The 70,694-nt window shown below is 39.7% G+C and overlaps 8 non-coding genes across 8 annotated transcripts; all 8 read left to right on the forward strand.

Annotated features, from left to right (window-relative positions):
* The first annotated feature begins 44,897 nt into the window (after positions 1-44,897).
* On the forward strand, positions 44,898-44,971 carry TRNAS-ACU (transfer RNA serine (anticodon ACU)). Its single transcript has one exon. It is a non-coding gene; the product is annotated as a tRNA-Ser (tRNA).
* Positions 44,972-46,061: 1,090 nt separating this feature from the next.
* TRNAS-ACU (transfer RNA serine (anticodon ACU)) lies at positions 46,062-46,135 on the forward strand. Its single transcript has one exon. It is a non-coding gene; the product is annotated as a tRNA-Ser (tRNA).
* A 1,094-nt stretch (positions 46,136-47,229) lies between these two features.
* TRNAS-ACU (transfer RNA serine (anticodon ACU)) lies at positions 47,230-47,303 on the forward strand. The gene has a single exon. It is a non-coding gene; the product is annotated as a tRNA-Ser (tRNA).
* A 1,093-nt stretch (positions 47,304-48,396) lies between these two features.
* Positions 48,397-48,470, forward strand: TRNAS-ACU (transfer RNA serine (anticodon ACU)). Its single transcript has one exon. It is a non-coding gene; the product is annotated as a tRNA-Ser (tRNA).
* Positions 48,471-49,562: 1,092 nt separating this feature from the next.
* Positions 49,563-49,636, forward strand: TRNAS-ACU (transfer RNA serine (anticodon ACU)). The gene has a single exon. It is a non-coding gene; the product is annotated as a tRNA-Ser (tRNA).
* A 1,097-nt stretch (positions 49,637-50,733) lies between these two features.
* TRNAS-ACU (transfer RNA serine (anticodon ACU)) lies at positions 50,734-50,807 on the forward strand. The gene has a single exon. It is a non-coding gene; the product is annotated as a tRNA-Ser (tRNA).
* A 15,110-nt stretch (positions 50,808-65,917) lies between these two features.
* TRNAS-ACU (transfer RNA serine (anticodon ACU)) lies at positions 65,918-65,991 on the forward strand. The gene has a single exon. It is a non-coding gene; the product is annotated as a tRNA-Ser (tRNA).
* Positions 65,992-69,424: 3,433 nt separating this feature from the next.
* Positions 69,425-69,498, forward strand: TRNAS-ACU (transfer RNA serine (anticodon ACU)). Its single transcript has one exon. It is a non-coding gene; the product is annotated as a tRNA-Ser (tRNA).
* Positions 69,499-70,694: the final 1,196 nt, after the last annotated feature.

Consider the following 70,694-nt stretch of genomic DNA (forward strand, 5'->3'; position numbering starts at 1 on the left):
TGCATTTTTCTCCCAAACGAAGGACACTAGAAAGAAAATTTTAAAGCCTCCTGTTAGGCCATCATCTACACGGCATAGCCCTGAATTTTCCAATGCGCAGCTCTTTGCAAAAGAGAGATATTGGCAAGGAAAAGCTGTCTTGTACCTTTGCATTTTTCTCGCAAACGAAGGACACTAGAAAGAAAATTTTAAAGCCTCCTGTTAGGCCATCATCTACACGGCATAGCCCTGAATTTTCCAATGCGCAGCTCTTTGTAAAAGAGAGATATTGGCAAGGAAAAGCTGTCTTGTACCTTTGCATTTTTCTCGCAAATGAAGGACACTAGAAAGAAAATTTTAAAGCCTCCTGTTAGGCCATCATCTACACGGCATAGCCCTGAATTTTCCAATGCGCAGCTCTTTGCAAAAGAGAGATATTGGCAAGGAAAAGCTGTCTTGTACCTTTGCATTTTTCTCCCAAACGAAGGACACTAGAAAGAAAATTTTAAAGCCTCCTGTTAGGCCATCATCTACACGGCATAGCCCTGAATTTTCCAATACGCAGCTCTTTGCAAAAGAGAGATATTGGCAAGGAAAAGCTGTCTTGTACCTTTGCAATTTTCTCGCAAACGAAGGACACTAGAAAGAAAATTTTAAAGCCTCCTTTTAGGCCATCATCTACACGGCATAGCCCTGAATTTTCCAATGCGCAGCTCTTTGCAAAAGAGAGATATTGGCAAGGAAAAGCTGTCTTGTACCTTTGCATTTTTCTCTCAAACGAAGGACACTAGAAAGAAAATTTTAAAGCCTCCTGTTAGGCCATCATCTACACGGCATAGCCCTGAATTTTTCAATGCGCAGCTCTTTGCAAAAGAGAGATATTGGCAAGGAAAAGCTGTCTTGTACCTTTGCATTTTTCTCTCAAACGAAGGACACTAGAAAGAAAATTTTAAAGCCTCCTGTTAGGCCATCATCTACACGGCATAGCCCTGAATTTTCCAATGCGCAGCTCTTTGCAAAAGAGAGATATTGGCAAGGAAAAGCTGTCTTGTACCTTTGCATTTTTCTCCCAAACGAAGGACACTAGAAAGAAAATTTTAAAGCCTCCTGTTAGGCCATCATCTACACGGCATAGCCCTGAATTTTCCAATGCGCAGCTCTTTGCAAAAGAGAGATATTGGCAAGGAAAAGCTGTCTTGTACCTTTGCATTTTTCTCCCAAACGAAGGACACTAGAAAGAAAATTTTAAAGCCTCCTGTTAGGCCATCATCTACACGGCATAGACCTGAATTTTCCAATGCGCAGCTCTTTGCAAAAGAGAGATATTGGCAAGGAAAAGCTGTCTTGTACCTTTGCATTTTTCTCCCAAACGAAGGACACTAGAAAGAAAATTTTAAAGCCTCCTGTTAGGCCATCATCTACACGGCATAGCCCTGAATTTTGCAATGCGCAGCTCTTTGCAAAAGAGAGATATTGGCAAGGAAAAGCTGTCTTGTACCTTTGCATTTTTCTCCCAAACGAAGGACACTAGAAAGAAAATTTTAAAGCCTCCTGTTAGGCCATCATCTACACGGCATAGCCCTGAATTTTCCAATGCGCAGCTCTTTGCAAAAGAGAGATATTGGCAAGGAAAAGCTGTCTTGTACCTTTGCATTTTTCTCCCAAACTAAGGACACTAGAAAGAAAATTTTAAAGCCTCCTGTTAGGCCATCATCTACACGGTATAGCCCTGAATTTTCCAATGCGCAGCTCTTTGCAAAAGAGAGATATTGGCAAGGAAAAGCTGTCTTGTACCTTTGCATTTTTCTCCCAAACGAAGGACACTAGAAAGAAAATTTTAAAGCCTCCTGTTAGGCCATCATCTACACGGCATAGCCCTGAATTTTCCAATGCGCAGCTCTTTGCAAAAGAGAGATATTGGCAAGGAAAAGCTGTCTTGTACCTTTGCATTTTTCTCCCAAACGAAGGACACTAGAAAGAAAATTTTAAAGCCTCCTGTTAGGCCATCATCTACACGGCATAGCCCTGAATTTTCCAATACGCAGCTCTTTGCAAAAGAGAGATATTGGCAAGGAAAAGCTGTCTTGTACCTTTGCATTTTTCTCCCAAACGAAGGACACTAGAAAGAAAATTTTAAAGCCTCCTGTTAGGCCATCATCTACACGGCATAGCCCTGAATTTTCCAATGCGCAGCTCTTTGCAAAAGAGAGATATTGGCAAGGAAAAGCTGTCTTGTACCTTTGCATTTTTCTCGCAAACGAAGGACACTAGAAAGAAAATTTTAAAGCCTCCTGTTAGGCCATCATCTACACGGCATAGCCCTGAATTTTCCAATGCGCAGCTCTTTGCAAAAGAGAGATATTGGCAAGGAAAAGCTGTCTTGTACCTTTGCATTTTTCTCCCAAACGAAGGACACTAGAAAGAAAATTTTAAAGCCTCCTGTTAGGCCATCATCTACACGGCATAGCCCTGAATTTTCCAATGCGCAGCTCTTTGCAAAAGAGAGATATTGGCAAGGAAAAGCTGTCTTGTACCTTTGCATTTTTCTCCCAAACGAAGGACACTAGAAAGAAAATTTTAAAGCCTCCTGTTAGGCCATCATCTACACGGCATAGCCCTGAATTTTCCAATGCGCAGCTCTTTGCAAAAGAGAGATATTGGCAAGGAAAAGCTGTCTTGTACCTTTGCATTTTTCTCCCAAACGAAGGACACTAGAAAGAAAATTTTAAAGCCTCCTGTTAGGCCATCATCTACACGGCATAGCCCTGAATTTTCCAATGCGCAGCTCTTTGCAAAAGAGAGATATTGGCAAGGAAAAGCTGTCTTGTACCTTTGCATTTTTCTCCCAAACGAAGGACACTAGAAAGAAAATTTTAAAGCCTCCTGTTAGGCCATCATCTACACGGCATAGCCCTGAATTTTCCAATGCGCAGCTCTTTGCAAAAGAGAGATATTGGCAAGGAAAAGCTGTCTTGTACCTTTGCATTTTTCTCCCAAACGAAGGACACTAGAAAGAAAATTTTAAAGCCTCCTGTTAGGCCATCATCTACACGGTATAGCCCTGAATTTTCCAATGCGCAGCTCTTTGCAAAAGAGAGATATTGGCAAGGAAAAGCTGTCTTGTACCTTTGCATTTTTCTCCCAAACGAAGGACACTAGAAAGAAAATTTTAAAGCCTCCTGTTAGGCCATCATCTACACGGCATAGACCTGAATTTTCCAATGCGCAGCTCTTTGCAAAAGAGAGATATTGGCAAGGAAAAGCTGTCTTGTACCTTTGCATTTTTCTCCCAAACGAAGGACACTAGAAAGAAAATTTTAAAGCCTCCTGTTAGGCCATCATCTACACGGCATAGCCCTGAATTTTGCAATGCGCAGCTCTTTGCAAAAGAGAGATATTGGCAAGGAAAAGCTGTCTTGTACCTTTGCATTTTTCTCCCAAACGAAGGACACTAGAAAGAAAATTTTAAAGCCTCCTGTTAGGCCATCATCTACACGGCATAGCCCTGAATTTTCCAATGCGCAGCTCTTTGCAAAAGAGAGATATTGGCAAGGAAAAGCTGTCTTGTACCTTTGCATTTTTCTCCCAAACTAAGGACACTAGAAAGAAAATTTTAAAGCCTCCTGTTAGGCCATCATCTACACGGTATAGCCCTGAATTTTCCAATGCGCAGCTCTTTGCAAAAGAGAGATATTGGCAAGGAAAAGCTGTCTTGTACCTTTGCATTTTTCTCCCAAACGAAGGACACTAGAAAGAAAATTTTAAAGCCTCCTGTTAGGCCATCATCTACACGGCATAGCCCTGAATTTTCCAATGCGCAGCTCTTTGCAAAAGAGAGATATTGGCAAGGAAAAGCTGTCTTGTACCTTTGCATTTTTCTCCCAAACGAAGGACACTAGAAAGAAAATTTTAAAGCCTCCTGTTAGGCCATCATCTACACGGCATAGCCCTGAATTTTCCAATACGCAGCTCTTTGCAAAAGAGAGATATTGGCAAGGAAAAGCTGTCTTGTACCTTTGCATTTTTCTCCCAAACGAAGGACACTAGAAAGAAAATTTTAAAGCCTCCTGTTAGGCCATCATCTACACGGCATAGCCCTGAATTTTCCAATGCGCAGCTCTTTGCAAAAGAGAGATATTGGCAAGGAAAAGCTGTCTTGTACCTTTGCATTTTTCTCGCAAACGAAGGACACTAGAAAGAAAATTTTAAAGCCTCCTGTTAGGCCATCATCTACACGGCATAGCCCTGAATTTTCCAATGCGCAGCTCTTTGCAAAAGAGAGATATTGGCAAGGAAAAGCTGTCTTGTACCTTTGCATTTTTCTCCCAAACGAAGGACACTAGAAAGAAAATTTTAAAGCCTCCTGTTAGGCCATCATCTACACGGCATAGCCCTGAATTTTCCAATGCGCAGCTCTTTGCAAAAGAGAGATATTGGCAAGGAAAAGCTGTCTTGTACCTTTGCATTTTTCTCCCAAACGAAGGACACTAGAAAGAAAATTTTAAAGCCTCCTGTTAGGCCATCATCTACACGGCATAGCCCTGAATTTTCCAATGCGCAGCTCTTTGCAAAAGAGAGATATTGGCAAGGAAAAGCTGTCTTGTACCTTTGCATTTTTCTCCCAAACGAAGGACACTAGAAAGAAAATTTTAAAGCCTCCTGTTAGGCCATCATCTACACGGCATAGCCCTGAATTTTCCAATGCGCAGCTCTTTGCAAAAGAGAGATATTGGCAAGGAAAAGCTGTCTTGTACCTTTGCATTTTTCTCCCAAACGAAGGACACTAGAAAGAAAATTTTAAAGCCTCCTGTTAGGCCATCATCTACACGGCATAGCCCTGAATTTTCCAATGCGCAGCTCTTTGCAAAAGAGAGATATTGGCAAGGAAAAGCTGTCTTGTACCTTTGCATTTTTCTCCCAAACGAAGGACACTAGAAAGAAAATTTTAAAGCCTCCTGTTAGGCCATCATCTACACGGTATAGCCCTGAATTTTCCAATGCGCAGCTCTTTGCAAAAGAGAGATATTGGCAAGGAAAAGCTGTCTTGTACCTTTGCATTTTTCTCCCAAACGAAGGACACTAGAAAGAAAATTTTAAAGCCTCCTGTTAAGCCATCATCTACACGGCATAGCCCTGAATTTTCCAATGCGCAGCTCTTTGCAAAAGAGAGATATTGGCAAGGAAAAGCTGTCTTGTACCTTTGCATTTTTCTCCCAAACGAAGGACACTAGAAAGAAAATTTTAAAGCCTCCTGTTAAGCCATCATCTACACGGCATAGCCCTGAATTTTCCAATGCGCAGCTCTTTGCAAAAGAGAGATATTGGCAAGGAAAAGCTGTCTTGTACCTTTGCATTTTTCTCCCAAACGAAGGACACTAGAAAGAAAATTTTAATGCCTCCTGTTAGGCCATCATCTGCACGGCATAGCCCTGAATTTTCCAATGCGCAGCTCTTTGCAAAAGAGAGATATTGGCAAGGAAAAGCTGTCTTGTACCTTTGCATTTTTCTCCCAAACCACGAAGGACACTAGAAAGAAAATTTTAAAGCCTCCTGTTAGGCCATCATCTACACGGCATAGCCCTGAATTTTCCAATGCGCAGCTCTTTGCAAAAGAGAGATATTGGCAAGGAAAAGCTGTCTTGTACCTTTGCATTTTTCTCCCAAACGAAGGACACTAGAAAGAAAATTTTAATGCCTCCTGTTAGGCCATCATCTACACGGCATAGCCCTGAATTTTCCAATGCGCAGCTCTTTGCAAAAGAGAGATATTGGCAAGGAAAAGCTGTCTTGTACCTTTGCATTTTTCTCCCAAACCACGAAGGACACTAGAAAGAAAATTTTAAAGCCTCCTGTTAGGCCATCATCTACACGGCATAGCCCTGAATTTTCCAATGCGCAGCTCTTTGCAAAAGAGAGATATTGGCAAGGAAAAGCTGTCTTGTACCTTTGCATTTTTCTCCCAAACGAAGGACACTAGAAAGAAAATTTTAAAGCCTCCTGTTAGGCCATCATCTACACGGCATAGCCCTGAATTTTCCAATGCGCAGCTCTTTGCAAAAGAGAGATATTGGCAAGGAAAAGCTGTCTTGTACCATTGGATTTTTCTTCCAAACGAAGGACACTAGAATGAAAATTTTAAAGCCTCCTGTTAGTGCTATATCTACACGGTATAGCCCTGAATTTTCCAATGCGTAGCTCTTTGCAAAAGAGAGATATTGGCAAGGAAAAGCTGTCTTGTACCTTTGCATTTTTCTCGCAAACGAAGGACACTAGAAAGAAAATTTTAAAGCCTCCTGTTAGGCCATCATCTACACGGCATAGCCCTGAATTTTCCAATGCGCAGCTCTTTGCAAAAGAGAGATATTGGCAAGGAAAAGCTGTCTTATACCTTTGCATTTTTCTCGCAAACGAAGGACACTAGAAAGAAAATTTTAAAGCCTCCTGTTAGGCCATCATCTACACGGCATAGCCCTGAATTTTCCAATGCGCAGCTCTTTGCAAAAGAGAGATATTGGCAAGGAAAAGCTGTCTTGTACCTTTGCATTTTTCTCCCAAACGAAGGACACTAGAAAGAAAATTTTAAAGCCTCCTGTTAGGCCATCATCTACACGGCATAGCCCTGAATTTTCCAATGCGCAGCTCTTTGCAAAAGAGAGATATTGGCAAGGAAAAGCTGTCTTGTACCTTTGCATTTTTCTCGCAAACGAAGGACACTAGAAAGAAAATTTTAAAGCCTCCTGTTAGGCCATCATCTACACGGCACAGCCCTGAATTTTCCAATGCGCAGCTCTTTGCAAAAGAGAGATATTGGCAAGGAAAAGCTGTCTTGTACCTTTGCATTTTTCTCCCAAACGAAGGACACTAGAAAGAAAATTTTAAAGCCTCCTGTTAGGCCATCATCTACACGGCATAGCCCTGAATTTTCCAATGCGCAGCTATTTGCAAAAGAGAGATATTGGCAAGGAAAAGCTGTCTTGTACCTTTGCATTTTTCTCGCAAACGAAGGACACTAGAAAGAAAATTTTAAAGCCTCCTGTTAGGCCATCATCTACACGGCATAGCCCTGAATTTTCCAATGCGCAGCTCTTTGCAAAAGAGAGATATTGGCAAGGAAAAGCTGTCTTGTACCTTTGCATTTTTCTCCCAAACGAAGGACACTAGAAAGAAAATATTAAAGCCTCCTGTTAGGCCATCATCTACACGGCATAGCCCTGAATTTTCCAATGCGCAGCTCTTTGCAAAAGAGAGATATTGGCAAGGAAAAGCTGTCTTGTACCTTTGCATTTTTCTCCCAAACGAAGGACACTAGAAAGAAAATTTTAAAGCCTCCTGTTAGGCCATCATCTACACGGCATAGCCCTGAATTTTCAAATGCGCAGCTCTTTGCAAAAGAGAGATATTGGCAAGGAAAAGCTGTCTTGTACCATTGAATTTTTCTCCCAAACGAAGGACACTAGAATGAAAATTTTAAAGCCTCCTGTTAGTGCTATATCTACACGGTATAGCCCTGAATTTTCCAATGCGTAGCTCTTTGCAAAAGAGAGATATTGGCAAGGAAAAGCTGTCTTGTACCTTTGCATTTTTCTCGCAAACGAAGGACACTAGAAAGAAAATTTTAAAGCCTCCTGTTAGGCCATCATCTACACGGCATAGCCCTGAATTTTCCAATTCGCAGCTCTTTGCAAAAGAGAGATATTGGCAAGGAAAAGCTGTCTTGTACCTTTGCAGTTTTCTCCCAAACGAAGGACACTAGAAAGAAAATTTTAAAGCCTCCTGTTAGGACATCATCTACACGCCATAGCCCTGAATTTTCCAATGCGCAGCTCTTTGCAAAAGAGAGATATTGGCAAGGAAAAGCTGTCTTGTACCTTTGCATTTTTCTCCCAAACGAAGGACACTAGAAAGAAAATTTTAAAGCCTCCTGTTAGGCCATCATCTACACGGCACAGCCCTGAATTTTCCAATGCGCAGCTCTTTGCAAAAGAGAGATATTGGCAAGGAAAAGCTGTCTTGTACCTTTGCATTTTTCTCCCAAACGAAGGACACTAGAAAGAAAATTTTAAAGCCTCCTGTTAGGCCATCATCTACACGGCATAGCCCTGAATTTTCCAATGCGCAGCTCTTTGCAAAAGAGAGATATTGGCAAGGAAAAGCTGTCTTGTACCTTTGCATTTTTCTCTCAAACGAAGGACACTAGAAAGAAAAATTTAAAGCCTCCTGTTAGGCCATCATCTACACGGCATAGCCCTGAATTTTCCAATGCGCAGCTCTTTGCAAAAGAGAGATATTGGCAAGGAAAAGCTGTCTTGTACCTTTGCATTTTTCTCGCAAACGAAGGACACTAGAAAGAAAATTTTAAAGCCTCCTGTTAGGCCATCATCTACACGGCATAGCCCTGAATTTTCCAATGCGCAGCTCTTTGTAAAAGAGAGATATTGGCAAGGAAAAGCTGTCTTGTACCTTTGCATTTTTCTCGCAAACGAAGGACACTAGAAAGAAAATTTTAAAGCCTCCTGTTAGGCCATCATCTACACGGCATAGCCCTGAATTTTCCAATACGCAGCTCTTTGCAAAAGAGAGATATTGGCAAGGAAAAGCTGTCTTGTACCTTTGCAATTTTCTCGCAAACGAAGGACACTAGAAAGAAAATTTTAAAGCCTCCTTTTAGGCCATCATCTACACGGCATAGCCCTGAATTTTCCAATGCGCAGCTCTTTGCAAAAGAGAGATATTGGCAAGGAAAAGCTGTCTTGTACCTTTGCATTTTTCTCTCAAACGAAGGACACTAGAAAGAAAATTTTAAAGCCTCCTGTTAGGCCATCATCTACACGGCATAGCCCTGAATTTTCCAATGCGCAGCTCTTTGCAAAAGAGAGATATTGGCAAGGAAAAGCTGTCTTGTACCTTTGCATTTTTCTCGCAAACGAAGGACACTAGAAAGAAAATTTTAAAGCCTCCTGTTAGGCCATCATCTACACGGCATAGCCCTGAATTTTCCAATGCGCAGCTCTTTGTAAAAGAGAGATATTGGCAAGGAAAAGCTGTCTTGTACCTTTGCATTTTTCTCGCAAACGAAGGACACTAGAAAGAAAATTTTAAAGCCTCCTGTTAGGCCATCATCTACACGGCATAGCCCTGAATTTTCCAATACGCAGCTCTTTGCAAAAGAGAGATATTGGCAAGGAAAAGCTGTCTTGTACCTTTGCAATTTTCTCGCAAACGAAGGACACTAGAAAGAAAATTTTAAAGCCTCCTTTTAGGCCATCATCTACACGGCATAGCCCTGAATTTTCCAATGCGCAGCTCTTTGCAAAAGAGAGATATTGGCAAGGAAAAGCTGTCTTGTACCTTTGCATTTTTCTCTCAAACGAAGGACACTAGAAAGAAAATTTTAAAGCCTCCTGTTAGGCCATCATCTACACGGCATAGCCCTGAATTTTCCAATGCGCAGCTCTTTGCAAAAGAGAGATATTGGCAAGGAAAAGCTGTCTTGTACCTTTGCATTTTTCTCTCAAACGAAGGACACTAGAAAGAAAATTTTAAAGCCTCCTGTTAGGCCATCATCTACACGGCATAGCCCTGAATTTTCCAATGCGCAGCTCTTTGCAAAAGAGAGATATTGGCAAGGAAAAGCTGTCTTGTACCTTTGCATTTTTCTCCCAAACGAAGGACACTAGAAAGAAAATTTTAAAGCCTCCTGTTAGGCCATCATCTACACGGCATAGCCCTGAATTTTCCAATGCGCAGCTCTTTGCAAAAGAGAGATATTGGCAAGGAAAAGCTGTCTTGTACCTTTGCATTTTTCTCCCAAACGAAGGACACTAGAAAGAAAATTTTAAAGCCTCCTGTTAGGCCATCATCTACACGGCATAGCCCTGAATTTTCCAATGCGCAGCTCTTTGCAAAAGAGAGATATTGGCAAGGAAAGGCTGTCTTGTACCTTTGCATTTTTCTCCCAAACGAAGGACACTAGAAAGAAAATTTTAAAGCCTCCTGTTAGGCCATCATCTACACGGCATAGCCCTGAATTTTGCAATGCGCAGCTCTTTGCAAAAGAGAGATATTGGCAAGGAAAAGCTGTCTTGTACCTTTGCATTTTTCTCCCAAACGAAGGACACTAGAAAGAAAATTTTAAAGCCTCCTGTTAGGCCATCATCTACACGGCATAGCCCTGAATTTTCCAATGCGCAGCTCTTTGCAAAAGAGAGATATTGGCAAGGAAAAGCTGTCTTGTACCTTTGCATTTTTCTCCCAAACGAAGGACACTAGAAAGAAAATTTTAAAGCCTCCTGTTAGGCCATCATCTACACGGTATAGCCCTGAATTTTCCAATGCGCAGCTCTTTGCAAAAGAGAGATATTGGCAAGGAAAAGCTGTCTTGTACCTTTGCATTTTTCTCCCAAACGAAGGACACTAGAAAGAAAATTTTAAAGCCTCCTGTTAGGCCATCATCTACACGGCATAGCCCTGAATTTTCCAATGCGCAGCTCTTTGCAAAAGAGAGATATTGGCAAGGAAAAGCTGTCTTGTACCTTTGCATTTTTCTCCCAAACGAAGGACACTAGAAAGAAAATTTTAAAGCCTCCTGTTAGGCCATCATCTACACGGCATAGCCCTGAATTTTCCAATGCGCAGCTCTTTGCAAAAGAGAGATATTGGCAAGGAAAAGCTGTCTTGTACCTTTGCATTTTTCTCCCAAACGAAGGACACTAGAAAGAAAATTTTATAGCCTCCTGTTAGGCCATCATCTACACGGCATAGCCCTGAATTTTCCAATGCGCAGCTCTTTGCAAAAGAGAGATATTGGCAAGGAAAAGCTGTCTTGTACCTTTGCATTTTTCTCCCAAACGAAGGACACTAGAAAGAAAATTTTAAAGCCTCCTGTTAGGCCATCATCTACACGGCATAGCCCTGAATTTTCCAATACGCAGCTCTTTGCAAAAGAGAGATATTGGCAAGGAAAAGCTGTCTTGTACCTTTGCATTTTTCTCCCAAACGAAGGACACTAGAAAGAAAATTTTAAAGCCTCCTGTTAGGCCATCATCTACACGGCATAGCCCTGAATTTTCCAATGCGCAGCTCTTTGCAAAAGAGAGATATTGGCAAGGAAAAGCTGTCTTGTACCTTTGCATTTTTCTCGCAAACGAAGGACACTAGAAAGAAAATTTTAAAGCCTCCTGTTAGGCCATCATCTACACGGCATAGCCCTGAATTTTCCAATGCGCAGCTCTTTGCAAAAGAGAGATATTGGCAAGGAAAAGCTGTCTTGTACCTTTGCATTTTTCTCCCAAACGAAGGACACTAGAAAGAAAATTTTAAAGCCTCCTGTTAGGCCATCATCTACACGGCATAGCCCTGAATTTTCCAATGCGCAGCTCTTTGCAAAAGAGAGATATTGGCAAGGAAAAGCTGTCTTGTACCTTTGCAATTTTCTCGCAAACGAAGGACACTAGAAAGAAAATTTTAAAGCCTCCTTTTAGGCCATCATCTACACGGCATAGCCCTGAATTTTCCAATGCGCAGCTCTTTGCAAAAGAGAGATATTGGCAAGGAAAAGCTGTCTTGTACCTTTGCATTTTTCTCCCAAACGAAGGACACTAGAAAGAAAATTTTAAAGCCTCCTGTTAGGCCATCATCTACACGGCATAGCCCTGAATTTTCCAATGCGCAGCTCTTTGCAAAAGAGAGATATTGGCAAGGAAAAGCTGTCTTGTACCTTTGCATTTTTCTCTCAAACGAAGGACACTAGAAAGAAAATTTTAAAGCCTCCTGTTAGGCCATCATCTACACGGCATAGCCCTGAATTTTCCAATGCGCAGCTCTTTGCAAAAGAGAGATATTGGCAAGGAAAAGCTGTCTTGTACCTTTGCATTTTTCTCCCAAACGAAGGACACTAGAAAGAAAATTTTAAAGCCTCCTGTTAGGCCATCATCTACACGGCATAGCCCTGAATTTTCCAATGCGCAGCTCTTTGCAAAAGAGAGATATTGGCAAGGAAAAGCTGTCTTGTACCTTTGCATTTTTCTCCCAAACGAAGGACACTAGAAAGAAAATTTTAAAGCCTCCTGTTAGGCCATCATCTACACGGCATAGCCCTGAATTTTCCAATGCGCAGCTCTTTGCAAAAGAGAGATATTGGCAAGGAAAAGCTGTCTTGTACCTTTGCATTTTTCTCCCAAACGAAGGACACTAGAAAGAAAATTTTAAAGCCTCCTGTTAGGCCATCATCTACACGGTATAGCCCTGAATTTTCCAATGCGCAGCTCTTTGCAAAAGAGAGATATTGGCAAGGAAAAGCTGTCTTGTACCTTTGCATTTTTCTCCCAAACGAAGGACACTAGAAAGAAAATTTTAAAGACTCCTGTTAAGCCATCATCTACACGGCATAGCCCTGAATTTTCCAATGCGCAGCTCTTTGCAAAAGAGAGATATTGGCAAGGAAAAGCTGTCTTGTACCTTTGCATTTTTCTCCCAAACGAAGGACACTAGAAAGAAAATTTTAATGCCTCCTGTTAGGCCATCATCTACACGGCATAGCCCTGAATTTTCCAATGCGCAGCTCTTTGCAAAAGAGAGATATTGGCAAGGAAAAGCTGTCTTGTACCTTTGCATTTTTCTCCCAAACGAAGGACACTAGAAAGAAAATTTTAAAGCCTCCTGTTAGGCCATCATCTACACGGCATAGCCCTGAATTTTCCAATGCGCAGCTCTTTGCAAAAGAGAGATATTGGCAAGGAAAAGCTGTCTTGTACCTTTGCATTTTTCTCCCAAACGAAGGACACTAGAAAGAAAATTTTAAAGCCTCCTGTTAGGCCATCATCTACACGGCATAGCCCTGAATTTTCCAATGCGCAGCTCTTTGCAAAAGAGAGATATTGGCAAGGAAAAGCTGTCTTGTACCATTGGATTTTTCTTCCAAACGAAGGACAATAGAATGAAAATTTTAAAGCCTCCTGTTAGTGCTATATCTACACGGTATAGCCCTGAATTTTCCAATGCGTAGCTCTTTGCAAAAGAGAGATATTGGCAAGGAAAAGCTGTCTTGTACCTTTGCATTTTTCTCGCAAACGAAGGACACTAGAAAGAAAATTTTAAAGCCTCCTGTTAGGCCATCATCTACACGGCATAGCCCTGAATTTTCCAATGCGCAGCTCTTTGCAAAAGAGAGATATTGGCAAGGAAAAGCTGTCTTGTACCTTTGCATTTTTCTCGCAAACGAAGGACACTAGAAAGAAAATTTTAAAGCCTCCTGTTAGGCCATCATCTACACGGCATAGCCCTGAATTTTCCAATGCGCAGCTCTTTGCAAAAGAGAGATATTGGCAAGGAAAAGCTGTCTTGTACCTTTGCATTTTTCTCCCAAACGAAGGACACTAGAAAGAAAATTTTAAAGCCTCCTGTTAGGCCATCATCTACACGGCATAGCCCTGAATTTTCCAATACGCAGCTCTTTGCAAAAGAGAGATATTGGCAAGGAAAAGCTGTCTTGTACCTTTGCATTTTTCTCCCAAACGAAGGACACTAGAAAGAAAATCTTAAAGCCTCCTGTTAGGCCATCATCTACACGGCATAGCCCTGAATTTTCCAATGCGCAGCTCTTTGCAAAAGAGAGATATTGGCAAGGAAAAGCTGTCTTGTACCTTTGCATTTTTCTCGCAAACGAAGGACACTAGAAAGAAAATTTTAAAGCCTCCTGTTAGGCCATCATCTACACGGCATAGCCCTGAATTTTCCAATGCGCAGCTCTTTGCAAAAGAGAGATATTGGCAAGGAAAAGCTGTCTTGTACCTTTGCATTTTTCTCCCAAACGAAGGACACTAGAAAGAAAATTTTAAAGCCTCCTGTTAGGCCATCATCTACACGGCATAGCCCTGAATTTTCCAATGCGCAGCTCTTTGCAAAAGAGAGATATTGGCAAGGAAAAGTTGTCTTGTACCTTTGCAATTTTCTCGCAAACGAAGGACACTAGAAAGAAAATTTTAAAGCCTCCTTTTAGGCCATCATCTACACGGCATAGCCCTGAATTTTCCAATGCGCAGCTCTTTGCAAAAGAGAGATATTGGCAAGGAAAAGCTGTCTTGTACCTTTGCATTTTTCTCCCAAACGAAGGACACTAGAAAGAAAATTTTAAAGCCTCCTGTTAGGCCATCATCTACACGGCATAGCCCTGAATTTTCCAATGCGCAGCTCTTTGCAAAAGAGAGATATTGGCAAGGAAAAGCTCTCTTGTACCTTTGCATTTTTCTCTCAAACGAAGGACACTAGAAAGAAAATTTTAAAGCCTCCTGTTAGGCCATCATCTACACGGCATAGCCCTGAATTTTCCAATGCGCAGCTCTTTGCAAAAGAGAGATATTGGCAAGGAAAAGCTGTCTTGTACCTTTGCATTTTTCTCCCAAACGAAGGACACTAGAAAGAAAATTTTAAAGCCTCCTGTTAGGCCATCATCTACACGGCATAGCCCTTAATTTTCCAATGCGCAGCTCTTTGCAAAAGAGAGATATTGGCAAGGAAAAGCTGTCTTGTACCTTTGCATTTTTCTCCCAAACGAAGGACACTAGAAAGAAAATTTTAAAGCCTCCTGTTAGGCCATCATCTACACGGCATAGCCCTGAATTTTCCAATGCGCAGCTCTTTGCAAAAGAGAGATATTGGCAAGGAAAAGCTGTCTTGTACCTTTGCATTTTTCTCCCAAACGAAGGACACTAGAAAGAAAATTTTAAAGCCTCCTGTTAGGCCATCATCTACACGGCATAGCCCTGAATTTTCCAATGCGCAGCTCTTTGCAAAAGAGAGATATTGGCAAGGAAAAGCTGTCTTGTACCTTTGCATTTTTCTCCCAAACGAAGGACACTAGAAAGAAAATTTTAAAGCCTCCTGTTAGGCCATCATCTACACGGTATAGCCCTGAATTTTCCAATGCGCAGCTCTTTGCAAAAGAGAGATATTGGCAAGGAAAAGCTGTCTTGTACCTTTGCATTTTTCTCCCAAACGAAGGACACTAGAAAGAAAATTTTAAAGCCTCCTGTTAAGCCATCATCTACACGGCATAGCCCTGAATTTTCCAATGCGCAGCTCTTTGCAAAAGAGAGATATTGGCAAGGAAAAGCTGTCTTGTACCTTTGCATTTTTCTCCCAAACGAAGGACACTAGAAAGAACATTTTAAAGCCTCCTGTTAGGCCATCATCTACACGGCATAGCCCTGAATTTTCCAATGCGCAGCTCTTTGCAAAAGAGAGATATTGGCAAGGAAAAGCTGTCTTGTACCTTTGCAATTTTCTCGCAAACGAAGGACACTAGAAAGAAAATTTTAAAGCCTCCTTTTAGGCCATCATCTACACGGCATAGCCCTGAATTTTCCAATGCGCAGCTCTTTGCAAAAGAGAGATATTGGCAAGGAAAAGCTGTCTTGTACCTTTGCATTTTTCTCCCAAACGAAGGACACTAGAAAGAAAATTTTAAAGCCTCCTGTTAGGCCATCATCTACACGGCATAGCCCTGAATTTTCCAATGCGCAGCTCTTTGCAAAAGAGAGATATTGGCAAGGAAAAGCTGTCTTGTACCTTTGCATTTTTCTCCCAAACGAAGGACACTAGAAAGAAAATTTTAAAGCCTCCTGTTAGGCCATCATCTACACGGCATAGCCCTGAATTTTCCAATGCGCAGCTCTTTGCAAAAGAGAGATATTGGCAAGGAAAAGCTGTCTTGTACCTTTGCATTTTTCTCCCAAACGAAGGACACTAGAAAGAAAATTTTAAAGCCTCCTGTTAGGCCATCATCTACACGGCATAGCCCTGAATTTTCCAATGCGCAGCTCTTTGCAAAAGAGAGATATTGGCAAGGAAAAGCTGTCTTGTACCTTTGCATTTTTCTCCCAAACGAAGGACACTAGAAAGAAAATTTTAAAGCCTCCTGTTAGGCCATCATCTACACGGCATAGCCCTGAATTTTCCAATGCGCAGCTCTTTGCAAAAGAGAGATATTGGCAAGGAAAAGCTGTCTTGTACCTTTGCATTTTTCTCCCAAACGAAGGACACTAGAAAGAAAATTTTAAAGCCTCCTGTTAGGCCATCATCTACACGGTATAGCCCTGAATTTTCCAATGCGCAGCTCTTTGCAAAAGAGAGATATTGGCAAGGAAAAGCTCTTGTACCTTTGCATTTTTCTCCCAAACGAAGGACACTAGAAAGAAAATTTTAAAGCCTCCTGTTAAGCCATCATCTACACGGCATAGCCCTGAATTTTCCAATGCGCAGCTCTTTGCAAAAGAGAGATATTGGCAAGGAAAAGCTGACTTGTACCTTTGCATTTTTCTCCCAAACGAAGGACACTAGAAAGAAAATTTTAAAGCCTCCTGTTAGGCCATCATCTACACGGCATAGCCCTGAATTTTCCAATGCGCAGCTCTTTGCAAAAGAGAGATATTGGCAAGGAAAAGCTGTCTTGTACCTTTGCATTTTTCTCGCAAACGAAGGACACTAGAAAGAAAATTTTAAAGCCTCCTGTTAGGCCATCATCTCCACGGCATAGCCCTGAATTTTCCAATGCGCAGCTCTTTGCAAAAGAGAGATATTGGCAAGGAAAAGCTGTCTTGTACCTTTGCATTTTTCTCCCAAACGAAGGACACTAGAAAGAAAATTTTAAAGCCTCCTGTTAGGCCATCATCTACACGGCATAGCCCTGAATTTTCCAATGCGCAGCTCTTTGCAAAAGAGAGATATTGGCAAGGAAAAGCTGTCTTGTACCTTTGCATTTTTCTCCCAAACGAAGGACACTAGAAAGAAAATTTTAAAGCCTCCTGTTAGGCCATCATCTACACGGCATAGCCCTGAATTTTCCAATGCGCAGCTCTTTGCAAAAGAGAGATATTGGCAAGGAAAAGCTGTCTTGTACCATTGGATTTTTCTTCCAAACGAAGGACACTAGAATGAAAATTTTAAAGCCTCCTGTTAGTGCTATATCTACACGGTATAGCCCTGAATTTTCCAATGCGTAGCTCTTTGCAAAAGAGAGATATTGGCAAGGAAAAGCTGTCTTGTACCTTTGCATTTTTCTCGCAAACGAAGGACACTAGAAAGAAAATTTTAAAGCCTCCTGTTAGGCCATCATCTACACGGCATAGCCCTGAATTTTCCAATGCGCAGCTCTTTGCAAAAGAGAGATATTGGCAAGGAAAAGCTGTCTTGTACCTTTGCATTTTTCTCGCAAACGAAGGACACTAGAAAGAAAATTTTAAAGCCTCCTGTTAGGCCATCATCTACACGGCATAGCCCTGAATTTTCCAATGCGCAGCTCTTTGCAAAAGAGAGATATTGGCAAGGAAAAGCTGTCTTGTACCTTTGCATTTTTCTCCCAAACGAAGGACACTAGAAAGAAAATTTTAAAGCCTCCTGTTAGGCCATCATCTACACGGCATAGCCCTGAATTTTCCAATGCGCAGCTCTTTGCAGAAGAGAGATATTGGCAAGGAAAAGCTGTCTTGTACCTTTGCATTTTTCTCTCAAACGAAGGACACTAGAAAGAAAATTTTAAAGCCTCCTGTTAGGCCATCATCTACACGGCATAGCCCTGAATTTTCCAATGCGCAGCTCTTTGCAAAAGAGAGATATTGGCAAGGAAAAGCTGTCTTGTACCTTTGCATTTTTCTCCCAAACGAAGGACACTAGAAAGAAAATTTTAAAGCCTCCTGTTAGGCCATCATCTACACGGCATAGCCCTGAATTTTCCAATGCGCAGCTCTTTGCAAAAGAGAGATATTGGCAAGGAAAAGCTGTCTTGTACCTTTGCATTTTTCTCCCAAACGAAGGACACTAGAATGAAAATTTTAAAGCCTCCTGTTAGGCCATCATCTACACGGCATAGCCCTGAATTTTCCAATGCGCAGCTCTTTGCAAAAGAGAGATATTGGCAAGGAAAAGCTGTCTTGTACCTTTGCATTTTTCTCCCAAACGAAGGACACTAGAAAGAAAATTTTAAAGCCTCCTGTTAGGCCATCATCTACACGGCATAGCCCTGAATTTTGCAATGCGCAGCTCTTTGCAAAAGAGAGATATTGGCAAGGAAAAGCTGTCTTGTACCTTTGCATTTTTCTCCCAAACGAAGGACACTAGAAAGAAAATTTTAAAGCCTCCTGTTAGGCCATCATCTACACGGCATAGCCCTGAATTTTCCAATGCGCAGCTCTTTGCAAAAGAGAGATATTGGCAAGGAAAAGCTGTCTTGTACCTTTGCAATTTTCTCCCAAACGAAGGACACTAGAAAGAAAATTTTAAAGCCTCCTGTTAGGCCATCATCTACACGGTATAGCCCTGAATTTTCCAATGCGCAGCTCTTTGCAAAAGAGAGATATTGGCAAGGAAAAGCTGTCTTGTACCTTTGCATTTTTCTCCCAAACGAAGGACACTAGAAAGAAAATTTTAAAGCCTCCTGTTAGGCCATCATCTACACGGCATAGCCCTGAATTTTCCAATGCGCAGCTCTTTGCAAAAGAGAGATATTGGCAAGGAAAAGCTGTCTTGTACCTTTGCATTTTTCTCCCAAACGAAGGACACTAGAAAGAAAATTTTAAAGCCTCCTGTTAGGCCATCATCTACACGGCATAGCCCTGAATTTTCCAATGCGCAGCTCTTTGCAAAAGAGAGATATTGGCAAGGAAAAGCTGTCTTGTACCTTTGCATTTTTCTCCCAAACGGAGGACACTAGAAAGAAAATTTTAAAGCCTCCTGTTAGGCCATCATCTACACGGCATAGCCCTGAATTTTCCAATGCGCAGCTCTTTGCAAAAGAGAGATATTGGCAAGGAAAAGCTGTCTTGTACCTTTGCATTTTTCTCCCAAACGAAGGACACTAGAAATAAAATTTTAAAGCCTCCTGTTAGGCCATCATCTACACGGCATAGCCCTGAATTTTCCAATGCGCAGCTCTTTGCAAAAGAGAGATATTGGCAAGGAAAAGCTGTCTTGTACCATTGGATTTTTCTTCCAAACGAAGGACACTAGAATGAAAATTTTAAAGCCTCCTGTTAGTGCTATATCTACACGGTATAGCCCTGAATTTTCCAATGCGTAGCTCTTTGCAAAAGAGAGATATTTGCAAGGAAAAGCTGTCTTGTACCTTTGCATTTTTCTCGCAAACGAAGGACACTAGAAAGAAAATTTTAAAGCCTCCTGTTAGGCCATCATCTACACGGCATAGCCCTGAATTTTCCAATGCGCAGCTCTTTGCAAAAGAGAGATATTGGCAAGGAAAAGCAGTCTTGTACCTTTGCATTTTTCTCCCAAACGAAGGACACTAGAAAGAAAATTTTAAAGCCTCCTGTTAGGCCATCATCTACACGGCATAGCCCTGAATTTTCCAATGCGCAGCTCTTTGCAAAAGAGAGATATTGGCAAGGAAAAGCTGTCTTGTACCTTTGCATTTTTCTCCCAAACGAAGGACACTAGAAAGAAAATTTTAAAGCCTCCTGTTAGGCCATCATCTACACGGCATAGCCCTGAATTTTCCAATGCGCAGCTCTTTGCAAAAGAGAGATATTGGCAAGGAAAAGCTGTCTTGTACCTTTGCATTTTTCTCCCAAACGAAGGACACTAGAAAGAAAATTTTAAAGCCTCCTGTTAGGCCATCATCTACACGGCATAGCCCTGAATTTTCCAATGCGCAGCTCTTTGCAAAAGAGAGATATTGGCAAGGAAAAGCTGTCTTGTACCATTGGATTTTTCTTCCAAACGAAGGACACTAGAATGAAAATTTTAAAGCCTCCTGTTAGTGCTATATCTACACGGTATAGCCCTGAATTTTCCAATGCGTAGCTCTTTGCAAAAGAGAGATATTGGCAAGGAAAAGCTGTCTTGTACCTTTGCATTTTTCTCGCAAACGAAGGACACTAGAAAGAAAATTTTAAAGCCTCCTGTTAGGCCATCATCTACACGGCATAGCCCTGAATTTTCCAATGCGCAGCTCTTTGCAAAAGAGAGATATTGGCAAGGAAAAGCTGTCTTGTACCTTTGCATTTTTCTCGCAAACGAAGGACACTAGAAAGAAAATTTTAAAGCCTCCTGTTAGGCCATCATCTACACGGCATAGCCCTGAATTTTCCAATGCGCAGCTCTTTGCAAAAGAGAGATATTGGCAAGGAAAAGCTGTCTTGTACCTTTGCATTTTTCTCCCAAACGAAGGACACTAGAAAGAAAATTTTAAAGCCTCCTGTTAGGCCATCATCTACACGGCATAGCCCTGAATTTTGCAATGCGCAGCTCTTTGCAAAAGAGAGATATTGGCAAGGAAAAGCTGACTTGTACCTTTGCATTTTTCTCCCAAACGAAGGACACTAGAAAGAAAATTTTAAAGCCTCCTGTTAGGCCATCATCTACACGGCATAGCCCTGAATTTTCCAATGCGCAGCTCTTTGCAAAAGAGAGATATTGGCAAGGAAAAGCTGTCTTGTACCTTTGCATTTTTCTCCCAAACGAAGGACACTAGAAAGAAAATTTTAAAGCCTCCTGTTAGGCCATCATCTACACGGCATAGCCCTGAATTTTCCAATGCGCAGCTCTTTGCAAAAGAGAGATATTGGCAAGGAAAAGCTGTCTTGTACCTTTGCATTTTTCTCCCAAACGAAGGACACTAGAAAGAAAATTTTAAAGCCTCCTGTTAGGCCATCATCTACACGGCATAGCCCTGAATTTTCCAATGCGCAGCTCTTTGCAAAAGAGAGATATTGGCAAGGAAAAGCTGTCTTGTACCTTTGCATTTTTCTCCCAAACGAAGGACACTAGAAAGAAAATTTTAAAGCCTCCTGTTAGGCCATCATCTACACGGCATAGCCCTGAATTTTCCAATGCGCAGCTCTTTGCAAAAGAGAGATATTGGCAAGGAAAAGCTGTCTTGTACCTTTGCATTTTTCTCCCAAACGAAGGACACTAGAAAGAAAATTTTAAAGCCTCCTGTTAGGCCATCATCTACACGGCATAGCCCTGAATTTTCCAATGCGCAGCTCTTTGCAAAAGAGAGATATTGGCAAGGAAAAGCTGTCTTGTACCTTTGCAATTTTCTCCCAAACGAAGGACACTAGAAAGAAAATTTTAAAGCCTCCTGTTAGGCCATCATCTACACGGTATAGCCCTGAATTTTCCAATGCGCAGCTCTTTGCAAAAGAGAGATATTGGCAAGGAAAAGCTGTCTTGTACCTTTGCATTTTTCTCCCAAACGAAGGACACTAGAAAGAAAATTTTAAAGCCTCCTGTTAAGCCATCATCTACACGGCATAGCCCTGAATTTTCCAATGCGCAGCTCTTTGCAAAAGAGAGATATTGGCAAGGAAAAGCTGTCTTGTACCTTTGCATTTTTCTCCCAAACGAAGGACACTAGAAAGAAAATTTTAAAGCCTCCTGTTAGGCCATCATCTACACGGCATAGCCCTGAATTTTCCAATGCGCAGCTCTTTGCAAAAGAGAGATATTGGCAAGGAAAAGCTGTCTTGTACCTTTGCATTTTTCTCCCAAACGGAGGACACTAGAAAGAAAATTTTAAAGCCTCCTGTTAGGCCATCATCTACACGGCATAGCCCTGAATTTTCCAATGCGCAGCTCTTTGCAAAAGAGAGATATTGGCAAGGAAAAGCTGTCTTGTACCTTTGCATTTTTCTCCCAAACGAAGGACACTAGAAATAAAATTTTAAAGCCTCCTGTTAGGCCATCATCTACACGGCATAGCCCTGAATTTTCCAATGCGCAGCTCTTTGCAAAAGAGAGATATTGGCAAGGAAAAGCTGTCTTGTACCATTGGATTTTTCTTCCAAACGAAGGACACTAGAATGAAAATTTTAAAGCCTCCTGTTAGTGCTATATCTACACGGTATAGCCCTGAATTTTCCAATGCGTAGCTCTTTGCAAAAGAGAGATATTTGCAAGGAAAAGCTGTCTTGTACCTTTGCATTTTTCTCGCAAACGAAGGACACTAGAAAGAAAATTTTAAAGCCTCCTGTTAGGCCATCATCTACACGGCATAGCCCTGAATTTTCCAATGCGCAGCTCTTTGCAAAAGAGAGATATTGGCTAGGAAAAGCAGTCTTGTACCTTTGCATTTTTCTCCCAAACGAAGGACACTAGAAAGAAAATTTTAAAGCCTCCTGTTAGGCCATCATCTACACGGCATAGCCCTGAATTTTCCAATGCGCAGCTCTTTGCAAAAGAGAGATATTGGCAAGGAAAAGCTGTCTTGTACCTTTGCATTTTTCTCCCAAACGAAGGACACTAGAAAGAAAATTTTAAAGCCTCCTGTTAGGCCATCATCTACACGGCATAGCCCTGAATTTTCCAATGCGCAGCTCTTTGCAAAAGAGAGATATTGGCAAGGAAAAGCTGTCTTGTACCTTTGCATTTTTCTCCCAAACGAAGGACACTAGAAAGAAAATTTTAAAGCCTCCTGTTAGGCCATCATCTACACGGCATAGCCCTGAATTTTCCAATGCGCAGCTCTTTGCAAAAGAGAGATATTGGCAAGGAAAAGCTGTCTTGTACCATTGGATTTTTCTTCCAAACGAAGGACACTAGAATGAAAATTTTAAAGCCTCCTGTTAGTGCTATATCTACACGGTATAGCCCTGAATTTTCCAATGCGTAGCTCTTTGCAAAAGAGAGATATTGGCAAGGAAAAGCTGTCTTGTACCTTTGCATTTTTCTCGCAAACGAAGGACACTAGAAAGAAAATTTTAAAGCCTCCTGTTAGGCCATCATCTACACGGCATAGCCCTGAATTTTCCAATGCGCAGCTCTTTGCAAAAGAGAGATATTGGCAAGGAAAAGCTGTCTTGTACCTTTGCATTTTTCTCGCAAACGAAGGACACTAGAAAGAAAATTTTAAAGCCTCCTGTTAGGCCATCATCTACACGGCATAGCCCTGAATTTTCCAATGCGCAGCTCTTTGCAAAAGAGAGATATTGGCAAGGAAAAGCTGTCTTGTACCTTTGCATTTTTCTCCCAAACGAAGGACACTAGAAAGAAAATTTTAAAGCCTCCTGTTAGGCCATCATCTACACGGCATAGCCCTGAATTTTCCAATGCGCAGCTCTTTGCAAAAGAGAGATATTGGCAAGGAAAAGCTGTCTTGTACCTTTGCATTTTTCTCCCAAACGAAGGACACTAGAAAGAAAATTTTAAAGCCTCCTGTTAGGCCATCATCTACACGGCATAGCCCTGAATTTTGCAATGCGCAGCTCTTTGCAAAAGAGAGATATTGGCAAGGAAAAGCTGACTTGTACCTTTGCATTTTTCTCCCAAACGAAGGACACTAGAAAGAAAATTTTAAAGCCTCCTGTTAGGCCATCATCTACACGGCATAGCCCTGAATTTTCCAATGCGCAGCTCTTTGCAAAAGAGAGATATTGGCAAGGAAAAGCTGTCTTGTACCATTGGATTTTTCTCCCAAACGAAGGACACTAGAATGAAAATTTTAAAGCCTCCTGTTAGTGCTATATCTACACGGTATAGCCCTGAATTTTCCAATGCGTAGCTCTTTGCAAAAGAGAGATATTGGCAAGGAAAAGCTGTCTTGTACCTTTGCATTTTTCTCGCAAACGAAGGACACTAGAAAGAAAATTTTAAAGCCTCCTGTTAGGCCATCATCTACACGGCATAGCCCTGAAATTTCCAATGCGCAGCTCTTTGCAAAAGAGAGATATTGGCAAGGAAAACCTGTCTTGTACCTTTGCATTTTTCTCCCAAACGAAGGACACTAGAAAGAAAATTTTAAAGCCTCCTGTTAGGCCATCATCTACACGGCATAGCCCTGAATTTTCCAATGCGCAGCTCTTTGCAAAAGAGAGATATTGGCAAGGAAAAGCTGTCTTGTACCTTTGCATTTTTCTCCCAAACGAAGGACACTAGAAAGAAAATTTTAAAGCCTCCTGTTAGACCATCATCTACACGGCATAGCCCTGAATTTTCCAATGCGCAGCTCTTTGCAAAAGAGAGATATTGGCAAGGAAAAGCTGTCTTGTACCTTTGCATTTTTCTCCCAAACGAAGGACACTAGAAAGAAAATTTTAAAGCCTCCTGTTAGGCCATCATCTACACGGCATAGCCCTGAATTTTCCAATGCGCAGCTCTTTGCAAAAGAGAGATATTGGCAAGGAAAAGCTGTCTTGTACCATTGGATTTTTCTCCCAAACGAAGGACACTAGAATGAAAATTTTAAAGCCTCCTGTTAGTGCTATATCTACACGGTATAGCCCTGAATTTTCCAAAACGTAGCTCTTTGCAAAAGAGAGATATTGGCAAGGAAAAGCTGTCTTGTACCTTTGCATTTTTCTCGCAAACGAAGGACACTAGAAAGAAAATTTTAAAGCCTCCTGTTAGGCCATCATCTACACGGCATAGCCCTGAATTTTCCAATGCGCAGCTCTTTGCAAAAGAGAGATATTGGCAAGGAAAAGCTGTCTTGTACCTTTGCATTTTTCTCCCAAACGAAGGACACTAGAAAGAAAATTTTAAAGCCTCCTGTTAGGCCATCATCTACACGGCATAGCCCTGAATTTTCCAATGCGCAGCTCTTTGCAAAAGAGAGATATTGGCAAGGAAAAGCTGTCTTGTACCTTTGCATTTTTCTCCCAAACGAAGGACACTAGAAAGAAAATTTTAAAGCCTCCTGTTAGGCCATCATCTACACGGCATAGCCCTGAATTTTCCAATGCGCAGCTCTTTGCAAAAGAGAGATATTGGCAAGGAAAAGCTGTCTTGTACCATTGGATTTTTCTCCCAAACGAAGGACACTAGAATGAAAATTTTAAAGCCTCCTGTTAGTGCTATATCTACACGGTATAGCCCAGAATTTTCCAATGCGTAGCTCTTTGCAAAAGAGAGATATTGGCAAGGAAAAGCTGTCTTGTACCTTTGCATTTTTCTCGCAAACGAAGGACACTAGAAAGAAAATTTTAAAGCCTCCTGTTAGGCCATCATCTACACGGCATAGCCCTGAATTTTCCAATGCGCAGCTCTTTGCAAAAGAGAGATATTGGCAAGGAAAAGCTGTCTTGTACCTTTGCATTTTTCTCCCAAACGAAGGACACTAGAAAGAAAATTTTAAAGCCTCCTGTTAGGCCATCATCTACACGGCATAGCCCTGAATTTTCCAATGCGCAGCTCTTTGCAAAAGAGAGATATTGGCAAGGAAAAGCTGTCTTGTACCTTTGCATTTTTCTCCCAAACGAAGGACACTAGAAAGAAAATGTTAAAGCCTCCTGTTAGGCCATCATCTACACGGCATAGCCCTGAATTTTCCAATGCGCAGCTCTTTGCAAAAGAGAGATATTGGCAAGGAAAAGCTGTCTTGTACCTTTGCATTTTTCTCCCAAACGAAGGACACTAGAAAGAAAATTTTAAAGCCTCCTGTTAGGCCATCATCTACACGGCATAGCCCTGAATTTTCCAATGCGCAGCTCTTTGCAAAAGAGAGATATTGGCAAGGAAAACCTGTCTTGTACCTTTGCATTTTTCTCCCAAACGAAGGACACTAGAAAGAAAATTTTAAAGCCTCCTGTTAGGCCATCATCTACACGGCATAGCCCTGAATTTTCCAATGCGCAGCTCTTTGCAAAAGAGAGATATTGGCAAGGAAAAGCTGTCTTGTACCTTTGCATTTTTCTCGCAAACGAAGGACACTAGAAAGAAAATTTTAAAGCCTCCTGATAGGCCATCATCTACACGGCATAGCCCTGAATTTTCCAATGCGCAGCTCTTTGCAAAAGAGAGATATTGGCAAGGAAAAGCTGTCTTGTACCTTTGCATTTTTCTCCCAAACGAAGGACACTAGAAAGAAAATTTTAAAGCCTCCTGTTAGGCCATCATCTACACGGCATAGCCCTGAATTTTCCAATGCGCAGCTCTTTGCAAAAGAGAGATATTGGCAAGGAAAAGCTGTCTTGTACCTTTGCATTTTTCTCCCAAACGAAGGACACTAGAAAGACAATTTTAAAGCCTCCTGTTAGGCCATCATCTACACGGCATAGCCCTGAATTTTCCAATGCGCAGCTCTTTGCAAAAGAGAGATATTGGCAAGGAAAAGCTGTCTTGTACCTTTGCATTTTTCTCCCAAACGAAGGACACTAGAAAGAAAATTTTAAAGCCTCCTGTTAGGCCATCATCTACACGGCATAGCCCTGAATTTTCCAATGCGCAGCTCTTTGCAAAAGAGAGATATTGGCAAGGAAAAGCTGTCTTGTACCATTGGATTTTTCTCCCAAACGAAGGACACTAGAATGAAAATTTTAAAGCCTCCTGTTAGTGCTATATATACTAGAGATGAGCGCCTGAAATTTTTCGTGTTTTGTGTTTTGGTTTTGGGTTCGGTTCCGCGGCCGTGTTTTGGGTTCGACCGCGTTTTGGCAAAACCTCACCGAATTTTTTTTGTCGGATTCGGGTGTGTTTTGGATTCGGGTGTTTTTTTCAAAAAACCCTAAAAAACAGCTTAAATCATAGAATTTGGGGGTCATTTTGATCCCATATTATTATTAACCTCAAAAACCATAATTTCCACTCATTTTCAGTCTATTCTGAATACCTCACACCTCACAATATTATTTTTAGTCCTAAAATTTGCACCGAGGTCGCTGGATGACTAAGCTAAGCGACCCTAGTGGCCGACACAAACACCTGGCCCTTCTAGGAGTGGCACTGCAGTGTCACGCAGGATGGCCCTTCCAAAAAACACTCCCCAAACAGCACATGACGCAAAGAAAAAAAGAGGTGCAATGAGGTAGCTGTGTGACTAAGCTCAGCGACCCAAGTGCCCGACACAAACACCTGGCCCATCTAGGAGTGGCACTGCAGTGTCACGCAGGATGTCCCTTCCAAAAAACCCTCCCCAAACAGCACATGACGCAAAGAAAAAAAGAGGCGCAATGAGGTAGCTGTGTGAGTAAGATTAGCGACCCTAGTGGCCGACACAAACACCGGGCCCATCTAGGAGTGGCACTGCAGTGTCACGCAGGATGTCCCTTCCAAAAAACCCTCCCCAAACAGCACATGACGCAAAGAAAAATAAAAGAAAAAAGAGGTGCAAGATGGAATTGTCCTTGGGCCCTCCCACCCACCCTTATGTTGTATAAACAGGACATGCACACTTTAACCAACCCATCATTTCAGTGACAGGGTCTGCCACACGACTGTGACTGATATGACGGGTTGGTTTGGACCCCCACCAAAAAAGAAGCAATTAATCTCTCCTTGCACAAACTGGCTCTACAGAGGCAAGATGTCCACCTCATCATCATCCTCCGATATATCACCGTGTACATCCCCCTCCTCACAGATTATCAATTCGTCCCCACTGGAATCCACCATCTCAGCTCCCTGTGTACTTTGTGGAGGCAATTGCTGCTGGTCAATGTCTCCGCGGAGGAATTGATTATAATTCATTTTAATGAACATCATCTTCTCCACATTTTCTGGATGTAACCTCGTACGCCGATTGCTGACAAGGTGAGCGGCGGCACTAAACACTCTTTCGGAGTACACACTTGTGGGAGGGCAACTTAGGTAGAATAAAGCCAGTTTGTGCAAGGGCCTCCAAATTGCCTCTTTTTCCTGCCAGTATAAGTACGGACTGTGTGACGTGCCTACTTGGATGCGGTCACTCATATAATCCTCCACCATTCTTTCAATGTTGAGAGAATCATATGCAGTGACAGTAGACGACATGTCCGTAATCGTTGTCAGGTCCTTCAGTCCGGACCAGATGTCAGCATCAGCAGTCGCTCCAGACTGCCCTGCATCACCGCCAGCGGGTGGGCTCGGAATTCTGAGCCTTTTCCTCGCACCCCCAGTTGCGGGAGAATGTGAAGGAGGAGATGTTGACAGGTCGCGTTCCGCTTGACTTGACAATTTTGTCACCAGCAGGTCTTTGCACCCCAGCAGACTTGTGTCTGCCGGAAAGAGAGATCCAAGGTAGGTTTTAAATCTAGGATCGAGCACGGTGGCCAAAATGTAGTGCTCTGATTTCAACAGATTGACCACCCGTGAATCCTTGTTAAGCGAATTAAGGGCTGCATCCACAAGTCCCACATGCCTAGCGGAATCGCTCCCTTTTAGCTCCTTCTTCAATGCCTCCAGCTTCTTCTGCAAAAGCCTGATGAGGGGAATGACCTGACTCAGGCTGGCAGTGTCTGAACTGACTTCACGTGTGGCAAGTTCAAAGGGCATCAGAACCTTGCACAACGTTGAAATCATTCTCCACTGCACTTGAGCCAGGTGCATTCCACCTCCTATATCGTGCTCAATTGTATAGGCTTGAATGGCCTTTTGCTGCTCCTCCAACCTCTGAAGCATATAGAGGGTTGAATTCCACCTCGTTACCACTTCTTGCTTCAGATGATGGCAGGGCAGGTTCAGTAGTTTTTGGTGGTGCTCCAGTCTTCTGTACGTGGTGCCTGTACGCCGAAAGTGTCCCGCAATTCTTCTGGCCACCGACAGCATCTCTTGCACGCCCCTGTCGTTTTTTAAAAAATTCTGCACCACCAAATTCAAGGTATGTGCAAAACATGGGACGTGCTGGAATTTGCCCATATTTAATGCACACACAATATTGCTGGCGTTGTCCGATGCCACAAATCCACAGGAGAGTCCAATTGGGGTAAGCCATTCTGCGATGATCTTCCTCAGTTGCCGTAAGAGGTTTTCAGCTGTGTGCGTATTCTGGAAAGCGGTGATACAAAGCGTAGCCTGCCTAGGAAAGAGTTGGCATTTGCGAGATGCTGCTACTGGTGCCGCCGCTGCTGTTCTTGCGGCGGGAGTCCATACACCTACCCAGTGGGCTGTCACAGTCATATAGTCCTGACCCTGCCCTGCTCCACTTGTCCACATGTCCGTGGTTAAGTGGACATTGGGTACAACTGCATTTTTTAGGACACTGGTGAGTCTTTTTCTGACGTCCGTGTACATTCTCGGTATCGCCTGCCTACAGAAGTGGAACCTAGATGGTATTTGGTAACGGGGGCACACTGCCTCAATAAATTGTCTAGTTCCCTGTGAACTAACGGCGGATACCGGACGCACGTCTAACACCAACATAGTTGTCAAGGACTCAGTTATCCGCTTTGCAACAGGATGACTGCTGTGATATTTCATCTTCCTCGCAAAGGACTGTTGGACAGTCAATTGCTTACTGGAAGTAGTACAAGTGGGCTTACGACTTCCCCTCTGGGATGACCATCGACTCCCAGCAGCAACAACAGCAGCGCCAGCAGCAGTAGGCGTTACACGCAAGGATGCATCGGAGGAATCCCAGGCAGGAGAGGACTCGTCAGAATTGCCAGTGACATGGCCTGCAGGACTATTGGCATTCCTGGGGAAGGAGGAAATTGACACTGAGGGAGTTGGTGGGGTGGTTTGTGTGAGCTTGGTTACAAGAGGAAGGGATTTACTGGTCAGTGGACTGCTTCCGCTGTCGGCCCAAGTTTTTGAACTTGTCACTGACTTATTATGAATGCGCTGCAGGTGACGTATAAGGGAGGATGTTCCGAGGTGGTTAACGTCCTTACCCCTACTTATTACAGCTTGACAAAGGGAACACACGGCTTGACACCTGTTGTCCGCATTTCTGGTGAAATACTTCCACACCGAAGAGCTGATTTTTTTGGTATTTTCACCAGGAATGTCAACGGCCCTATTCCTCCCACGGACAACAGGTGTCTCCCCGGGTGCCTGACTTAAACAAACCACCTCACCATCAGAATCCTCCTGGTCAATTTCCTCCCCAGCGCCAGCAACACCCATATCCTCCTCATCCTGGTGTACTTCAACACTGACATCTTCAATCTGACTATCAGGAACTGGACTGCGGGTGCTCCTTCCAGCACTTGCAGGGGGCGTGCAAATGGTGGAAGGCGCATGCTCTTCACGTCCAGTGTTGGGAAGGTCAGGCATCGCAACCGACACAATTGGACTCTCCTTGTGGATTTGGGATTTCGAAGAACACACAGTTCTTTGCGGTGTTACTGCTTTTGCCAGCTTGAGTCTTTTCATTTTTCTAGCGAGAGGCTGAGTGCCTCCATCCTCATGTGAAGCTGAACCACTAGCCATGAACATAGGCCAGGGCCTCAGCCGTTCCTTGCCACTCCGTGTGGTAAATGGCATATTGGCAAGTTTACGCTTCTCCTCCGACAATTTTATTTTAGGTTTTGGAGTCCTTTTTTTACTGATATTTGGTGTTTTGGATTTGACATGCTCTGTACTATGACATTGGGCATCGGCCTTGGCAGACGACGTTGCTGGCATTTCATCGTCTCGGCCATGACTAGTGGCAGCAGCTTCAGCACGAGGTGGAAGTGGATCTTGATCTTTCCCTAATTTTGGAACCTCAACATTTTTGTTCTCCATATTTTAATAGGCACAACTAAAAGGCACCTCAGGTAAACAATGGAGATGGATGGATACTAGTATACAATTATGGATGGACTGCCGAGTGCCGACACAGAGGTAGCTACAGCCGTGGACTACCGTACTGTACTGTGTCTGCTGCTAATATAGACTGGTTGATAAAGAGATGTAGTAGTAGTATGTATGTATAAAGAAGAAAGAAAAAAAAACCACGGGTAGGTGGTATACAATTATGGACGGACTGCCGAGTGCGAACACAGAGGTAGCTACAGCCGTGGACTACCGTACTGTACTGTGTCTGCTGCTAATATAGACTGGTTGATAAAGAGATGTAGTAGTAGTATGTATGTATAAAGAAGAAAGAAAAAAAAACCACGGGTAGGTGGTATACAATTATGGACGGACTGCCCAGTGCCGACACAGAGGTAGCTACAGCCGTGGACTACCGTACTGTACTGTGTCTGCTGCTAATATAGACTGGTTGATAAAGAGATGTAGTAGTAGTATGTATGTATAAAGAAGAAAGAAAAAAAAACCACGGGTAGGTGGTATACAATTATGGACGGACTGCCGAGTGCCGACACAGAGGTAGCTACAGCCGTGGACTACCGTACTGTACTGTGTCTGCTGCTAATATAGACTGGTTGATAAAGAGATGTAGTAGTAGTATGTATGTATAAAGAAGAAAGAAAAAAAAACCACGGGTAGGTGGTATACAATTATGGACGGACTGCCCAGTGCTGACACAGAGGTAGCTACAGCCGTGGACTACCGTACTGTACTGTGTCTGCTGCTAATATAGACTGGTTGATAAAGAGATGTAGTAGTAGTATGTATGTATAAAGAAGAAAGAAAAAAAAACCACGGGTAGGTGGTATACAATTATGGACGGACTGCCGAGTGCCGACACAGAGGTAGCTACAGCCGTGGACTACCGTACTGTACTGTGTCTGCTGCTAATATAGACTGGCTGATAAAGAGATGTAGTAGTAGTATGTATGTATAAAGAAGAAAGAAAAAAAAAACCACGGGTAGGTGGTATACAATTATGGACGGACTGCCCAGTGCCGACACAGAGGTAGCTACAGCCGTGGACTACCGTACTGTACTGTGTCTGCTGCTAATATAGACTGGTTGATAAAGAGATGTAGTAGTAGTATGTATGTATAAAGAAGAAAGAAAAAAAAACCACGGGTAGGTGGTATACAATTATGGACGGACTGCCCAGTGCCGACACAGAGGTAGCTACAGCCGTGGACTACCGTACTGTACTGTGTCTGCTGCTAATATAGACTGGTTGATAAAGAGATGTAGTAGTAGTAGTATGTATGTATAATATAAAGAAGAAAGAAAAAAAAACCACGGGTAGGTGGTATACAATTATGGACGGACTGCCCAGTGCCGACACTGAGGTAGCTACAGCCGTGGACTACCGTACTGTACTGTGTCTGCTGCTAATATAAACTGGTTGATAAAGAGATGTAGTAGTAGTATGTATGTATAAAGAAGAAAGAAAAAAAAACCACGGGTAGGTGGTATACAATTATGGACGGACTGCCCAGTGCCGACACAGAGGTAGCTACAGCCGTGGACTACCGTACTGTACTGTGTCTGCTGCTAATATAGACTGGTTGATAAAGAGATGTAGTAGTAGTATGTATGTATAAAGAAGAAAGAAAAAAAAACCACGGGTAGGTGGTATACAATTATGGACGGACTGCCGAGTGCCGACACAGAGGTAGCTACAGCCGTGAACTACCGTACTGTGTCTGCTGCGACTGGATGATAAATAATTATATAAAAAATATATATATATCACTACTGCAGCCGGACAGGTATATATTATATAATGACGGACCTGCTGGACACTGTCTGTCAGCAGAATGAGTTTTTTATAGAATAAAAAAAAAAAACACCCCACAAGTGAAGTCACACGACGAGTGTTTAACTTTTTCAGGCAATCACAATATAGTATACTATACTACTAACTATACTGGTGGTCAGTGTGGTCAGGTGGTCACTGGTCAGTCACACTGGCAGTGGCACTCCTGCAGCAAAAGTGTGCACTGTTTAATTTTAATAATAATATGTACTCCTGGCTCCTGCTATAACCTATAACTGGCACTGCAGTGCTCCCCAGTCTCCCCCACAATTATAAGATGTGTGAGCTGAGCACAGTCAGATACGAGTGTTTAACTTTTTCAGGCAATCACAATATAGTATACTATACTACTAACTATACTGGTGGTCAGTGTGGTCAGGTCACTGGTCAGTCACACTGGCAGTGGCACTCCTGCAGCAAAAGTGTGCACTGTTTAATTTTAATAATAATATGTACTCCTGGCTCCTGCTATAACCTATAACTGGCACTGCAGTGCTCCCCAGTCTCCCCCACAATTATAAGATGTGTGAGCTGAGCACAGTCAGATATATACATAGATGATGCAGCACACTGGGCTGAGCAGTGCACACAGATATGGTATGTGACTGAGTCACTGTGTATCGTTTTTTTCAGGCAGAGAACGGATATATTAAATAAAACTGCACTGTCTGGTGGTCACTGTGGTCAGTCACTAGTAAACTCTGCACTCTCTACAGTTCTACAGTACTCCTAAGCTCCAGTAAATCAGGTCAATCTCTCTCTCTCTTCTAATCTAAATGGAGAGGACGCCAGCCACGTCCTCTCCCTATCAATCTCAATGCACGTGTGAAAATGGCGGCGACGCGCGGCTCCTTATATAGAATCCGAGTCTCGCGAGAATCCGACAGCGTCATGATGACGTTCGGGCGCGCTCGGGTTAACCGAGCAAGGCGGGAAGATCCGAGTCGCTCGGACCCGTGAAAAAAAACATGAAGTTCGTGCGGGTTCGGATTCAGAGAAACCGAACCCGCTCATCTCTAATATCTACACGGTATAGCCCTGAATTTTCCAATGCGTAGCTCTTTGCAAAAGAGAGATATTGGCAAGGAAAAGCTGTCTTGTACCTTTGCATTTTTCTCGCAAACGAAGGACACTAGAAAGAAAATTTTAAAGCCTCCTGTTAGGCCATCATTTACACGGCATAGCCCTGAATTTTCCAATGCGCAGCTCTTTGCAAAAGAGAGATATTGGCAAGGAAAAGCTGTCTTGTACCTTTGCATTTTTCTCCCAAACGAAGGACACTAGAAAGAAAATTTTAAAGCCTCCTGTTAGGCCATCATCTACATTGCTGTACTCTGCTGCACATGTAAGTGCAAGAGATCCTGAAGCACTCACTCATCATGGGAAAGTACCAATGTGTTTCTTCGTTGGTTGATGGAAGAAACATTTTACAAAAACTCTCCAGATTATTGACTTTTTAAAGTTTTTCTAGGAAACGTTTTAGATGAATGCTTATTAGCCTTTGTCAGTATGGACTTTTGCAAAGTGTCTCTGTGGCGCAATCAGTTAGTGTGCACGGCTATTAACCAAAAGGTTGGTGGTTCAATCCCACCCAGGGACGTAATTGACCTTGTTATCAGATTTTGGTGATCTTTAAGTAGACAAGTCAAAATTTCAAACGCCCTGTTCTGGTGTAGGGTACCTGGCCTTCTCTGATGTAATCAGAGTTAGATTTGATTCAGTGATTTTATAAAAACAGCTAGGAAGCACAATTTAGCAGTGGGTTGCAGAGAAAAAGAAATATGCTGGCAAAAAAAATCCAATTGAGTGATTAAACAGCTCTTAATTTTCTGGCTTTATTTTTATGCTAACAAATTTGTTCTCTGAAAAGTGTCCACAAAGCCAAGTCTCTGATTAACACCTTTGTAAGGATGGTTTTTCACCTATTATAAAATTAAACTTGCTTCATTGGAAAGGCAGCAAGATGCATCCTCATTTCAATGTCTACTGAAATAATACAGGTTGACACCAGGAAACATTAACGCCACTGCATCCTTGCTGCTTTCTCATGTGGAAGTCTGTTTAATGTGAAAACAAGGTGATATCTAATTAGCACACAGGTAAGGAATTAAGAAAATCTTTATTTAAGGGTGAAAATGTTTCTCACAAAATCGTTGCCCCAATGCATCATTGAAATTCAAGCTGGAAAGATGATTTTAATATATCACTTGTACATTTTGTATTGCTCTTCTGGTGACAATGTAGTTTGTTTTTGTCAATTACCATTTTAATAATAGGGTAAAGAAAATTAAGTGGATTTTTAAAAGAAAACAATACTTTCAATATACTATTAAAACAAATTAAAATGGTAAAAGTTATTGTACTTTAATGAAAAATAAAATAGCAAAAATATCAATCCCAGTTTTGGATTACTTTAATTAACAAAAAAAATGCATATAGCAGAGGATAGTTTTAATCTGCCTACCTCTGGGTTATGGGCCCAGCATGCTTCCATTGCAGTACTCTGCTGCACATGTAAGTGCAAGAGATCCTGAAGCACTCACTCATCATGGGAAAGTACCAATGTGTTTCTTCGTTGGTGGATGGAAGAAACATCTTACAAAAACTCTCCAGATTATTGACTTTTTAAAGTTTTTCTAGGAAACGTTTTAGATGAATGCTTATTAGCCTTTGTCAGTATGTACTTTTGCAAAGTGTCTCTGTGGCGCAATCAGTTAGTGTGTACGGCTATAAACCAAAAGGTTGGTGGTTCAATCCCACCCAGGGACGTAATTGACCTTGTTATCAGATTTTGGTGATCTTTAAGTAGACAAGTCAAAATTTCAAACCCCCTCTTATGGTGTAGGGTACCTGGCCTTCTCTGATGTAATCAGAGTTAGATTTGATTCAGTGATTTTGATAAAAACAGCTAGGAAGCACAATTTAGCAGTGAGTTGCAGAGAAAAAGAAATATGCTGGCAAAAAAATCCAATTGAGTGATTAAACAGCTCTTAATTTTCTGGCTTTATTTTTATGCTAACAAATTTGTTCTCTGAAAAGTGTCGACAAAGCCAAGTCTCTGATTAACACCTTTGTAGGGATGGTTTTTCACCTATTACTAAATTAAACTTGCTTCATTGGAAAGGCAGCAAGATGCATCCTCATTTCAATGTCTACTGAAATAATACGGGTTGATACCAGGAAACATTAATGCCACTGCATCCTTGCTGATTTCTCATGTGGAAGTCTGTTTAATGTGAAAACAAGGTGATATCTAATTAGCACACAGGTAAGGAATTAAGAAAATCTTTATTTAAGGGTGAAGATGTTTCTCACAAAATCGTTGCTCCAATGCATCATTGAAATTCAAGCTGGAAAGATGATTTTAATATATCACTTGTACATTTTGTATTGCTCTTCTGGTGACAATGTAGTTTGTTTTTGTCAATTACCATTTTAATAATAGGGTAAAGAAAATTAAGTGGCTTTTTAAAAGAAAACAATACTTTCAATATACTATTAAAACAAATTAAAATGGTAAAAGTTATTGTACTTTACTGAAAAATAAAAGAGCAAAAATATCAATCCCAGTTTTGGATTACTTTAATTAACAAAAAAAAATGCATATAGCAGAGGATAGTTTTAATCTGCCTACCTCTGGGTTATGGGCCCAGCATGCTTCCATTGCAGTACTCTGCTGCACATGTAAGTGCAAGAGATCCTGAAGCACTCACTCATCATGGGAAAGTACCAATGTGTTTCTTCGTTGGTGGATGGAAGAAACATCTTACAAAAACTCTCCAGATTACTGACTTTTTAAAGTTTTTCTAGGAAACGTTTTAGATAGAGATGAGCGGGTTCGGTTTCTTTGAATCCGAACCCGCACGAACTTCACTTTTTTTTCCACGGGTCCGAGCGACTCGGATCTTCCCGCCTTGCTCGGTTAACCCGAGCGCGCCCGAACGTCATCATGACGCTGTCGGATTCTCGCGAGACTCGGATTCTATATAAGGAGCCGCGCGTCGCCGCCATTTTCACTCGTGCATTGAGATTGATAGGGAGAGGACGTGTCTGGCGTCCTCTCCATTAGAATAGAGATAGATAGATTAGATAGAGAGAGATTGTGCAGAGTCGCAGACAGAGTTAGTTTACCACAGTCAGTGACCAGTGCAGTTGCTAGTTAACTTTTATTTAATATAATATATCCGTTCACTTCTCTCTGCTATATCCGTTCTCTGCCTGAAAAAAAAAACGATACACAGCACAGTCAGTCACACAGTGTGACTCAGTCTGTGTGCACTCAGCTCAGCCCAGTGTGCTGCACAGTCATCAATGTATAAATTAAAAGCTTATAATTAATTGTGGGGGAGACTGGGGAGCACTGCAGGTTGTTAGCAGGAGCCAGGAGTACAATTATATTAATTAACAGTGCACACTTTTGCTGCAGGAGTGGTGACCAGTGCCTGACCACCAGTATAGTATTGTTGTATACTACTAATATCTCTTTAAATATCAACCAGTCTATATTAGCAGCAGACACAGTACAGTGCGGTAGTTCACGGCTGTGGCTACCTCTGTGTCGGCACACGGCAGGCAGTCCGTCCGACCAGAATTGTATTATTTATTATTATATACCTACCACCTAACCGTGGTTTTTTTTTCATTCTTTATACCGTCATAGTGTCATCCTAATTGTTACGAGTATACTACTATCTCTTTATCAACCAGTGTACAGTGCGGTAGTTCACGGCTGTGGCTACCTCTGTGTCGGCACACGGCAGGCAGTCCGTCCGACCAGAATTGTATTATTTATTATTATATACCTACCACCTAACCGTGGTTTTTTTTTCATTCTTTATACCGTCATAGTGTCATCCTAATTGTTACGAGTATACTACTATCTCTTTATCAACCAGTGTACAGTGCGGTAGTTCACGGCTGTGGCTACCTCTGTGTCGGCACACGGCAGGCAGTCCATCCGACCAGAATTGTATTATTTATTATTATATACCTACCACCTAACCGTGGTTTTTTTTTCATTCTTTATACCGTCATAGTGTCATCCTAATTGTTACGAGTATACTACTATCTCTTTATCAACCAGTGTACAGTGCGGTAGTTCACGGCTGTGGCTACCTCTGTGTCGGCACACGGCAGGCAGTCCGTCCGACCAGAATTGTATTATTTATTATTATATACCTACCACCTAACCGTGGTTTTTTTTTCATTCTTTATACCGTCATAGTGTCATCCTAATTGTTACGAGTATACTACTATCTCTTTATCAACCAGTGTACAGTGCGGTAGTTCACGGCTGTGGCTACCTCTGTGTCGGCACACGGCAGGCAGTCCGTCCGACCAGAATTGTATTATTTATTATTATATACCTACCACCTAACCGTGGTTTTTTTTTCATTCTTTATACCGTCATAGTGTCATCCTAATTGTTACGAGTATACTACTATCTCTTTATCAACCAGTGTACAGTGCGGTAGTTCACGGCTGTGGCTACCTCTGTGTCGGCACACGGCAGGCAGTCCGTCCGACCAGAATTGTATTATTTATTATTATATACCTACCACCTAACCGTGGTTTTTTTTTCATTCTTTATACCGTCATAGTGTCATCCTAATTGTTACGAGTATACTACTATCTCTTTATCAACCAGTGTACAGTGCGGTAGTTCACGGCTGTGGCTACCTCTGTGTCGGCACACGGCAGGCAGTCCGTCCGACCAGAATTGTATTATTTATTATTATATACCTACCACCTAACCGTGGTTTTTTTTTCATTCTTTATACCGTCATAGTGTCATCCTAATTGTTACGAGTATACTACTATCTCTTTATCAACCAGTGTACAGTGCGGTAGTTCACGGCTGTGGCTACCTCTGTGTCGGCACACGGCAGGCAGTCCGTCCGACCAGAATTGTATTATTTATTATTATATACCTACCACCTAACCGTGGTTTTTTTTTCATTCTTTATACCGTCATAGTGTCATCCTAATTGTTACGAGTATACTACTATCTCTTTATCAACCAGTGTACAGTGCGGTAGTTCACGGCTGTGGCTACCTCTGTGTCGGCACACGGCAGGCAGTCCGTCCGACCAGAATTGTATTATTTATTATTATATACCTACCACCTAACCGTGGTTTTTTTTTCATTCTTTATACCGTCATAGTGTCATCCTAATTGTTACGAGTATACTACTATCTCTTTATCAACCAGTGTACAGTGCGGTAGTTCACGGCTGTGGCTACCTCTGTGTCGGCACACGGCAGGCAGTCCGTCCGACCAGAATTGTATTATTTATTATTATATACCTACCACCTAACCGTGGTTTTTTTTTCATTCTTTATACCGTCATAGTGTCATCCTAATTGTTACGAGTATACTACTATCTCTTTATCAACCAGTGTACAGTGCGGTAGTTCACGGCTGTGGCTACCTCTGTGTCGGCAGTCGGCAGGCAGTCCGTCCATCCATAATTGTATTATTATTATAATATATACCACCTAACCGTGGTTTTTTTTTCATTCTTTATACCGTCATAGTGTCATACTAGTTGTTACGAGTATACTACTATCTCTTTATCAACCAGTGTACAGTGCGGTAGTTCACGGCTGTGGCTACCTCTGTGTCGGCAGTCGGCAGGCAGTCCGTCCATCCATAATTGTATTATTATTATAATATATACCACCTAACTGTGGTTTTTTTTGCATTCTTTATACCGTCGTCATAGTGTCATACTAGTTGTTACGAGTATACTACTATCTCTTTATCAACCAGTGTACAGTGCGGTAGTTCACGGCTGTGGCTACCTCTGTGTCGGCAGTCGGCAGGCAGTCCGTCCATCCATAATTGTATTATTATTATAATATATACCACCTAACCGTGGTTTTTTTTTCATTCTTTATACCGTCGTCATAGTGTCATACTAGTTGTTACGAGTATACTACTATCTCTTTATCAACCAGTGTACAGTGCGGTAGTTCACGGCTGTGGCTACCTCTGTGTCGGCAGTCGGCAGGCAGTCCGTCCATCCATAATTGTATTATTATTATAATATATACCACCTAACCGTGGTTTTTTTTTCATTCTTTATACCGTCGTCATAGTGTCATACTAGTTGTTACGAGTATACTACTATCTCTTTATCAACCAGTGTACAGTGCGGTAGTTCACGGCTGTGGCTACCTCTGTGTCGGCAGTCGGCAGGCAGTCCGTCCATCCATAATTGTATTATTATTATAATATATACCACCTAACCGTGGTTTTTTTATACCACCTAACCGTGGCAGTCCGTCCATAATTGTATACTAGTATCCAATCCATCCATCTCCATTGTTTACCTGAGGTGCCTTTTAGTTCTGCCTATAAAATATGGAGAACAAAAAAGTTGAGGTTCCAAAATTAGGGAAAGATCAAGATCCACTTCCACCTCGTGCTGAAGCTGCTGCCACTAGTCATGGCCGAGATGATGAAATGCCAGCAACGTCGTCTGCCAAGGCCGATGCCCAATGTCATAGTACAGAGCATGTCAAATCCAAAACACCAAATATCAGAAAAAAAAGGACTCCAAAACCTAAAATAAAATTGTCGGAGGAGAAGCGTAAACTTGCCAATATGCCATTTACCACACGGAGTGGCAAGGAATGGCTGAGGCCCTGGCCTATGTTCATGGCTAGTGGTTCAGCTTCACATGAGGATGGAAGCACTCAGCCTCTCGCTAGAAAACTGAAAAGACTCAAGCTGGCAAAAGCACCGCAAAGAACTGTGCGTTCTTTGAAATCCCAAATCCACAAGGAGAGTCCAATTGTGTCGTTTGCGATGCCTGACCTTCCCAACACTGGACGTGAAGAGCATGCGCCTTCCACTATTTGCATGCCCCCTGCAAGTGCTGGAAGGAGCACCCGCAGTCCAGTTCCTGATAGTCAGATTGAAGATGTCAGTGTTGAAGTACACCAGGATGAGGAGGATATGGGTGTTGCTGGCGCTGGGGAGGAAATTGACCAGGAGGATTCTGATGGTGAGGTGGTTTGTTTAAGTCAGGCACCCGGGGAGACACCTGTTGTCCGTGGGAGGAATATGGCCGTTGACATGCCAGGTGAAAATACCAAAAAAATCAGCTCTTCGGTGTGGAGGTATTTCACCAGAAATGCGGACAACAGGTGTCAAGCCGTGTGTTCCCTTTGTCAAGCTGTAATAAGTAGGGGTAAGGACGTTAACCACCTCGGAACATCCTCCCTTATACGTCACCTGCAGCGCATTCATAATAAGTCAGTGACAAGTTCAAAAACTTTGGGTGACAGCGGAAGCAGTCCACTGACCAGTAAATCCCTTCCTCTTGTAACCAAGCTCACGCAAACCACCCCACCAACTCCCTCAGTGTCAATTTCCTCCTTCCCCAGGAATGCCAATAGTCCTGCAGGCCATGTCACTGGCAAGTCTGACGAGTCCTCTCCTGCCTGGGATTCCTCCGATGCATCCTTGCGTGTAACGCCTACTGCTGCTGGCGCTGCTGTTGTTGCCGCTGGGAGTCGATGGTCATCCCAGAGGGGAAGTCGTAAGCCCACTTGTACTACTTCCAGTAAGCAATTGACTGTTCAACAGTCCTTTGCGAGGAAGATGAAATATCACAGCAGTCATCCTACTGCAAAGCGGATAACTGAGTCCTTGACAACTATGTTGGTGTTAGACGTGCGTCCGGTATCCGCCGTTAGTTCACAGGGAACTAGACAATTTATTGAGGCAGTGTGCCCCCGTTACCAAATACCATCTAGGTTCCACTTCTCTAGGCAGGCGATACCGAGAATGTACACGGACGTCAGAAAAAGACTCACCAGTGTCCTAAAAAATGCAGTTGTACCCAATGTCCACTTAACCACGGACATGTGGACAAGTGGAGCAGGGCAGGGTCAGGACTATATGACTGTGACAGCCCACTGGGTAGATGTATGGACTCCCGCCGCAAGAACAGCAGCGGCGGCACCAGTAGCAGCATCTCGCAAACGCTAACTCTTTCCTAGGCAGGCTACGCTTTGTATCACCGCTTTCCAGAATACGCACACAGCTGAAAACCTCTTACGGCAACTGAGGAAGATCATCGCGGAATGGCTTACCCCAATTGGACTCTCCTGTGGATTTGTGGCATCGGACAACGCCAGCAATATTGTGTGTGCATTAAATATGGGCAAATTCCAGCACGTCCCATGTTTTGCACATACCTTGAATTTGGTGGTGCAGAATTTTTTAAAAAACGACAGGGGCGTGCAAGAGATGCTGTCGGTGGCCAGAAAAATTGCGGGACACTTTCGGCGTACAGGCACCACGTACAGAAGACTGGAGCACCACCAAAAACTACTGAACCTGCCCTGCCATCATCTGAAGCAAGAAGTGGTAACGAGGTGGAATTCAACCCTCTATATGCTTCAGAGGTTGGAGGAGCAGCAAAAGGCCATTCAAGCCTATACAATTGAGCACGATATAGGAGATGGAATGCACCTGTCTCAAGCGCAGTGGAGAATGATTTCAACGTTGTGCAAGGTTCTGATGCCCTTTGAACTTGCCACACGTGAAGTCAGTTCAGACACTGCCAGCCTGAGTCAGGTCATTCCCCTCATCAGGCTTTTGCAGAAGAAGCTGGAGGCATTGAAGAAGGAGCTAACACGGAGCGATTCCGCTAGGCATGTGGGACTTGTGGATGCAGCCCTTAATTCGCTTAACAAGGATTCACGGGTGGTCAATCTGTTGAAATCAGAGCACTACATTTTGGCCACCGTGCTCGATCCTAGATTTAAAGCCTACCTTGGATCTCTCTTTCCGGCAGACACAGGTCTGCTGGGGTTGAAAGACCTGCTGGTGACAAAATTGTCAAGTCAAGCGGAACGCGACCTGTCAACATCTCCTCCTTCACATTCTCCCGCAACTGGGGGTGCGAGGAAAAGGCTCAGAATTCCGAGCCCACCCGCTGGCGGTGATGCAGGGCAGTCTGGAGCGACTGCTGATGCTGACATCTGGTCCGGACTGAAGGACCTGACAACGATTACGGACATGTCGTCTACTGTCACTGCATATGATTCTCTCAACATTGATAGAATGGTGGAGGATTATATGAGTGACCGCATCCAAGTAGGCACGTCACACAGTCCGTACTTATACTGGCAGGAAAAAGAGGCAATTTGGAGGCCCTTGCACAAACTGGCTTTATTCTACCTAAGTTGCCCTCCCACAAGTGTGTACTCCGAAAGAGTGTTTAGTGCCGCCGCTCACCTTGTCAGCAATCGGCGTACGAGGTTACATCCAGAAAATGTGGAGAAGATGATGTTCATTAAAATGAATTATAATCAATTCCTCCGCGGAGACATTGACCAGCAGCAATTGCCTCCACAAAGTACACAGGGAGCTGAGATGGTGGATTCCAGTGGGGACGAATTGATAATCTGTGAGGAGGGGGATGTACACGGTGATATATCGGAGGGTGAAGATGAGGTGGACATCTTGCCTCTGTAGAGCCAGTTTGTGCAAGGAGAGATTAATTGCTTCTTTTTTGGGGGGGGTCCAAACCAACCCGTCATATCAGTCACAGTCGTGTGGCAGACCCTGTCACTGAAATGATGGGTTGGTTAAAGTGTGCATGTCCTGTTTTGTTTATACAACATAAGGGTGGGTGGGAGGGCCCAAGGATAATTCCATCTTGCACCTCTTTTTTCTTTTCTTTTTCTTTGCATCATGTGCTGATTGGGGAGGGTTTTTTGGAAGGGACATCCTGCGTGACACTGCAGTGCCACTCCTAGATGGGCCCGGTGTTTGTGTCGGCCACTAGGGTCGCTAATCTTACTCACACAGCTACCTCATTGCGCCTCTTTTTTTCTTTGCGTCATGTGCTGTTTGGGGAGGGTTTTTTGGAAGGGACATCCTGCGTGACACTGCAGTGCCACTCCTAGATGTGCCCGGTGTTTGTGTCGGCCACTAGGGTCGCTAATCTTACTCACACAGTCAGCTACCTCATTGCGCCTCTTTTTTTCTTTGAGTCATGTGCTGTTTGGGGAGGGTTTTTTGGAAGGGCCATCCTGCGTGACACTGCAGTGCCACTCCTAGATGGGCCCGGTGTTTGTGTCGGCCACTAGGGTCGCTTATCTTACTCACACAGCGACCTCGGTGCAAATTTTAGGACTAAAAATAATATTGTGAGGTGTGATGTGTTCAGAATAGGCTGAAAATGAGTGTAAATTATGTTTTTTGAGGTTAATAATACTTTGGGATCAAAATTACCCCCAAATTCTATGATTTAAGCTGTTTTTTAGGGTTTTTTGAAAAAAACACCCGAATCCAAAACACACCCGAATCCGACAAAAAAAATTCGGTGAGGTTTTGCCAAAACGCGGTCGAACCCAAAACACGGCCGCGGAACCGAACCCAAAACCAAAACACAAAACCCGAAAAATTTCCGGCGCTCATCTCTAGTTTTAGATGAATGCTTATTAGCCTTTGTCAGTATCCACTTTTGCAAAGTGTCTCTGTGGTGCAATCAGTTAGTGTGTTTGGCTACTAACCAAAAGGTTGGTGGTTCAATCCCACCCAGGGATGTAAGTGACCTTGTGATCAGGTTTTGGTGATCTTTAAGTGGACAAGTCAAAATTTCAAACCCCCTGTTATGATGTAGGGTACCTGGCCTTCTCTGATGTAATCAGAGTTAGATTTGATTAAGTGATTTTATAAAAAACAGCTAGGAAGCACAATTTAGCAGTGCGTTGCAGAGAAAAAAAATATGCTGGCAGAAAAATCCAATTGAGTGATTAAACAGCTCTTCATTTTCTGGCTTTATTTTTATGCTAACAAATTTGTTCTCTGAAAAGTGTCCACAAAGCCAAGTCTCTGATGAACACCTATGTAAGGATGGTTTTTCACCTATTACTAAATTAAACTTGCTTCATTGGAAAGGCAGCAAGATGCATCCTCATTTCAATGTCTACTGAAATAATACAGGTTGACACCAGGAAACATTAACGCCACTGCATCCTTGCTGCTTTCTCATGTAGAAGTCTGTTTAATGTGAAAACAAGGTGATATCTAATTAGCACACAGGTAAGGAATTAAGAAAATCTTTATTTAAGGGTGAAGATGTTTCTCACAAAATCGTTGCCCCAATGCATCATTGAAATTCAAGCTGGAAAGATGATTTTAATATATCACTTGTACATTTTGTATTGCTCTTCTGGTGACAATGTAGTTTGTTTTTGTCAATTACCATTTTAATAATAGGGTAAAGAAAATTAAGTGGATTTTTGAAAGAAAACAATACTGTCAATATACTATTAAAACAAATTAAAATGGTAAAAGTTATTGTACTTTAAGTAAACATAAAATAGCTAACATATCAATCCCAGTTTTGGATTACTTTAATTAACAAAAAAAATGCATATAGCAGAGGATAGTTTCAATCTGCCTACCTCTGGGTAATGGGCCCAGCATGCTTCCATTGCAGTACTCTGCTGCACATGTAAGTGCAAGAGATCCTGAAGCACTCACTCATCATGGGAAAGTACCAATGTGTTTCTTCGTTGGTTGATTTAAGAAAATTCTTACAAAAACTCTCCAGATTATTGACTTTTTAAAGTTTTTCTAGGAAACGTTCTAGATGAATGCTTATGAGCCTTTGTCAGGATGTACTTTTTGCAAAGTGTCTCTGTGGCGCAATCGGTTAGTGTGTCTGGCTACTAACCAAAAGGTTGGTGGTTCAATCCCACCCAGGGACATAATTGACCTTGTGATCAGGTTTTGGTGATCTTTAAGTAGACAAGTCAAAATTTCAAACCCCATTTTATGGTGTAGGGTACCTGGCCTTCTCTGATGTAATCAGAGTTAGATTTGATTCAGTGATTTTATAAAAAACAGCTAGGAAGCACAATTTAGCAATGGGTAGCAGAGAAAAAAAATATGCTGGCAGAAAAATCCAATTGAGTGATTAAACAGCTCTTCATTTTCTGCCTTTATTTTTATGCTAACAAATTTGTTCTCTAAAAGTGTCCACAAAGCCAAGTCTCTGATTAACACCTTTGTAGGGATGGTTTTTCACCTATAACTAAATTAAACTTGCTTCATTGGAAAGGCAGCAAGATGCATCCTCATTTCAATGTCTACTGAAATAATACAGGTTGACACCAGGAAACATAAAACGCCACTGCATCCTTGCTGCTTTCTCATGTAGAAGTCTGTTTAATGTGAAAACAAGGTGATATCTAATTAGCACACAGGTAAGGAATTAAGAAAATCTTTATTTAAGGGTGAAGATGTTTCTCACAAAATCGTTGTTCCAATGCATCATTGAAATTCAAGCTGGAAAGATGATTTTAATATATCACTTGTACATTTTGTATTGCTCTTCTGGTGACAATGTAGTTTGTTTTTGTCAATTACCCTTTTAATAATAGGGTAAAGAAAATTAAGTGGATTTTTTAAAGAAAACTATACTGTCAATACACTATTAAAACAAATTAAAATGGTAAAAGTTATTGTACTTTAAGTAAAAATAAAAGAGCTAAAATATCAATCCCAGTGTTGGATTACTTTAATAAAAAAAATGCATATAGCAGAGGATAGTTTTAATCTGCCTACCTCTGGTTTATGGGCCCAGCATGCTTCCATTGCAGTACTCTGCTGCACATGTAAGTGCAAGAGATCCTGAAGCACTCACTCATCATGGGAAAGTACCAATGTGTTTCTTCATTGGTTGATGGAAGAAACATCTTACAAAAACTCTCCAGATTATTGACTTTTTAAAGTTTTTCTAGGAAACGTTCTAGATGAATGCTTATTAGCCTTTGTCAGTACCCACTTTTGCAAAGTGTCTCTGTGGTGCAATCAGTTAGTGTGTTTGGCTACTAACCAAAAGGTTGGTGGTTCAATCCCACCCAGGGACATAATTGACCTTGTTATCAGATTTTGGTGATCTTTAAGTAGACAAGTCAAAATTTCAAACCCCCTCTTATGGTGTAGAGTACCTGGCCTTCTCTGATGTAATCAGAGTTAGATTTGATTCAGTGATTTTATAAAAACAGCTAGGAAGCACAATTTAGCAGTGAGTTGCAGAGAAAAAGAAATATGCTGGCAAAAAAATCCAATTGAGTGATTAAACAGCTCTTAATTTTCTGGCTTTATTTTTATGCTAACAAATTTGTTCTCTGAAAAGTGTCGACAAAGCCAAGTCTCTGATTAACACCTTTGTAGGGATGGTTTTTCACCTATTACTAAATTAAACTTGCTTCATTGGAAAGGCAGCAAGATGCATCCTCATTTCAATGTCTACTGAAATAATACGGGTTGATACCAGGAAACATTAATGCCACTGCATCCTTGCTGATTTCTCATGTGGAAGTCTGTTTAATGTGAAAACAAGGTGATATCTAATTAGCACACAGGTAAGGAATTAAGAAAATCTTTATTTAAGGGTGAAGATGTTTCTCACAAAATCGTTGCCCCAATGCATCATTGAAATTCAAGCTGGAAAGATGATTTTAATATATCACTTGTACATTTTGTACTGCTCTTCTGGTGACAATGTAGTTTGTTTTTGTCAATTACCATTTTAATAATAGGGTAAAGAAAATTAAGTGGCTTTTTAAAAGAAAACAATACTTTCAATATACTATTAAAACAAATTAAAATGGTAAAAGTTATTGTACTTTAATGAAAAATAAAAGAGCAAAAATATCAATCCCAGTTTTGGATTACTTTAATTAACAAAAAAAATGCATATAGCAGAGGATAGTTTTAATCTGCCTACCTCTGGGTTATGGGCCCAGCATGCTTCCATTGCAGTACTCTGCTGCACATGTAAGTGCAAGAGATCCTGAAGCACTCACTCATCATGGGAAAGTACCAATGTGTTTCTTCGTTGGTGGATGGAAGAAACATCTTACAAAAACTCTCCAGATTACTGACTTTTTAAAGTTTTTCTAGGAAACGTTTTAGATGAATGCTTATTAGCCTTTGTCAGTATCCACTTTTGCAAAGTGTCTCTGTGGCGCAATCAGTTAGTGTGTTTGGCTACTAACCAAAAGGTTGGTGGTTCAATCCCACCCAGGGATGTAAGTGACCTTGTGATCAGGTTTTGGTGATCTTTAAGTGGACAAGTCAAAATTTCAAACCCCCTGTTATGATGTATGGTACCTGGCCTTCTCTGATGTAATCAGAGTTAGATTTGATTAAGTGATTTTATAAAAAACAGCTAGGAAGCACAATTTAGCAGTGGGTTGCAGAGAAAAAAAATATGCTGGCAGAAAAATCCAATTGAGTGATTAAACAGCTCTTCATTTTCTGGCTTTATTTTTATGCTAACAAATTTGTTCTCTGAAAAGTGTCCACAAAGCCAAGTCTCTGATGAACACCTATGTAAGGATGGTTTTTCACCTATTACTAAATTAAACTTGCTTCATTGGAAAGGCAGCAAGATGCATCCTCATTTCAATGTCTACTGAAATAATACAGGTTGACACCAGGAAACATTAACGCCAATGCATCCTTGCTGCTTTCTCATGTGGAAGTCTGTTTAATGTGAAAACAAGGTGATATCTAATTAGCACACAGGTAAGGAATAAAGAAAATCTTTATTTAAGGGTGAAGATGTTTCTCACAAAATCGTTGCCCCAATGCATCATTGAAATTCAAGCTGGAAAGATGATTTTAATATATCACTTGTACATTTTGTATTGCTCTTCTGGTGACAATGTAGTTTGTTTTTGTCAATTACCATTTTAATAATAGGGTAAAGAAAATTAAGTGGATTTTTGAAAGAAAACAATACTGTCAATATACTATTAAAACAAATTAAAATGGTAAAAGTTATTGTACTTTAAGTAAACATAAAATAGCTAACATCAATCCCAGTTTTGGATTACTTTAATTAACAAAAAAAATGCATATAGCAGAGGATAGTTTCAATCTGCCTACCTCTGGGTAATGGGCCCAGCATGCTTCCATTGCAGTACTCTGCTGCACATGTAAGTGCAAGAGATCCTGAAGCACTCACTCATCATGGGAAAGTACCAATGTGTTTCTTCGTTGGTTGATTTAAGAAAATTCTTACAAAAACTCTCCAGATTATTGACTTTTTAAAGTTTTTCTAGGAAACGTTCTAGATGAATGCTTATTAGCCTTTGTCAGTATGTAATTTTTGCAAAGTGTCTCTGTGGCGCAATCGGTTAGTGTGTCTGGCTACTAACCAAAAGGTTGGTGGTTCAATCCCACCCAGGGACATAATTGACCTTGTGATCAGGTTTTGGTGATCTTTAAGTAGACAAGTCAAAATTTCAAACCCCATTTTATGGTGTAGGGTACCTGGCCTTCTCTGATGTAATCAGAGTTAGATTTGATTCAGTGATTTTATAAAAAACAGCTAGGAAGCACAATTTAGCAATGGATTGCAGAGAAAAAAAATATGCTGGCAGAAAAATCCAATTGAGTGATTAAACAGCTCTTCATTTTCTGGCTTTATTTTTATGCTAACAAATTTGTTCTCTAAAAGTGTCCACAAAGCCAAGTCTCTGATTAACACCTTTGTAGGGATGGTTTTTCACCTATAACTAAATTAAACTTGCTTCATTGGAAAGGCAGCAAGATGCATCCTCATTTCAATGTCTACTGAAATAATACAGGTTGACACCAGGAAACATTAACGCCACTGCATCCTTGCTGCTTTCTCATGTAGAAGTCTGTTTAATGTGAAAACAAGGTGATATCTAATTAGCACACAGGTAAGGAATTAAGAAAATCTTTATTTAAGGGTGAAGATGTTTCTCACAAAATCGTTGCCCCAATGCATCATTGAAATTCAAGCTGGAAAGATGATTTTAATATATCACTTGTACATTTTGTATTGCTCTTCTGGTGACAATGTAGTTTGTTTTTGTCAATTACCCTTTTAATAATAGGGTAAAGAAAATTAAGTGGATTTTTTTTAAGAAAACTATAATGTCAATACACTATTAAAACAAATTAAAATGGTAAAAGTTATTGTACTTTAAGTAAAAATAAAAGAGCTAAAATATCAATCCCAGTTTTGGATTACTTTAATTAAAAAAAAATGCATATAGCAGAGGATAGTTTTAATCTGCCTACCTCTGGGTTATGGGCCCAGCATGCTTCCATTGCAGTACTCTGCTGCACATGTAAGTGCCAGAGATCCTGAAGCACTCACTCATCATGGGAAAGTACCAATGTGTTTCTTCGTTGGTTGATCTAAGAAACATCTTACAAAAACTCTCCAGATTATTGACTTTTTAAAGTTTTTCTAGGAAACGTTCTAGATGAATGCTTATTAGCCTTTGTCAGTATCCACTTTTGCAAAGTGTCTCTGTGGTGCAATCAGTTAGTGTGTTTGGCTACTAACCAAAAGGTTGGTGGTTCAATCCCACCCAGGGACATAATTGACCTTGTGATCAGGTTTTGGTGATCTTTAAGTAGACAAGTCAAAATTTCAAACCCCCTTTTATGTTGTAGGGTACCTGGCCTTCTCTGATGTAATCAGAGTTAGATTTGATTCAGTGATTTTATAAAAAACAGCTAGGAAGCACAATTTAGCAGTGGGTTGCAGAGAAAAAGAAATATGCTGGCAAAAAAAATCCAATTGAGTGATTAAACAGCTCTTAATTTTCTGGCTTTATTTTTATGCTAACAAATTTGTTCTCTGAAAAGTGTCCACAAAGCCAAGTCTCTGATTAACACCTTTGTATGGATGGTTTTTAACCTATTACTAAATTAAACTTGCTTCATTGGAAAGGCAGCAAGATGCATCCTCATTTCAATGTCTACTGAAATAATACAGGTTGACACCAGGAAACATTAACGCCACTGCATCCTTGCTGCTTTCTCATGTGGAAGTCTGTTTAATGTGAAAACAAGGTGATATCTAATTAGCACACAGGTAAGGAATTAAGAAAATCTTTATTTAAGGGTGAAAATGTTTCTCACAAAATCGTTGCCCCAATGCATCATTGAAATTCAAGCTGGAAAGATGATTTTAATATATCACTTGTACATTTTGTATTGCTCTTCTGGTGACAATGTAGTTTGTTTTTGTCAATTACCATTTTAATAATAGGGTAAAGAAAATTAAGTGGATTTTTGAAAGAAAACTATACTGTCAATATACTATTAAAACAAATTAAAATGGTAAAAGTTATTGTACTTTAAGTAAAAATAAAAGAGCAAAAATATCAATCCCAGTTTTGATTACTTAAATTAACAAAAAAAAATGCATATAGCAAAGGATAGTTTCAATCTGCCTACCTCTGGGTTATGGGCCCAGCATGCTTCCATTGCAGTACTCTGCTGCACATGTAAGTGCAAGAGATCCTGAAGCACTCACTCATCATGGGAAAGTACCAATGTGTTTCTTGGTTGGTTGATGGGAGAAACATCTTACAAAAACTCTCCAGATTATTGACTTTTTAAAGTTTTTCTAGGAAACGTTCTAGATGTATGCTTATTAGCCTTTGTCAGGATGTACTTTTTACAAAGTGTCTCTGTGGCGCAATCGGTTAGTGTGTCTGGCTACTAACCAAAAGGTTGGTGGTTCAATCCCACCCAGGGACGTAATTGACATTGTTATCAGATTTTGGTGATCTTTAAGTAGACAAGTCAAAATTTCAAACCCCCTGTTATGGTGTAGGGTACCTGGCCTTCTCTGATGTAATCAGAGTTAGATTTGATTCAGTGATTTTATAAAAACAGATAGGAAGCACAATTTAGCAGTGGGTTGCAGAGAAAAAGAAATATGCTGGCAAAAAAAATCCAATTGAGTGATTAAACAGCTCTTCATTTTCTGGCTTTATTTTTATGCTAACAAATTTGTTCTCTGAAAAGTGTCCACAAAGCCAAGTCTCTGATTAACACCTTTGTAGGGATCGTTTTTCACCTATTACTAAATTAAACTTGCTTCATTGGAAAGGCAGCAAGATGCATCCTCATTTCAATTTCTACTGAAATAATACAGGTTGACACCAGGAAACATTAACGCCACTGCATCCTTGCTGCTTTCTCATGTGGAAGTCTGTTTAATGTGAAAACAAGGTGATATCTAATTAGCACACAGGTAAGGAATTAAGAAAATCTTTATTTAAGGGTGAAGATGTTTCTCACAAAATCGTTGCCCCAATGCATCATTGAAATTCAAGCTGGAAAGATGATTTTAATATATCACTTGTACATTTTGTATTGCTCTTCTGGTGACAATGTAGTTTGTTTTTGTCAATTACCCTTTTAATAATAGGGTAAAGAAAATTAAGTGGATTTTTTAAAGAAAACTATACTGTCAATATACTATTCAAACAAATTAAAATGGTAAAAGTTATTGTACTTCAAGTAAAAATAAAAGAGCAAAAATATCAATCCCAGTTTTGATTACTTAAATTAACAAAAAAAATGCATATAGCAAAGGATAGTTTCAATCTGCCTACCTCTGGGTTATGGGCCCAGCATGCTTCCATTGCAGTACTCTGCTGCACATGTAAGTGCAAGAGATCCTGAAGCACTCACTCATCATGGGAAAGTACCAATGTGTTTCTTCATTGGTTGATGGAAGAAACATCTTACAAAAACTCTCCAGATTATTGACTCTTTAAAGATTTTCTAGGATACGTTCTAGATGTATGCTTATTAGACTTTGTCAGTATGTACTTTTTGCAAAGTGTCTCTGTGGCGCAATCGGTTAGTATGTCCGGCTACTATCAAAAAGGTTGGTGGTTCAATCCCAACCAGGGACATAATTGACCTTGTTATCAGATTTTGGTGATCTTTAAGTAGACAAGTCAAAATTTCAAACCCCCTGTTATGGTGTAGGGTACCTGGCCTTCTCTGATGTAATCAGAGTTAGATTTGATTCAGTGATTTTATAAAAACAGCTAGGAAGCACAATTTAGCAGTGGGTTGCAGAGAAAAAGAAATATGCTGGCAAAAAAAATCCAATTGAGTGATTAAACAGCTCTTCATTTTCTGGCTTTATTTTTATGCTAACAAATTTGTTCTTTGAAAAGTGTCCACAAAGCCAAGTCTCTGATTAACACCTTTGTAGGGATGGTTTTTCACCTATTACTAAATTAAACTTGCTTCATTGGAAAGGCAGCAAGATGCATCCTCATTTCAATGTCTACTGAAATAATACAGGTTGACACCAGGAAACATTAACGCCACTGTATCCTTGCTGCTTTCTCATGTGGAAGTCTGTTTAATGTGAAAACAAGGTGATATCTAATTAGCACACAGGTAAGGAATTAAGAAAATCTTTATTTAAGGGTGAAGATGTTTCTCACAAAATCGTTGCCCCAATGCATCATTGAAATTCAAGCTGGAAAGATGATTTTAATATATCACTTGTACATTTTGTATTGCTCTTCTGGTGACAATGTAGTTTGTTTTTGTCAATTACCATTTTAATAATAGGGTAAAGAAAATTAAGTGGATTTTTGAAAGAAAACAATACTGTCAATATACTATTAAAACAAATTAAAATGGTAAAAGTTATTGTACTTTAAGTAAAAATAAAAGAGCCAAAATATCAATCCCAGTTTTGGATTACTTTAACAAAAAAAAATGCATATAGCAGAGGATAGTTTCAATCTGCCTACCATTGGGTTATGGGCCCAGCATGCTTCCATTGCTGTACTCTGCTGCACATGTAAGTGCAAGAGATCCTGAAGCACTCACTCATCAAGGGAAAGTACCAATGTGTTTCTTCGTTGGTTGATGGAAGAAACATCTTACAAAAACTCTCCAGATTATTGACTTTTTAAAGTTTTTCTAGGAAACGTTTTAGATGAATGCTTATTAGCCTTTGTCAGTATGGACTTTTGCAAAGTGTCTCTGTGGCGCAATCAGTTAGTGTGCATGGCTATTAACCAAAAGGTTGGTGGTTCAATCCCACCCAGGGACGTATTTGACCTTGTTATCAGATTTTGGTGATCTTTAAGTAGACAAGTCAAAATTTCAAACCCCCTGTTCTGGTGTAGGGTACGTGGCCTTCTCTGATGGAGTTAGATTTGATTCAGTGATTTTAGAAAAACAGCTAGGAAGCACAATTTAGCAGTGGGTTGCAGAGAAAAAGAAATATGCTGGCAAAAAAAATCCAATTGAGTGATTAAACAGCTCTTAATTTTCTGGCTTTATTTTTATGCTAACAAATTTGTTCTCTGAAAAGTGTCCACAAAGCCAAGTCTCTGATTAACACCTTTGTAAGGATGGTTTTTAACCTATTACTAAATTAAACTTGCTTCATTGGAAAGGCAGCAAGATGCATCCTCATTTCAATGTCTACTGAAATAATACAGGTTGACACCAGGAAACATTAACGCCACTGCATCCTTGCTGCTTTCTCATGTGGAAGTCTGTTTAATGTGAAAACAAGGTGATATCTAATTAGCACACAGGTAAGGAATTAAGAAAATCTTTATTTAAGGGTGAAAATGTTTCTCACAAAATCGTTGCCCCAATGCATCATTGAAATTCAAGCTGGAAAGATGATTTTAATATATCACTTGTACATTTTGTATTGCTCTTCTGGTGACAATGTAGTTTGTTTTTGTCAATTACCATTTTAATAATAGGGTAAAAAAAATTAAGTGGATTTTTGAAAGAAAACAATACTGTCAATATACTATTAAAACAAATTAAAATGGTAAAAGTTATTGTACTGTAAGTAAAAATAAAAGAGCCAACATATCAATCCCAGTTTTGGATTACTTTAATTAACAAAAAAAAATGCATATAGCAGAGGATAGTTTCAATCTGCCTACCTCTGGGTAAGTGCCCAGCATGCTTCCATTGCTGTACTCTGCTGCACATGTAAGTGCAATAGATCCTGAAGCACTCACTCATCCTGGGAAAGTACCAATGTGTTTCTTCGTTGGTTGATGGAAGAAACATCTTACAAAAACTCTCCAGATTATTGACTTTTTAAAGTTTTTCTAGGAAACGTTTTAGATGAATGCTTATTAGCCTTTGTCAGTATGTACTTTTGCAAAGTGTCTCTGTGGCGCAATCAGTTAATGTGTATAGCTACTAACCAAAAGGTTGGTGGGTCAATCCCACCCAGGGACGTAATTGACCTTGTTATCAGATTTTGGTGATCTTTAAGTAGACAAGTCAAAATTTCAAACCCCCTCTTATGGTGTAGGGTACCTGGCCTTCTCTGATGTAATCAGAGTTAGATTTGATTCAGTGATTTTATAACAACAGCTAGGAAGCACAATTTAGCAGTGGGTTGCAGAGAAAAAGAAATATGCTGGCAAAAAAATCCAATTGAGTGATTAAACAGCTCTTCATTTTCTGGCTTTATTTTTATGCTAACAAATTTGTTCTCTGAAAAGTGTCCACAAAGCCAAGTCTCTGATTAACACCTTTGTAAGGATGGTTTTTCACCTATTACTAAATTAAACTTGCTTCATTGGAAAGGCAGCAAGATGCATCCTCATTTCAATGTCTACTGAAATAATACAGGTTGACACCAGGAAACATTAACGCCACTGCATCCTTGCTGCTTTCTCATGTGGAAGTCTGTTTAATGTGAAAACAAGGTGATATCTAATTAGCACACAGGTAAGGAATTAAGAAAATCTTTATTTAATGGTGAAAATGTTTCTCACAAAATCGTTGCCCCAATGCATCATTGAAATTCAAGCTGGAAAGATGATTTTAATTTATCACTTGTACATTTTGTATTGCTCTTCTGGTGACAATGTAGTTTGTTTTTGTCAATTACCATTTTAATAATAGGGTAAAGAAAATTAAGTGGATTTTTAAAAGAAAACAATACTTTCAATATACTATTAAAACAAATTAAAATAGTAAAAGTTATTGTACTTTAATGAAAAATAAAAGAGCTAAAATATCAATCCCAGTTTTGGATTACTTTAATTAAAAAAAAATACATATAGCAGAGGATAGTTTTAATCTGCCTACCTCTGGGTTATGGGCCCAGCATGCTTCCATTGCAGTACTCTGCTGCACATGTAAGTGCAAGCGATCCTGAAGCACTCACTCATCATGGGAAAGTACCAATGTGTTTCTTCGTTGGTTGATCTAAGAAACATCTTACAAAAACTCTCCAGATTATTGACTTTTTAAAGTTTTTCTAGGAAACGTTCTAGATGAATGCTTATTAGCCTTTGTCAGTATCCACTTTTGCAAAGTGTCTCTGTGGTGCAATCAGTTAGTGTGTTTGGCTACTAACCAAAAGGTTGGTGGTTCAATCCCACCCAGGAATGTAAGTGACCTTGTGGTCAGGTTTTGGTGATCTTTAAGTGGACAAGTCAAAATTTCAAACCCCCTCTTATGATGTAGGGTACCTGGCCTTCTCTGATGTAATCAGAGTTAGATTTGATTAAGTGATTTTATAAAAAACAGCTAGGAAGCACAATTTAGCAGTGGGTTGCAAAGAAAAAAAATATGCTGGCAGAAAAATCCAATTGAGTGATTAAACAGCTCTTCATTTTCTGGCTTTATTTTTATGCTAACAAATGTGTTCTCTGAAAAGTGTCCACAAAGCCAAGTCTCTGATGAACACCTTTGTAAGGATGGTTTTTCACCTATTACTAAATTAAACTTGCTTCATTGGAAAGGCAGCAAGATGCATCCTCATTTCAATGTCTACTGAAATAATATAGGTTGACACCAGGAAACATTAACGCCAATGCATCCTTGCTGCTTTCTCATGTGGAAGTCTGTTTAATGTGAAAACAAGGTGATATCTAATTAGCACACAGGTAAGGAATTAAGAAAATCTTTATTTAAGGGTGAAGATGTTTCTCACAAAATCGTTGCCCCAATGCATCATTGAAATTCAAGCTGGAAAGATGATTTTAATATATCACTTGTACATTTTGTATTGCTCTTCTGGTGACAATGTAGTTTGTTTTTGTCAATTACCATTTTAATAATAGGGTAAAGAAAATTAAGTGGATTTTTGAAAGAAAACAATACTGTCAATATACTATTAAAACAAATTAAAATGGTAAAAGTTATTGTACTTTAAGTAAACATAAAATAGCTAACATATCAATCCCAGTTTTGGATTACTTTAATTAACAAAAAAAATGCATATAGCAGAGGATAGTTTCAATCTGCCTACCTCTGGGTAATGGGCCCAGCATGCTTCCATTGCTGTACTCTGCTGCACATGTAAGTGCAAGAGATCCTGAAGCACTCACTCATCATGGGAAAGTACCAATGTGTTTCTTCGTTGGTTGATTTAAGAAAAGTCTTACAAAAACTCTCCAGATTATTGACTTTTTAAAGTTTTTCTAGGAAACGTTCTAGATTAATGCTTATTAGCCTTTGTCAGTATGTACTTTTTGCAAAGTGTCTCTGTGGCGCAATAGGTTAGTGTGTCTGGCTACTAACCAAAAGGTTGGTGGTTCAATCCCACCCAGGGATGTAATTGACCTTGTGATCAGGTTTGGGTGATCTTTAAGTAGACAAGTCAAAATTTCAAACCCCCTTTTATGTTGTAGGGTACCTGGCCTTCTCTGATGTAATCAGAGTTAGATTTGATTCAGTGATTTTATAAAAAACAGCTAGGAAGCACAATTTAGCAGTGGGTTGCAGAGAAAAAGAAATATGCTGGCAAAAAAAATCCAATTGAGTGATTAAACAGCTCTTCATTTTCTGGCTTTATTTTTATGCTAACAAATTTGTTCTCTGAAAAGTGTCCACAAAGCCAAGTCTCTGATTAACACCTTTGTAAGGATGGTTTTTAACCTATTACTAAATTAAACTTGCTTCATTGGAAAGGCAGCAAGATGCATCCTCATTTCAATGTCTACTGAAATAATACAGGTTGACACCAGGAAACATTAACGCCACTGCATCCTTGCTGCTTTCTCATGTGGAAGTCTGTTTAATGTGAAAACAAGGTGATATCTAATTAGCACACAGGTAAGGAATTAAGAAAATCTTTATTTAAGGGTGAAAATGTTTCTCACAAAATCGTTGCCCCAATGCATCATTGAAATTCAAGCTGGAAAGATGATTTTAATATATCACTTGTACATTTTGTATTGCTCTTCTGGTGACAATGTAGTTTGTTTTTGTCAATTACCATTTTAATAATAGGGTAAAGAAAATTAAGTGGATTTTTGAAAGAAAACTATACTGTCAATATACTATTAAAACAAATTAAAATGGTAAAAGTTATTGTACTTTAAGTAAAAATAAAAGAGCAAAAATATCAATCCCAGTTTTGATTACTTAAATTAACAAAAAAAAAATGCATATAGCAAAGGATAGTTTCAATCTGCCTACCTCTGGGTTATGGGCCCAGCATGCTTCCATTGCAGTACTCTGCTGCACATGTAAGTGCAAGAGATCCTGAAGCACTCACTCATCATGGGAAAGTACCAATGTGTTTCTTCGTTGGTTGATCTAAGAAACATCTTACAAAAACTCTCCAGATTATTGACTTTTTAAAGTTTTTCTAGGAAACGTTCTAGATGTATGCTTATTAGCCTTTGTCAGTATGTACTTTTTACAAAGTGTCTCTGTGGCGCAATCGGTTAGTGTGTCTGGCTACTAACCAAAAGGTTGGTAGTTCAATCCCACCCAGGGACGTAATTGACCTTGTTATCAGATTTTGGTGATCTTTAAGTAGACAAGTCAAAATTTCAAACCCCCTGTTATGGTGTAGGGTACCTGGCCTTCTCTGATGTAATCAGAGTTAGATTTGATTCAGTGATTTTATAAAAACAGATAGGAAGCACAATTCAGCAGTGGGTTGCAGAGAAAAAGAAATATGCTGGCAAAAAAAATCCAATTGAGTGATTAAACAGCTCTTCATTTTCTGGCTTTATTTTTATGCTAACAAATTTGTTCTCTGAAAAGTGTCCACAAAGCCAAGTCTCTGATTAACACCTTTGTAAGGATGGTTTTTAACCTATTACTAAATTAAACTTGCTTCATTGGAAAGGCAGCAAGATGCATCCTCATTTCAATGTCTACTGAAATAATACAGGTTGACACCAGGAAACATTAACGCCACTGCATCCTTGCTGCTTTCTCATGTGGAAGTCTGTTTAATGTGAAAACAAGGTGATATCTAATTAGCACACAGGTAAGGAATTAAGAAAATCTTTATTTAAGGGTGAAAATGTTTCTCACAAAATCGTTGCCCCAATGCATCATTGAAATTCAAGCTGGAAAGATGATTTTAATATATCACTTGTACATTTTGTATTGCTCTTCTGGTGACAATGTAGTTTGTTTTTGTAAATTACCATTTTAATAATAGGGTAAAGAAAATTAAGTGGATTTTTGAAAGAAAACAATACTGTCAATATACTATTAAAACAAATTAAAATGGTAAAAGTTATTGTACTGTAAGTAAAAATAAAAGAGCCAACATATCAATCCCAGTTTTGGATTACTTTAATAAAAAAAAAAAATGCATATAGCAGAGGATAGTTTCAATCTGCCTACCTCTGGGTTATGTGCCCAGCATGCTTCCATTGCTGTACTCTGCTGCACATGTAAGTGCAATAGATCCTGAAGCACTCACTCATCCTGGGAAAGTACCAATGTGTTTCTTCGTTGGTTGATGGAAGAAACATCTTACAAAAACTCTCCAGATTATTGACTTTTTAAAGTTTTTCTAGGAAACGTTTTAGATGAATGCTTATTAGCCTTTGTCAGTATGTACTTTTGCAAAGTGTCTCTGTGGCGCAATCAGTTAGTGTGTATGGCTATTAACCAAAAGGTTGGTGGTTCAATCCCACCCAGGGATGTAATTGACCTTGTTATCAGATTTTGGTGATCTTTAAGTAGACAAGTCAAAATTTCAAACCCCCTCTTATGGTGTAGGGTACCTGGCCTTCTCTGATGTAATCAGAGTTAGATTTGATTCAGTGATTTTATAAAAACAGCTAGGAAGCACAATTTAGCAGTGGGTTGCAGAGAAAAAGAAATATGCTGGCAAAAAAATCCAATTGAGTGATTAAACAGCTCTTCATTTTCTGGCTTTATTTTTATGCTAACAAATTTGTTCTCTGAAAAGTGTCCACAAAGCCAAGTCTCTGATTAACACCTTTGTAAGGATGGTTTTTCACCTATTACTAAATTAAACTTGCTTCATTGGAAAGGCAGCAAGATGCATCCTCATTTCAATGTCTACTGAAATAATACAGGTTGACACCAGGAAACATTAACGCCACTGCATCCTTGCTGCTTTCTCATGTGGAAGTCTGTTTAATGTGAAAACAAGGTGATATCTAATTAGTACACAGGTAAGGAATTAAGAAAATCTTTATTTAAGGGTGAAAATGTTTCTCACAAAATCGTTGCCCCAATGCATCATTGAAATTCAAGCTGGAAAGATGATTTTAATATATCACTTGTACATTTTGTATTGCTCTTCTGGTGACAATGTAGTTTGTTTTTGTCAATTACCATTTTAATAATAGGGTAAAGAAAATTAAGTGGATTTTTAAAAGAAAACAATACTTTCAATATACTATTAAAACAAATTAAAATAGTAAAAGTTATTGTACTTTAATGAAAAATAAAAGAGCAAAAATATCAATCCCAGTTTTGATTACTTAAATTAACAAAAAAAATGCATATAGCAAAGGATAGTTTCAATCTGCCTACCACTGGGTTATGGGCCCAGCATGCTTCCATTGCAGTACTCTGCTGCACATGTAAGTGCAAGAGATCCTGAAGCACTCACTCATCATGGGAAAGTACCAATGTGTTTCTTCGTTGGTGGATGGAAGAAACATCTTACAAAAACTCTCCAGATTATTGACTTTTTAAAGTTTTTCTAGGAAACGTTTTAGATGAATGCTTATTAGCCTTTGTCAGTTTGTACTTTTGAAAAGTGTCTCTGTGGTGCAATCAGTTAGTGTGTATGGCTATAAACCAAAAGGTTGGTGGTTCAATCCCACCCAGGGACGTAATTGACCTTGTTATCAGATTTTGGTGATCTTTAAGTAGACAAGTCAAAATTTCAAACCCCCTCTTATGGTGTAGGGTACCTGGCCTTCTCTGATGTAATCAGAGTTAGATTTGATTCAGTGATTTTATAAAAACAGCTAGGAAGCACAATTTAGCAGTGGGTTGCAGAGAAAAAGAAATATGCTGGCAAAAAAATCCAATTGAGTGATTAAACAGCTCTTAATTTTCTGGCTTTATTTTTATGCTAACAAATTTGTTCTTTGAAAAGTGTCCACAAAGCCAAGTCTCTGATTAACACCTTTGTAGGGATGGTTTTTCACCTATTACTAAATTAAATTTGCTTCATTGGAAAGGCAGCAAGATGCATCCTCATTTCAATGTCTACTGAAATAATACGGGTTGACACAAGGAAACATTAACGCCACTGCATCCTTGCTGCTTTCTCATGTGGAAGTCTGTTTAATGTGAAAACAAGGTGATATCTAATTAGCACACAGGTAAGGAATTAAGAAAATCTTTATTTAAGGGTGAAGATGTTTCTCACAAAATCGTTGCCCCAATGCATCATTGAAATTCAAGCTGGAAAGATGATTTTAATATATCACTTGTACATTTTGTATTGCTCTTCTGGTGACAATGTAGTTTGTTTTTGTCAATTACCCTTTTAATAATAGGGTAAAGAAAATTAAGTGGATTTTTTAAAGAAAACTATACTGTCAATATACTATTAAAACAAATTAAAATGGTAAAAGTTATTGTACTTTAAGTAAAAATAAAAGAGCAAAAATATCAATCCCAGTTTTGATTTCTTAAATTAACAAAAAAAAATGCATATAGCAAAGGATAGTTTCAATCTGCCTACCTCTGGGTTATGGGCCCAGCATGCTTCCATTGCAGTACTCTGCTGCACATGTAAGTGCAAGAGATCCTGAAGCACTCAGTCATCATGGGAAAGTACCAATGTGTTTCTTCGTTGGTTGATGGAAGAAACATCTTACAAAAACTCTCCAGATTATTGACTTTTTAAAGTTTTTCTAGGAAACGTTTTAGATGAATGCTTATTAGCCTTTGTCAGTATGGACTTTTGCAAAGTGTCTCTGTGGCGTAATCAGTTAGTGTGCACGGCTATTAACCAAAAGGTTGGTGGTTCAATCCCACCCAGGGATGTATTTGACCTTGTTATCAGATTTTGGTGATCTTTAAGTAGACAAATCAAAATTTCAAACCCCCTCTTATGGTGTAGGGTACCTGGCCTTCTCTGATGTAATCAGAGTTAGATTTGATTCAGTGATTTTATAAAAACAGCTAGGAAGCACAATTTAGCAGTGGGTTGCAGAGAAAAAGAAATATGCTGGCAAAAAAATCCAATTGAGTGATTAAACAGCTCTTCATTTTCTGGCTTTATTTTTATGCTAACAAATTTGTTCTCTGAAAAGTGTCCACAAAGCCAAGTCTCTGATTAACACCTTTGTAAGGATGGTTTTTCACCTATTACTAAATTAAACTTGCTTCATTGGAAAGGCAGCAAGATGCATCCTCATTTCAATGTCTACTGAAATAATACAGGTTGACACCAGGAAACATTAACGCCACTGCATCCTTGCTGCTTTCTCATGTGGAAGTCTGTTTAATGTGAAAACAAGGTGATATCTAATTTGCACACAGGTAAGGAATTAAGAAAATCTTTATTTAAGGGTGAAAATGTTTCTCACAAAATCGTTGCCCCAATGCATCATTGAAATTCAAGCTGGAAAGATGATTTTAATATATCACTTGTACATTTTGTATTGCTCTTCTGATGACAATGTAGTTTGTTTTTGTCAATTACCATTTTAATAATAGGGTAAAGAAAATTAAGTGGATTTTTAAAAGAAAACAATACTTTCAATATACTATTAAAACAAATTAAAATGGTAAAAGTTATTGTACTTTAATGAAAAATAAAAGAGCAAAAATATCAATCCCAGTTTTGGATTACTTTAATTAACAAAAAAAAATGCATATAGCAGAGGATAGTTTTAATCTGCCTACCTCTGGGTTATGGGCCCAGCATGCTTCCATTGCAGTACTCTGCTGCACATGTAAGTGCAAGAGATCCTGAAGCACTCACTCATCATGGGAAAGTACCAATGTGTTTCTTCGTTGGTGGATGGAAGAAACATCTTACAAAAACTCTCCAGATTATTGACTTTTTAAAGTTTTTCTAGGAAACATTTTAGATGAATGCTTATTAGCCTTTGTCAGTATGTACTTTTGCAAAGTGTCTCTGTGGCGCAATCAGTTAGTGTGTACGGCTATAAACCAAAAGGTTGGTGGTTCAATCCCACCCAGGGACGTAATTGACCTTGTTATCAGATTTTGGTGATCTTTAAGTAGACAAGTCAAAATTTCAAACCCCCTCTTATGGTGTAGGGTACCTGGCCTTCTCTGATGTAATCAGAGTTAGATTTGATTCAGTGATTTTATAAAAACAGCTAGGAAGCACAATTTAGCAGTGGGTTGCAGAGAAAAAGAAATATGCTGGCAAAAAAAATCCAATTGAGTGATTAAACAGCTCTTAATTTTCTGGCTTTATTTTTATGCTAACAAATTTGTTCTTTGAAAAGTGTCCACAAAGCCAAGTCTCTGATTAACACCTTTGTAGGGATGGTTTTTAACCTATTACTAAATTAAATTTGCTTCATTGGAAAGGCAGCAAGATGCATCCTCATTTCAATGTCTACTGAAATAATACGGGTTGACACAAGGAAACATTAACGCCACTGCATCCTTGCTGCTTTCTCATGTGGAAGTCTGTTTAATGTGAAAACAAGGTGATATCTAATTAGCACACAGGTAAGGAATTAAGAAAATCTTTATTTAAGGGTGAAGATGTTTCTCACAAAATCGTTGCCCCAATGCATCATTGAAAGTCAAGCTGGAAAGATGATTTTAATATATCACTTGTACATTTTGTATTGCTCTTCTGGTGACAATGTAGTTTGTTTTTGTCAATTACCCTTTTAATAATAGGGTAAAGAAAATTAAGTGGATTTTTTAAAGAAAACTATACTGTCAATATACTATTAAAACAAATTAAAATGGTAAAAGTTATTGTACTTTAAGTAAAAATAAAAGAGCAAAAATATCAATCCCAGTTTTGATTACTTAAATTAACAAAAAAATATGCATATAGCAAAGGATAGTTTCATTCTGCCTACCTCTGGGTTATGGGCCCAGCATGCTTCCATTGCAGTACTCTGCTGCACATGTAAGTGCAAGAGATCCTGAAGCACTCAGTCATCATGGGAAAGTACCAATGTGTTTCTTCGTTGGTTGATGGAAGAAACATCTTACAAAAACTCTCCAGATTATTGACTTTTTAAAGTTTTTCTAGGAAACGTTTTAGATGAATGCTTATTAGCCTTTGTCAGTATGTACTTTTGCAAAGTGTCTCTGTGGCGCAATCAGTTAGTGTATATGGCTATTAACCAAAAGGTTGGTGGTTCAATCCCACCCAGGGACGTAATTGACCTTGTTATCAGATTTTGGTGATCTTTAAGTAGACAAGTCAAAATTTCAAACCCCCTCTTATGGTGTAGGGTACCTGGCCTTCTCTGATGTAATCAGAGTTAGATTTGATTCAGTGATTTTATAAAAACAGCTAGGAAGCACAATTTAGCAGTGGGTTGCAGAGAAAAAGAAATATGCTGGCAAAAAAATCCAATTGAGTGATTAAACAGCTCTTCATTTTCTGGCTTTATTTTTATGCTAACAAATTTGTTCTCTGAAAAGTGTCCACAAAGCCAAGTCTCTGATTAACACCTTTGTAAGGATGGTTTTTCACCTATTACTAAATTAAACTTGCTTCATTGGAAAGGCAGCAAGATGCATCCTCATTTCAATGTCTACTGAAATAATACAGGTTGACACCAGGAAACATTAACGCCACTGCATCCTTGCTGCTTTCTCATGTGGAAGTCTGTTTAATGTGAAAACAAGGTGATATCTAATTAGCACACAGGTAAGGAATTAAGAAAATCTTTATTTAAGGGTGAAAATGTTTCTCACAAAATCGTTGCCCCAATGCATCATTGAAATTCAAGCTGGAAAGATGATTTTAATATATCACTTGTACATTTTGTATTGCTCTTCTGATGACAATGTAGTTTGTTTTTGTCAATTACCATTTTAATAATAGGGTAAAGAAAATTAAGTGGATTTTTAAAAGAAAACAATACTTTCAATATACTATTAAAACAAATTAAAATGGTAAAAGTTATTGTACTTTAATGAAAAATAAAAGAGCAAAAATATCAATCCCAGTTTTGGATTACTTTAATTAACAAAAAAAATGCATATAGCAGAGGATAGTTTTAATCTGCCTACCTCTGGGTTATGGGCCCAGCATGCTTCCATTGCAGTACTCTGCTGCACATGTAAGTGCAAGAGATCCTGAAGCACTCACTCATCATGGGAAAGTACCAATGTGTTTATTCGTTGGTGGATGGAAGAAACATCTTACAAAAACTCTCCAGATTATTGACTTTTTAAAGTTTTTCTAGGAAACGTTTTAGATGAATGCTTATTAGCCTTTGTCAGTATGTACTTTTGCAAAGTGTCTCTGTGGCGCAATCAGTTAGTGTGTACGGCTATAAACCAAAAGGTTGGTGGTTCAATCCCACCCAGGGACGTAATTGACCTTGTTATCAGATTTTGGTGATCTTTAAGTAGACAAGTCAAAATTTCAAACCCCCTCTTATGGTGTAGGGTACCTGGCCTTCTCTGATGTAATCAGAGTTAGATTTGATTCAGTGATTTTATAAAAACAGCTAGGAAGCACAATTTAGCAGTGGGTTGCAGAGAAAAAGAAATATGCTGGCAAAAAAATCCAATTGAGTGATTAAACAGCTCTTAATTTTCTGGATTTATTTTTATGCTAACAAATTTGTTCTTTGAAAAGTGTCCACAAAGCCAAGTCTCTGATTAACACCTTTGTAGGGATGGTTTTTAACCTATTACTAAATTAAATTTGCTTCATTGGAAAGGCAGCAAGATGCATCCTCATTTCAATGTCTACTGAAATAATACGGGTTGACACAAGGAAACATTAACGCCACTGCATCCTTGCTGCTTTCTCATGTAGAAGTCTGTTTAATGTGAAAACAAGGTGATATCTAATTAGCACACAGGTAAGGAATTAAGAAAATCTTTATTTAAGGGTGAAGATGTTTCTCACAAAATTGTTGCCCCAATGCATCATTGAAATTCAAGCTGGAAAGATGATTTTAATATATCACTTGTACATTTTGTATTGCTCTTCTGGTGACAATGTAGTTTGTTTTTGTCAATTACCATTTTAATAATAGGGTAAAGAAAATTAAGTGGATTTTTGAAAGAAAACAATACTGTCAATATACTATTAAAACAAATTAAAATGGTAAAAGTTATTGTACTTTAAGTAAAAATAAAAGAGCCAAAATATCAATCCCAGTTTTGGATTACTTTAATTAACAAAAAAAAATGCATATAGCAGAGGATAGTTTCAATCTGCCTACCGCTGGGTTATGGGCCCAGCATGCTTCCATTGCTGTACTCTGCTGCACATGTAAGTGCAAGAGATCCTGAAGCACTCACTCATCATGGGAAAGTACCAATGTGTTTCTCGTTGGTTGATGGAAGAAACATTTTACAAAAACTCTCCAGATTATTGACTTTTTAAAGTTTTTCTAGGAAACGTTCTAGATGTATGCTTATTAGCCTTTGTCAGTATGTCCTTTTTGCGAAGTGTCTCTGTGGTGCAATCGGTTAGTGTGTTCGGCTACTAACCAAAAGGTTGGTGGTTCAATCCCACCCAGGGACGTAATTGACCTTGTTATCAGATTTTGGTGATCTTTAAGTAGACAAGTCAAAATTTCAAACCCCCTGTTATGGTGTAGGGTACCTGGCCTTTTCTGATGTAATCAGAGTTAGATTTGATTCAGTGATTTAATAAAAACAGCTAGGAAGCACAATTTAGCAGTGGGTTGCAGAGAAAAAGAAATATGCTGGCAAAAAAAATCCAATTGAGTGATTAAACAGCTCCTTATTTTCTGGCTTTATTTTTATGCTAACAAATTTGTTCTCTGAAAAGTGTCCACAAAGCCAAGTCTCTGATTAACACCTTTGTAGGGATGGTTTTTCACCTATTACTAAATTAAATTTGCTTCATTGGAAAGGCAGCAAGATGCATCCTCATTGCAATGTCTACTGAAATAATACGGGTTGACACAAGGAAACATTAACGCCACTGCATCCTTGCTGCTTTCTCATGTGGAAGTCTGTTTAATGTGAAAACAAGGTGATATCTAATTAGCACACAGGTAAGGAATTAAGAAAATCTTTATTTAAGGGTGAAAATGTTTCTCACAAAATCGTTGCCCCAATGCATCATTGAAATTCAAGCTGAAAAGATGATTTTAATATATCACTTGTACATTTTGTATTGCTCTTCTGATGACAATGTAGTTTGTTTTTGTCAATTACCATTTTAATAATAGGGTAAAGAAAATTAAGTGGATTTTTAAAAGAAAACAATACTTTCAATATACTATTAAAACAAATCAAAATGGTAAAAGTTATTGTACTTTAATGAAAAATAAAAGAGCAAAAATATCAATCCCAGTTTTGGATTACTTTAATTAACAAAAAAAATGCATATAGCAGAGGATAGTTTTAATCTGCCTACCTCTGGGTTATGGGCCCAGCATGCTTCCATTGCAGTACTCTGCTGCACATGTAAGTGCAAGAGATCCTGAAGCACTCACTCATCATGGGAAAGTACCAATGTGTTTCTTCGTTGGTGGATGGAAGAAACATCTTACAAAAACTCTCCAGATTATTGACTTTTTAAAGTTTTTCTAGGAAACGTTTTAGATGAATGCTTATTAGCCTTTGTCAGTATGTACTTTTGCAAAGTGTCTCTGTGGCGCAATCAGTTAGTGTGTACGGCTATAAACCAAAAGGTTGGTGGTTCAATCCCACCCAGGGACGTAATTGACCTTGTTATCAGATTTTGGTGATCTTTAAGTAGACAAGTCAAAATTTCAAACCCCCTCTTATGGTGTAGGGTACCTGGCCTTCTCTGATGTAATCAGAGTTAGATTTGATTCAGTGATTTTATAAAAACAGCTAGGAAGCACAATTTAGCAGTGGGTTGCAGAGAAAAAGAAATATGCTGGCAAAAAAAATCCAATTGAGTGATTAAACAGCTCTTAATTTTCTGGCTTTATTTTTATGCTAACAAATTTGTTCTTTGAAAAGTGTCCACAAAGCCAAGTCTCTGATTAACACCTTTGTAGGGATGGTTTTTAACCTATTACTAAATTAAATTTGCTTCATTGGAAAGGCAGCAAGATGCATCCTCATTTCAATGTCTACTGAAATAATACGGGTTGACACAAGGAAACATTAACGCCACTGCATCCTTGCTGCTTTCTCATGTGGAAGTCTGTTTAATGTGAAAACAAGGTGATATCTAATTAGCACACAGGTAAGGAATTAAGAAAATCTTTATTTAAGGGTGAAGATGTTTCTCACAAAATCGTTGCCCCAATGCATCATTGAAAGTCAAGCTGGAAAGATGATTTTAATATATCACTTGTACATTTTGTATTGCTCTTCTGGTGACAATGTAGTTTGTTTTTGTCAATTACCCTTTTAATAATAGGGTAAAGAAAATTAAGTGGATTTTTTAAAGAAAACTATACTGTCAATATACTATTAAAACAAATTAAAATGGTAAAAGTTATTGTACTTTAAGTAAAAATAAAAGAGCAAAAATATCAATCCCAGTTTTGATTACTTAAATTAACAAAAAAATATGCATATAGCAAAGGATAGTTTCATTCTGCCTACCTCTGGGTTATGGGCCCAGCATGCTTCCATTGCAGTACTCTGCTGCACATGTAAGTGCAAGAGATCCTGAAGCACTCAGTCATCATGGGAAAGTACCAATGTGTTTCTTCGTTGGTTGATGGAAGAAACATCTTACAAAAACTCTCCAGATTATTGACTTTTTAAAGTTTTTCTAGGAAACGTTTTAGATGAATGCTTATTAGCCTTTGTCAGTATGTACTTTTGCAAAGTGTCTCTGTGGCGCAATCAGTTAGTGTATATGGCTATTAACCAAAAGGTTGGTGGTTCAATCCCACCCAGGGACGTAATTGACCTTGTTATCAGATTTTGGTGATCTTTAAGTAGACAAGTCAAAATTTCAAACCCCCTCTTATGGTGTAGGGTACCTGGCCTTCTCTGATGTAATCAGAGTTAGATTTGATTCAGTGATTTTATAAAAACAGCTAGGAAGCACAATTTAGCAGTGGGTTGCAGAGAAAAAGAAATATGCTGGCAAAAAAATCCAATTGAGTGATTAAACAGCTCTTCATTTTCTGGCTTTATTTTTATGCTAACAAATTTGTTCTCTGAAAAGTGTCCACAAAGCCAAGTCTCTGATTAACACCTTTGTAAGGATGGTTTTTCACCTATTACTAAATTAAACTTGCTTCATTGGAAAGGCAGCAAGATGCATCCTCATTTCAATGTCTACTGAAATAATACAGGTTGACACCAGGAAACATTAACGCCACTGCATCCTTGCTGCTTTCTCATGTGGAAGTCTGTTTAATGTGAAAACAAGGTGATATCTAATTAGCACACAGGTAAGGAATTAAGAAAATCTTTATTTAAGGGTGAAGATGTTTCTCACAAAATCGTTGCCCCAATGCATCATTGAAATTCAAGCTGGAAAGATGATTTTAATATATCACTTGTACATTTTGTATTGCTCTTCTGGTGACAATGTAGTTTGTTTTTGTCAATTACCATTTTAATAATAGGGTAAAGAAAATTAAGTGGATTTTTGAAAGAAAACAATACTGTCAATATACTATTAAAACAAATTAAAATGGTAAAAGTTATTGTACTTTAAGTAAAAATAAAAGAGCCAAAATATCAATCCCAGTTTTGGATTACTTTAATTAACAAAAAAAAATGCATATAGCAGAGGATAGTTTCAATCTGCCTACCGCTGGGTTATGGGCCCAGCATGCTTCCATTGCTGTACTCTGCTGCACATGTAAGTGCAAGAGATCCTGAAGCACTCACTCATCATGGGAAAGTACCAATGTGTTTCTCGTTGGTTGATGGAAGAAACATTTTACAAAAACTCTCCAGATTATTGACTTTTTAAAGTTTTTCTAGGAAACGTTCTAGATGTATGCTTATTAGCCTTTGTCAGTATGTCCTTTTTGCGAAGTGTCTCTGTGGTGCAATCGGTTAGTGTGTTCGGCTACTAACCAAAAGGTTGGTGGTTCAATCCCACCCAGGGACGTAATTGACCTTGTTATCAGATTTTGGTGATCTTTAAGTAGACAAGTCAAAATTTCAAACCCCCTGTTATGGTGTAGGGTACCTGGCCTTTTCTGATGTAATCAGAGTTAGATTTGATTCAGTGATTTAATAAAAACAGCTAGGAAGCACAATTTAGCAGTGGGTTGCAGAGAAAAAGAAATATGCTGGCAAAAAAAATCCAATTGAGTGATTAAACAGCTCCTTATTTTCTGGCTTTATTTTTATGCTAACAAATTTGTTCTCTGAAAAGTGTCCACAAAGCCAAGTCTCTGATTAACACCTTTGTAGGGATGGTTTTTCACCTATTACTAAATTAAATTTGCTTCATTGGAAAGGCAGCAAGATGCATCCTCATTGCAATGTCTACTGAAATAATACGGGTTGACACAAGGAAACATTAACGCCACTGCATCCTTGCTGCTTTCTCATGTGGAAGTCTGTTTAATGTGAAAACAAGGTGATATCTAATTAGCACACAGGTAAGGAATTAAGAAAATCTTTATTTAAGGGTGAAAATGTTTCTCACAAAATCGTTGCCCCAATGCATCATTGAAATTCAAGCTGAAAAGATGATTTTAATATATCACTTGTACATTTTGTATTGCTCTTCTGATGACAATGTAGTTTGTTTTTGTCAATTACCATTTTAATAATAGGGTAAAGAAAATTAAGTGGATTTTTAAAAGAAAACAATACTTTCAATATACTATTAAAACAAATCAAAATGGTAAAAGTTATTGTACTTTAATGAAAAATAAAAGAGCAAAAATATCAATCCCAGTTTTGGATTACTTTAATTAACAAAAAAAATGCATATAGCAGAGGATAGTTTTAATCTGCCTACCTCTGGGTTATGGGCCCAGCATGCTTCCATTGCAGTACTCTGCTGCACATGTAAGTGCAAGAGATCCTGAAGCACTCACTCATCATGGGAAAGTACCAATGTGTTTCTTCGTTGGTGGATGGAAGAAACATCTTACAAAAACTCTCCAGATTATTGACTTTTTAAAGTTTTTCTAGGAAACGTTTTAGATGAATGCTTATTAGCCTTTGTCAGTATGTACTTTTGCAAAGTGTCTCTGTGGCGCAATCAGTTAGTGTGTACGGCTATAAACCAAAAGGTTGGTGGTTCAATCCCACCCAGGGACGTAATTGACCTTGTTATCAGATTTTGGT

This window comes from Pseudophryne corroboree, chromosome 3 (genome assembly GCF_028390025.1).
Source record: "Pseudophryne corroboree isolate aPseCor3 chromosome 3, aPseCor3.hap2, whole genome shotgun sequence".
Lineage (NCBI taxonomy): Eukaryota > Metazoa > Chordata > Amphibia > Anura > Myobatrachidae > Pseudophryne > Pseudophryne corroboree.